The 60,948-nt window shown below is 32.3% G+C and overlaps 2 protein-coding genes across 4 annotated transcripts in view; both read right to left on the reverse strand.

The window, feature by feature from the left end:
• The window catches only part of dennd2c (DENN/MADD domain containing 2C), a 58,446-nt gene extending 36,977 nt beyond the window's left edge, over positions 1 to 21,469 (reverse strand). Inside the window, exons 1-5 of the mRNA XM_001919051.8 lie at positions 21,084 to 21,469; positions 10,578 to 11,557; positions 5,287 to 5,411; positions 2,160 to 2,272; positions 229 to 396 (exon numbers count right to left, since the gene is read on the reverse strand). Of these exons, the coding sequence (XP_001919086.4) occupies positions 229 to 396; positions 2,160 to 2,272; positions 5,287 to 5,411; positions 10,578 to 11,389 (1,218 nt within the window). The 5' untranslated portion in view covers positions 11,390 to 11,557; positions 21,084 to 21,469. The remainder of the gene's footprint in view (positions 1 to 228; positions 397 to 2,159; positions 2,273 to 5,286; positions 5,412 to 10,577; positions 11,558 to 21,083) is intronic.
• A 3,411-nt stretch (positions 21,470 to 24,880) lies between these two features.
• ampd1 (adenosine monophosphate deaminase 1 (isoform M)) lies at positions 24,881 to 60,617 on the reverse strand. 3 transcript variants are annotated; one of them, XM_073909260.1, is made up of 16 exons: positions 60,511 to 60,617; positions 55,322 to 57,724; positions 53,260 to 53,425; positions 52,081 to 52,186; positions 49,110 to 49,275; positions 46,888 to 47,107; positions 40,783 to 40,912; positions 40,509 to 40,703; positions 37,911 to 38,042; positions 37,664 to 37,827; positions 34,749 to 34,875; positions 32,670 to 32,833; positions 30,951 to 31,071; positions 27,801 to 27,974; positions 27,608 to 27,718; positions 24,881 to 25,243 (listed from the first exon to the last, which is right to left on the reverse strand). In XM_073909260.1, exons 5-16 carry the CDS (start codon positions 49,267 to 49,269, stop codon positions 25,088 to 25,090), a joined length of 1,854 nt encoding a protein of 617 aa, XP_073765361.1. In that variant the 5' UTR covers positions 49,270 to 49,275; positions 52,081 to 52,186; positions 53,260 to 53,425; positions 55,322 to 57,724; positions 60,511 to 60,617; the 3' UTR covers positions 24,881 to 25,087. The 3 variants fall into 3 exon arrangements, with proteins under 3 accessions (XP_073765361.1, XP_073765360.1, NP_957187.1); XM_073909259.1 differs by lacking the exon at positions 55,322 to 57,724 and having other exon boundaries at positions 60,507 to 60,617; NM_200893.1 differs by lacking the exon at positions 55,322 to 57,724 and having other exon boundaries at positions 60,511 to 60,543.
• Positions 60,618 to 60,948: the final 331 nt, after the last annotated feature.

The following is a 60,948-nucleotide window of genomic DNA, read 5'->3' on the forward strand; positions in this document are numbered from 1 at the left end:
GTTCAATAAACTACTGTTGTGCTGTAGTGACATGTTAGTGTGTATCTTCTGTAAATTGTGGTAAAAAATATTTCCAGCTCCTCTTTATAAAACACTGAAGAATATATTTTGTCATGTCAGGGTGTGTGGTTAAAGTTCACATGCACACAATCAGAGAAACAGGTGGTGACAGACACGCGTTGTGCAATGTTTAATGCCACCTGACAGTGTTTATGTGTGTGGGTTTACCAGGGGTTGCCTGCTTGTCTTGTACAATGCAGCAGGTTTAACTGCTGATGATCTGGGAGAGCTGGAGATAGTGCTGCATGTAGGTGATGTTGTTAGTTGTCTATGGTCTCGTCCCACTTTATGTAGTCGGTCTCCATTAGGCAATAGTGTAAAGGGCTTCGGTGAGAGCTGTATATGGTGATAGACAAAAAAAGATTTAGATGGGAAGATAGTTTAGTTTAATACTTTAAAAAGTGGAGTCTATGTACATTTTTTTTATTATTACTGAAACACACAGTTGGAGTAAATAGCTTTAAAGACCACATAAATCAATTTTGTAGCTGGCTTTCAGTCCATGTTAATTATACATAAAAGACATCCATTATGATTGCAACAGATGCATTTCTTTGATTATTTAAACAATTTTCTATTTTTAAAATAATAAAGTCAATAAAAACGTCAGTAATCTGAAACATTATTGCATTTTTACACCCCCCCCCCCCCAATTTTAATACATTATTAAATAAAAAATACAGTAAATATTACAATTAAAAGCATTATTTAAAAACATTATTACAATAATTTAGATATTTTAATACACTTTCAAATATTACTCAGGGGATGCAATTTCGAAATTTCAGTAACATTACTCCAGTTATGTAACGATGCAGTGCTCAAAAACAATTTTTTGTTATTACCGATGTTAAAACCGGTGTAATATTTTTGTGGAAATCATGATCATTTCGGTTAATTTTACCAACCAACAGAAACCACTTATTAACTAAATATTAACAGTTAACTGGTCAGATTAATATTAAAATATTATTTATTAAAAAAAAATGAATTGACATGTCTATTTTGTGTCTGATTTTAACATGCGAACAACAGCATACAGAACATATCAACATCTTCACGAGCATCTTCACGCACCTGCAGTGTTTTCAACTGCATAGAAAAACAAAGTAAACTAAATAAAAAACAATAAAATAAATAAATAGTCCTGCTATAGATATTTCCATTTGAATTACAAATTTAGATTACAAAATGAAAACACTGACTGAATCCTTTTTATGAACTGGTTTAGTGTGTTGTCCAATCATATTGTTTTTTTCTTCCGTCAAAATAAAATAGCAGGCTACCTCAAATCGATCGCTCCATGGAAAATAGGCCTATGCATTTCATTAATGCTCCGCTGTTATTCTTATATCATACAACTCTGTCATCATTTTTAATACAAGTCATTATGTTACAGATTATGTCTTGAGCGTCTGGTATTACCTTAGAGCTCGCGTCCTTTTATTTCCTTTCTCACTCGTGGTTTATGTGCTCGCACTGCGCATGATGAAAGATAATGACAAGACGCATATGTTGACTTTGTAAAGTATAGGCTACTATAGCATATAACAATTTTGTTGTTTACACATGATATTGCATTGATTTGCAAACATGTTTTGTAAGCTATAAAATAAATGTCTCAGTTTGGTGCGGAGTTATTATGCAAAAATCAATAAAATCTTTGGATTTGTTTGATTCGTAGATTATGTAGGCTATGTTAAAAATGGATAGTTTATAAGAACTATTAATAACTGTAATTTTCCAAATAGAAAAAAAGATTGATTTGCTGGTTTTACACTAAATCATCAACGGCTTATTTGTTGAGTTTCGTCGGCGCAATAGCCTAGTGGTTAGCGCCGACATATGGTGCAATAGCACGTCAGGGCGTCTCGAGTTCGAATCCCGGCTCGAGGACATTTCCCTACCCTACCCCCTCTCTTTCTCTCCCACTTCGCTTCCTGTCTCAACACTGTCCTATCTAATAAAGGCAAAAAGGCCAAAAAATTATATCTTTATTTGTTGAGTTTATGATGAGGACTAATTGCCCAACACTGGATATGATATGATATGTACTAAAAAAACTCATCAAATCAGTATTCATTTAAAAGGACAGTCACCTTGAGCTGTGGCCTTTCTCTTTGTCCAACTGTGTAGTTTCGTTGCCGCCTTATAGGTAAACACATGGGAGAAAGCGTGATATCTTCATATGGGTTTTCTTTTGGCATATCCGCTGCAAACAAATAGTTAAAAAATGTTGAAGATTATAGATAACATTGTAAATCATGCAAAACAATAAACAAAAATCCTCCATAGCAATTATGGATGTGTAAATCTACAAGTCAGTGGTCTGTCTGTCTGTCTGTCTGTCTATCTGTCTTGAGAAAGCACCCTATAATCACATTTGTTTATAATACATGAATTTTAGCATGAATTAGCGTTACTAACATAACTTAGAATTATTGTTGGGTTGTTTTAGCATGAAGTAACACAAATTACCATTATAGTTCGAATGTTTTAACATGAGTTAACCTTCTGCTAGCATGAAGTAGCATGTTGTTAGCATGTTCCAGGCTAGGTGCTATCTCTTGCTAGTGATAGCTATAGATTGATGAAGGTCTGAAGGTCTTGAACTTGGTGGCTGGTGAAATGCCTATTGAGATCTACCGTTTAAAAGTTTTGACACCCCTCAATGAAAACATATGCATTATAAAAACTGCTGGGTTCCACACAATCAATTTGTGTTGGGGTGAACAGGAAGGAATTAAGTTAACTTGTTAGTTTTTACAAATTTAAGTGGATTAAATTGAAGTGAACATAAAACAATAACGAATTGTGTCGTTTTTGCTTATTTTAATTAAGCAGTTTGAACAAACTGTGAACATAATTTTTTGAGTGTGTGGTTTTATTTGTACAAGTCATTTTTTGAGTACACTAGCAAATCTTAGCAAGTCTGATCAGTTTGAAAACACATTGCATGAAACCTCAGCTTAGCCTGAAGGTATGAGCAGATTTTAGCGGTTATAGCTTGAAGGCTCTGTTTAAAATTCAGCTCTATCATACATTTTTTATCAGTATATCGCATATTTAGTACACACTGCATAAAATATCCAAAAATTAGTAGTTTTTCATATTTTGTGATTCATATTTATTTTTCCCAATTATTTATGCTTTTGAATTAGATTAAGAGACCTTGATCTTTCTTCCAACAGCTTTTAACATTGAGAAGTTTGAAAACATGACTTTTATTAACATTTTTAATAGATTAAAATGATATATTGTCTGGGTTGGTGTTGTATATTACGGTACAAAAACCTTGTAAAAAGCAAGCGGCAACCACCTGCTCTCCCTCGACAAGCCAATACGGAAGTAACTAAAACTGCAATTCATCGACTCGCCTTGAGGGGCTGGCTCCAGGAAGTACAGGTCATTTCTGACTGCAATGGGAAATTGGCCATTTTTACAGCTGATAAAAACATGTTTACAGCCTGGTACAAAAGATGGCTTTGGTGCACATAGCCATGATTAACCTTCATGACAACTGTGAGGGGGGTAAGTTTTTTTTTTAACTCATCTGTTTTGATTTATTAAGTTATATTAAGTCTGCATAATTAAGGGCGTGGCCACTGGAGTGACAGATAGGTCTCACTACTTGCTGTCTCGTCACCTCAGCTGATTAGCCGTTGAGCTCGGCATATACATCTATTTTTTTTTTTGGCTAATGTTTCTTTACACAGTCAGTTGGCTTTTGAGATTATTTCCTACAATTATCAGATCATATGGCATGCTGTGTGCACTTAATTGTGCTCACAAACCATTGAAGTTGCCTCCATTTCCCAGGTGAGTGAAGTTATATACTTATATTCCATCTCTAAAAATGTATTTGTTTTATTTAAGATCATTTATAATGTTCTTTAGAACTGTAAAGCACTCCAGAATCTGACAGATTGATTAACTGTGGGCTCCAGAACAGTCATCTAAAACGTTGTCATACAGGGTTGTGCCTGGATTTCATCTATAGCCTTGCATTTACTAAAACAGACTATAATTTAAGTGTTTAGGTGTATTTTGCGTTGTCCTCTTGTAGGAAAACATCATAAGAACAATGTTTAGTGGCTCTTTGCAGTACAGCAGTGTTTTTAAAAGTTTAAACACTGTATTGATATAGTGTACAACCAAGCACATGTGGTCAGAACACAAACGAGTCGCAGGTAATAAAGTATTAAGCGTTTTTCCAAAGTAAAGTCTGTCTGAGCCAGGTCCAAGCAAAATGTCAGCAGGTGTCTGTAGCTCTGCTCACTCTCCGCCTCTCTGCCCTTGTTTGGTATCCTGCCGCACGAACAAAATGGCAACGGTTGGCCTCGCCTACTTGTAGCTTAATTTGTTCTCTTCAGAAACCTGTGGGTGATGTCACAGATACTACATCCATATCTTTTACAGTCTGCCAGTACATTTTCTGTTATGTTACGGCTGTTGCCTTTTTCTCTTGTGCCTGTCTCTGTGCTTGCGTGGGTGTCATGACGTCACTCACTGTTTGTTTCCTATAGAGTCCGCCTTTGCGCACCTGCAGCGAGTTGCGGTTATTGAAATTGGCTATAAATACGGACCAACCTTGAGGGGAGAGAGAGGAGACTTCACAGCCAGCCATCAAGCTTCTTTTCGTTTCTTTAATTTACTGTTTTGTTTTCTTTAAGTCTTACTTTGATCTAATTTGTTAATTGTTGGGTTGTTTAGTCTTTGGTTAGTGTTGTATGTTGTTGGAGAATGTGAGTTATTGATTCTTTATTCATTCTTATTTAGTTGTGGCACATGATTTTTTTGATTGTTTTGGTTGTAATAAATTTATTAATTTAGACAACTTAGTTCATGTGTCCTCTTTATTTTGTGTTCCCTTTATGAATTAATTATTTTGTGTTGATTAAAAAAAAAGGGTTCGTAACAGTTATTTTTAAAGAAATAATAATATATAATATTTCTACTACTAAACTACTAAAAAGTCACTTTGTAAAACTGTAGAGTGGAATTTTTAGCATCAATAGTCGTCAGAGCACAGATCCACATCTCATAATGCAATTCACAAGCATAAAAAAAGAAAACGTGTTAATCACAAAATACGGAAACTGTTAAACTGGTATTATATACAGTGCATATGAACTTTTTTCTATTTTAAGCTTCATATAATGCAAACATCTGTTTTTTGAGCCTATTTTACAGTAATACCAGTTGGATGATATCAGTATAACTCACAGATGATGTCCTCATAGATGCTGTCTTCAGACAGGGCGTGATAAAGACCCGAGCGGCGGCTCTCCTTCCCCCTAGAGGCCGTTTGGGCTGACAGCCGCACCACATCCTCAAACTCAAATGACTTCCTGTGGAGAAAGAGGACAAAGAGTGTCTGTAGCAGGAACAATCCTTTATAGTGATGACAATTGGTCAATATAACAAAAGAGCCATGTTTTTTTAGACATTTATTTTCTTTTTTAGAAAACACAATAGAATCAGAAGGGCTACAAAATCAATATTTGGTGAAATAACCTGGAATTTTAGTCACAACTAATTAAACCACTTATTATTTTAATCAATCTGCCAAAAATGCCTCAAATGACAATATTTTTATTTAACACTGGAAAGAAATATTATCAGATTGTATATAGAATAAATCATATATTAACATTTTACTCAAACACATACATATTAAATGACTGGAAGAGATTGTGTTTGTCTGTGGCAGGAACATTTCCTGTATATTATATTTTCAGGTCAATATCAGGTCTCTTTTGTAACTGGAAAGCACTAAAATGCACATACAGTAACATTTCAGTTTAACTTTACTTGTCCCCGAAAGCATTATTGCATTCAATTACTACACAATATGCATCAAAAAGATATAATACAAAACACAGTGTAGTAAAATGCTGATGTGTAATATTCTTGGTAGAATTCAACAGTTTTTTAGATGCAGGAGGAAAATAAATTTTCAGTTTATTGGTTTAACACATTGGCATTTTAAGTGTCTGTGCAGTGGCTGGTTTTTGCAAAAAAAATAAATAAAAAAATAAACAAAAAAAAAAAAAGGGGGGGGGATGTTTGAAGTCATTGTCAATATTTATTGGTCTTCTCTCATCACTGCCCGTTAATATAAAATCTGTTTAGGCTAATTTTGCTTTATTCCTAATTTTGCTTTAATTTCTTATAAAGTTAAAAGAAAAAAAATATAATTTATAGTATAAAATGACTATTGGTCAAATGAACAAAAAGGATTTAGACATTTTCTTTTCAGACAACGCAATACAACCAGAAGGGCTACGAAATCATTATTAGATTAGGTGAAATAACCCTTATTCTCTGTCACAACCAATTAAACCATTTATTATTTTGATCAATCTGCCAAAAATGCCCCAAAATGACAACATTTCTATTCAACATTGAGAAGAAATATTATCAGATTGTAAATAATAAACCATATATTAACATTTTACTCAAACACATACATATAATGTTCATATTAAGTCTGCATAGGCTAATTTTGTTTTATTCCTATGGTTATCATAGCTGTTTTATTGATATGAGCCAGTTTGTTTTTCAATTGGACAGACAAGTTCCCAATCCTGGCTGTAATTCTTTAATGTATAACATTGTCAAACAATAAAGCAGAAAAACAGCAATGGAAAAGAAAAAAATAATAGACCACTTGCGATTTCTCAGTTTTCCAGGATGCTTAATTTATAGTTGTGTTTGAGTAAAAAAAATAAAATTAAAAAATTAAAAATAAAATATTTTTTTGAAATGTGCTAAAGAAGACATTTCTTATTAATTTAAAAGAAAAAAAGGTAATTTACAGTATAAAATGACTACTGGTCAAATTAATATTTTCATTTACAATCAGAATGGCTGCGAAATCAGTATTAGTTGTAATAACCCTTATTCTCAGTCACAGCCAATTAAACTATTTATTATTTTGATCAATCTGCCAAAAATTTACAACATATCTATTTAACATTCTGAAGAAATTTATTAAGACTTTATAGAATAAATCACATATTAACATTTTACTCAAACACACACACACGCACGCACGCACGCACGCACAAACACACACACACACACACACACACACACAGTAAATCACTGGAAGAGATAACGTGATTTGAATGATCAGATAGAAAAACAATTAGTGGAAGAAGTAAACAAAAACAGCGTGACCACATGCAAGTCTTCAGAAAGCCCTTGTGTGACCCCTGAAGTCTTCACTGAAACAGAAGTAGGCCCGAATGTGAACAATGGGCTGCGATTCTGCCAAAGCACAGCTGACATCACAGCTGGGGATGAGGCCAGACAGCTAAACTATCATCCACTCACAGTTAAACGCTCCCCAGTGTCCTCTGACACAAAGCTGCACAACCCAAACTATGAAACAAACAAGTACAAGAGTGCATTTTCTAAGAGGGACATTTCACACAGAAATGACTTCAACACTAAAGTAGATATTTCGAAGAATGATGTCATACAATAGTCACTGACTGACATACCATTTTCCCCTACTATTGATATCAATGGCTAGCAGTTACCAACATTTGTAATGGTGAGGATTTTTGGATGAACTATAGTTGCGTCTGAAATGACAGATTATACTCTATGACTTATAGGTTGTTTTCACATGACATCACTGATGATGACCGATATTCAGATGGAGGGCAGGAAGTGATTCTTCACATAGGAATCACTATCAGAACATCAAAATCTTTCTGTTTTATGTTGTTTATAATTGTTTAAATTGGCCAAAATAAGAAATGCCGAGCACTGTAAAATACTTGCTTACACAAAAAACGCAGAAACGGTTTCGCTAATTTGGCATGAATTGCTCTTATATTTTTTCAAATGATAGTTGTTGGCCATTTCAACAGAAACAATCTTTCACGTTAATTGCAACATATACATAAATATACAAAGATTTTAGTATTTTGAAAGCATAAAGAGGCTAAATAATTCATATCATTCACCTTCATGAAATTGGGCAGACATAAATATATTAAAGCACAAAGAAAACGACTTTACTAAACAGGATTGTTTATGAGATTATTTAACTCAACATCATTTACAAATCCTCATTTCATTCCAAACCTGTAAGACTGACTTTCTTTTTAGTGAAACATAAAAGAAGATATTTTGAAGAATGGCTTTTTCCCCCTTGTATTATGAAAGTCAAATGTGGGAAAAGGGCAAAGCAGTGGCGCAGTAGGTAGTGCTGTCGCCTCACAGCAAGAAGGTCGCTGGGTCGAGCCTCGGCTCAGTTGGCATTTCTATGTGGAGTTTGCATGTTCTCCCTGCATTCACATGGTTTCCTCTAGGTGCTTCGGTTTCCCCCACAGTCCAAAGACATGCGGTAGAGGTAAATTGGGTAGGCTACATTGTCCATAGTGTATGAGAGTGTGTGTGTGAATGAGTGTGTGTGGATGTTTCCCAGAGATGGGTTGCGGCTGGAAGGGCATCCGCTGCATAAAAACTTGCTGGATAAGTTGGCGGTTCATTCTGCTGTGGCGACCCGGGTTAATAAAGGGATTAAGCCGACAAGAAAATGAATGAATGAATGTGGGAAAATATTTGGAAATTTGGAATGTTCTTCAGGAATTTATTGAACCACAAAAGGCTCATGAAGAGGAGTAAATGTTGACAGTCTCTTTTTACAGTATTTTTCCAAATGAAAAGCCTCTAAAAGCCTCTAAATATTGCTGCCTTAAATGTTTACGTTGAATCAAATTAACTTTTCTAGTCACAATAACTTACATCAATCAAACTGACTAAAAATGTTTAGTTGAACACTTGTTTTTATGACTTTTTGTCACAGAATTTCTCACAGTGTATAATATTCTGACTTCACTGAAAGCCTATGATATTACTTAAATTTGATCAAAGAACTATTTATAAAAGTAACAGCACACCTCAACATTCCACATGATTCAAGCCATCAAGGTGAGGCATGTCAGTTTGAAAACGTTTTAGGCCAACACCTATTGTCCGAGGGGATATATCATTTGAGACCAGGTCGAACAGGTTTTGAAAGCCAGCAAAACGCTATTTATGAAAAGTTATTAAACTGTTTTGCACAGCGTAATTATATGAGGAGGTTATTTGATCACCTATAGAAAGTTTCTGGCTCTTCCCTTTTATTAAGACAATTATTTAATGGCAAGATATTATCACCAAAATGAAAGTTCTTGAGATGTTTGTTCAAAACCCAAAACACAGAAATGCTTCTTTTAAATGACAGATTGTTTAGCATCAGAACTGAAAAAGTGGGTCAGTGCAATAGTGGAAATTGCATCATATGAATATATAGAGTTGAATAGCAGTAGAAAAAAAAGGGCGCAAAGAGAATTTCGGGATGTACAACACAATACAAGTTAAGACTGAATAGACAGCAATTCTATGACTAATCTTGTACTTCATCTGTATTTTCTGTTTGCCTCCCACCCTTCTCTTTATACTTCTTGCACTACACAGAAACGCCTGTAAGAACTTGACTGCTGTGAGTGATTACGTCAATTTTTTAAATGCAAAATCTGACCAGTTTTATTTATGAAAAAGCAATTTAAAGGATAGTTCACCCAAAGATTGAAATTCTGTCATCCTTTACTCACCATTCACTTGCTCAAAGCTGATTCGAGTTTCTTTTTTCTGTTGAACACAAAAGAAGATTTGGACCTTGTTTTTTTCCCTACTATGGAAGTCAATGGGTACCATCTAGGGCTGGGCGATAAAATTGGTGTCAGTATTTACTCATACACTACGGACAATTTAGCCTACCCAATTCACCTGTACCGCATGTCTTTGGACTGTGGGGGAAACCGGAGCACCCGGAGGAAGACCACGCGAAGGCAGGGAGAACATGCAAACTCCACACAGAAACGCCAACTGAGCCAAGGTTTGACCCAGTGACCTTCTTGCTGTGAGGCGACAGCACTACGTACTGTGCCACTGCCTCGCCTTTGATGTCTACTATATCATTATTATTGACATCTTACAGATGTTGATCTTCTATTACCATTGCACACACTTTGTAACATTTTATTTATTAAGTTCAAGAGTCTCTTTAACACTTATGTTTATTTTATTATCAAGAGATAAGATACTTTGTTTAAATATTTTTGCTTTTGGCTATTAAAACGATTTGCCTTAGTAAAGTTGTTAAATTAAAATAAATTGGTTAAATAAAAAAAACTAATATTCCTAAATGTACAGGTAAAAATATTCAATAATTATTGATATTGAATGATATGAAACATGATATTGTGATAATTTTTTGCAATATCACCCAGCCCTAGCAATATCAACCATTTTTTAAAAATATCTTCATGTTCAACAGAAAAATTAAACTGAAAGAATTAAAACCACAGGAGAGAGAGTAAATGATGAGGTAACTTTAATTTTTGGGTGAAACATCCCTTGTGTTTGCAGTTGTTGGATGTAGCACATTTCCCTTCTTAAGTTTGGGATTAACTATGTAATGTGATATGCATGCTGGGAAAAGCATTCACCTGTTCTTTCGGTGTCTGGAAAACCCATTGACGGTGTTGACTGGACAAGGAGGAGGTGGACAGCTGGGTGGCTTTAAGATGATGTCATGCTTCTGCACTTGATTCAATTTGCTGACAGCTGGAGTCTGGTTCTCCGGTTGGATCCACTGGTTGGTAGGACTGCTTGCACCCTTGTATTGGAATGTGCGCTGTGGTTTAGGTGGAGGAGAAGACGGTCCAAAGTCAAGTCCCTTAGTCATTAGCGAGGAATCCTTCTCCCTCTCCCAGAAAGATTCATCCGCCTCCAGTCGTTTCCAGAAACCCCTGGAGGTGTAAAAGTTACCCGGAGGTAGTGACGGCTCTGGATAATCTACACACTGAGGTAGAGATGTAATTTCCACATTTGAAAAATGGCTGGAGTTGATATTATTGATTTTTACATTCGGTTTAGCCACTTGGACTTGTGATACAGTGCTTGGGGTAACACATTTATTTAAATGATCTCGATTTCTTGGGAAATTAGGCTTGACTTCAGGAGTAACTGGTTTGAAAGTCTTCAGGTTTTCCCTGAAATCCAAACCCAGGCTTTTGGCTTTAAATACAGTTGCTTTGTTACGACCTCCATCACTGGAGTCAAGTCCGTTTCCAAGAAGGTCCTCTGAAAGCCTGCGAGAAGCAAGGGTTCGCTGGGTCTGGACTTTCCCACTCCGGATGTCCTCCTGCTGGGTCAATCCCTCCCATTGTGAGATTTTCTGCTTGATGTTGACGCCAGGCTCTCGCGTCTTTCCTCCTGGTCCTCCTTTTTTCTCATGGTCCACTCCAAGGGCCAGCATGACGACGAGACTGCCGTCACACCGCAGGACTGTCTGACATTGCAAGCCTATCAAGGAAGAAGCCCTTCCTCTGCAGTGCAAGTTGGTTAATAAGTTCACCCAAGACACTGCTTCCTGCAGGACAGCTATGTATTCAGTTGCTCTGCCATCCTTCCTTACCTTTGGAGCCTGTGAAGAAAAAAAGCAAGTGGGTTCAGCTGCAAACATTATAATATACAAGAGGTGTTAGTTTTGAATGGTGAAAAATGAAACTGTCAATACGGCTGCTCTAGCAAACAAAGCTCCTTCAGGGCTCAAAATTAACCTTTTTGCTTGGTAGCACCACTGCTATAACTTTAAAAATTTAGGCGCATCAGCCAAAATCTAGTCGCACCCACCAATTATAAGCAGGGGCGCAACTGCACATTTTCTGACGGGTATGCGGCTTCAACTTTTGCGCGCCCCCTTCAATCCAACTAAATTTTATAACAGGCAAGTGATAAAATGTGGAAAATATTTCCATCAATAAATTAAAGATATTTTTTCATATCAGTATGCTTCAAAAAATACAGTTTCGCAGTTCTGAACATAACTGAAATAGTATGAAGTAGTAAAAGGTATAATTACATTAAGCATGTTAAGTCGCAAAGAAATGCATCTCATACCACCCCAAATTTCTTCTCAATTTAATTTTCCCTCACTAAATGATTATATCACCTTGACTAGCCTTCCTTTTGGACTTTTTGTACTACATTTGTCAAAACAAAATGATAGACATGGGAGTCCTAAAGGGCAAAAGAACATTGCAATTACTTCTCACATGCATACTGTGAGAAGTGTAAGGTCTGTCTTTGCAAGAACAATTGACTGAAACTGCTAAAAGTTAAATAAAAAAGACTCTCAAATGTTTAGTGTAAAAAAAAAAAAACAGAAACAAGCAAAAGTTCTATTTAATTGAAATGTTATAACTTTGTTTGTAGCTAAAATTAAAATAGTTTTGAGCTAAGAAATTACCAAAAGTCCTGATGAATCAATATGATACATAATAAATTCATAAAAACATGTATATGGTATGAAAAATGGGGGGTGGGGGGTGAAATTATTTTTTAATTTAATAAAATACAATATTATACTCATATAAAATGCTAAATAAAATTTTTTAACAAATATATATATATATATATATATATATATATATATATATATATATATATATATATATATATATATATATATATATATATATATATATATATATATTATTTGAAACTTTTAATTTGGATAATTTCAAAAATAGTTTTGGCACAATGGCGCCCCCCATGTGTGGCGCCCCTATGCGCCGCATATACTGCATACCCCCTTTTTGCGCCACTGATTATAAGCACCGTTACTATAAGTTTTATACAAACATAGCCTATTTATTGCATTTGAAATCAAAAGTAATCAAACTAACAAGCAAAAAAATATATATGCAAGCGTAAGGAAAATATGTCTGAACGAAATCCCGTTCTCACAAGAAAATAGATTTTTATAACATAACTGAGTGACCAAAAGATCCACGGACCGCTCACCAGCCCTGCACGCACGGCTTGACATGAACGAATCTGTTAACGGTATAACTGTGCTGTGCTCACGGATGGTGTCAGATATTAGACTGATGCTTTTGACATATACTGTACCTTGTTATATGCATACGTATTGTAAATAGCAATACCTGTCTTTTCATGATTAGCCATATTAGTTTACTCAGTGCAAGCCCGTTTGCGATGATGTACGTGGTGTTCAATTTTACATATAGCTTGCACGGCGGACAGCATCTGGCGATTAAATGAAGGATTAAACAGAAGCTCTCATGCTAGATGTGGCAAACAGTTACCTGAAAATTCCATCCCACAGACTTTTCATAGCGGACTTGAAGCTAATGGAAGTCTTTTATCCACTCTTGGAAAAGTGTAGATGGTGGATTAACATTCAGCACATGATCACTAATAAGATGTGTCATTATTTGTAACTTTAGCTGCCATGATTTCTAAAACAAAATCTGTCGGTTCATTCTCATCTTCAGCGCTTTACAATTTTTAGCGGTAGCAGCTCTCTCTGTCATCCCAAGCCAGAGGGCGTTGACTGAGTGATTGACAGCTGATATTTCAGTGCTAGAGCAGTGGCCCAATAAAAAGAGCGCAAAGGTAGGGCAAGCATTACGGACTTGGCTTTGTTTACTGCAGCAAGTTGACATGGCAACTGTTTTGAACCATTCCTGAGCGCTGCGTTTCGCGTTTCAAGTGCAGATGCATTCTGCGTGAATGTCTCCCAAATTTGCACATGTGGTGAACATTTTGCTGTAAAAACTGGTCGCACACAACAATTTTATGCACTCACACAAATGCTCCCAAATATATTTTGAGGTTGCATTGATAAAATTTCTGGCACATATGCGACCAAAATGGTCGCAATTTCGAGCCCTGCCCTTCTAGTAAAGGAGCCAATCATTGATCGCTATAGATTGGCGATTCTCTGTGGAAGGAGCTTGGTCCAGTCCAGAACGTGAGCTCTCAACAACAGTTTCTGCAGCTTCATTACTATGAACCCTCTAGGGTCAGTAAACGCAATGGATTCTCAGTGAATACTTGCGTCACAGACAGGAGAAATATATATACATGGTGTTTAAAACTTTTAAAGGGCACCTATTTTACCCGTTTTTTAAGATTTAAAATAATTATTTTGTGTCTCCAGAATGTGTCTGTAAAGTTTCAACTCAAAACACCCATCAGATTATTTATTATACCTTTCAGAGTATTGAAATTTTCTGCTTTGAACACAATGTTGCTGTTTTTGTTGCCTGTGCCTTTAATAATAGTTCATCCCACCCACCGATCCTGCGTGCCTGTCAGAGTGTGCCTCAATCTCTGGCTGCATCAGATAAACAGCACAGTGACAGACATGAAGGAAGCAGATCTCACGTAATTTTTGTGAGAAAGATTACAGCAAGAACTTTCCCAATGATTATTTGATGTATTTGTTCTTTGTTGTAGTTAATTCAAGCCTTTCTGCAATGAGGAGTCACACAAAATGTTGTTAAAAAAAGTTGTTAAAACTGGGTTTGAAGCATTTCTTCTTTTATAATTGCACTGACATGCAGCTGTGGTGATAAAGACGATAAAAATCGCTGTAATTCATCACAAACTTGCACTCTTATAAAACATTTGAAATTCGTAAAATTCATTCTTGATCAAATTTGATGATGATTAATGATCACAGCGAGCCGAACAGATCTTTTAATCCCAGTTGTTTTGCGGACGCACTGTCTTGTTAATATGATTATATGCATTTCTATGGAGACATGTTAATATGCGGCTGTCAATCAATTCGGTGGGTGGAGAAACCGCACTCCTACGTCACGTTGAGGACGACCTCAAAATAAGAGGGATTTGGATCATATTTTAACATCAGGGAATTTTAAAAATAAGACTTATTCAGTTTATCTCACTCTATTTTGACTATTACAGAAGTTATACAGTTTGATTGACAGGATGACATTTGATCACATCCTCCATAATCAGTCATAAAGAAAATATGTGTTGTGATCTTGTTCCCTTCCAGCCCACATGTCTATTAGCATGGGCAACCTTTTGTCATGATCCGAATGCTTAGAGACAGAACTTAAGAAACTGTTTAATTGTCAATTAAATTTTGTTGGTGATTAAAAATATGAAATTTAATTAGCAAAAAAGCTTTGAAAAATTTTATGTTTTATCTTTCAAAGCGATAACACTGCACTTGCATTATCAAAGTGTTACAAAAATGGCCCCCAAGTGAAATGACTTAAAGGGACTTTGGGTTCAACTGACACACACACACACACAAAACGTGATGTTCCCAGCATTCTGCATAAATGCAGGAAACCAAAGATCGTCCCTGTCAAGGTCAGCAGTGAAACCCAAAATAAAAGCCCTAACAAAGAGGAGATGACAACGACAGGAACACGGGAGAAGACAAAGCATCGTGGGGGCCTCCGTCCCCAGGAACACCCACCCTCTCCAGCTGGGCCCGTCCAAAGCACTGCCATGCATTAACACACTTGAGCATAATGTAATTCAATTTCACTCCTCTCCAAAAGCTTCTTTGAGAATAGGACAGGCATCCCAAGTATTTCCACATCCATAGAAAGGCTTTATTGTGGCACAAGAGTGAGCGCTGAGAATATCAATGAGGAAAATATGCACCATTTCATGCAAGTTTCTAAATGCTGGTCAAATTGACAAGAAAAAAAGAGGCCACTTGAAATTCCATCTACTGTAGCAGGGATGAATCTGGCAGCTCTAAAGCGAGCCAAAGTGTTTTGGACACGTTGCACATTACGCAGAGTGAGGACATGCTAAAATTCCTTGGCGCGATGATCGAACGACATAACAATTCGGTAAATATGACCACATTTGATCAGCCGGGCCTGAAAATGATGCCTTTGTTCTGAATGACCTACATCTAACGTACGCACTGGAATCTCTCCCATGATTGGAGCCAGATCCCTTCCCCCTTGATCATCACATCCACTGACCCACTTGTGTCTGTGTGTGTGCAGGAAGGCCTTGCCTATGTTTCCTGATTCACAGGAAGAGCAGATCAGCAGAATGTCCAAAAAAACGATGCTTCGCTAATTAATCGGGTGTAGTATTTCAGTGCTTGTTTTTTTTGTGTGTGAGTGACTCAGATGTCTGGCATGAAATCGAACAGTCTGAAATGGGTTGTGCAATATGACAAAATACACTATAAAAATATCTATTAATGAATTGTTTCTGTATTATTGTGTTTTCGGTTTATTTACGGTTGTGAATTGCAATTATTGATCTCTGCTCTGTCCACTTTTGATGTTGAAACTGCAACTCTACAGTCTAACAAAGTGACTTTTATTGACATTTTAAAAATAATATAATGTATAAGAAGTTATATATAGAGAAATAAGTCTATATAATAACAGAAAACCTACTGGCAGTTCAATACTAGGTTTTTGTCCCGTAATATACAACAATAACCCAGACAGTATACCCCTTTAAATCATTAAAAATGTCAAAAACAAACTTTTTCAAGGTTAAAAGTTGTTGGAAGAAAGATCAAGGTCCCAAAATGCAATTTAAAAGCATAAATAAACAGGGGAAAATAATTACACAAATCACACAATAGGGAAAACTGCTAATTTACAGATTTTTTTTTTTTACATAAGCTATGTTTCCATCTAAAAATGCGAATTAAGTTTATGCGCAAAATTAGATTATCACATAAAATATGTGCGAATAAAGCAGTTTCCATCCAACGAGTCAAAGAGAACAAAATCGTCACTTTATGATTATCTGGCACCAAATATCAAAAATAAAAACAGAATTTGCTGCGATAGGAGGAGCTGCGTGAATCCTTTCTTCATTTAATAAATAACTTGCGCCTCAGAAGAGGATATCGACACGCAATGAATGAGTGGTGCTGTTTGAAGGCATGAGACATGGAGTACACTCCTGACAGTTTTGGAGGTAATTAATAATATAATAACACTAATACTGAAACGGTTATGGCATTTTAGAATTTTAGAGTTTTACTCTCGTAGTTGTGCTCGGCTGGTTTGTCCATTCACAAACATTTTTATCATCACATGATCTCTTATAACAAAATCACATGACCTTTTTAATGTGCATACTGGAATTTTGATAAAAGTGTTTCCATCGTAGTTTATGCACATCTTTTCTTATTAAATTAAAAGTTTACCCTACTCAGTTACGCGGATACATTTTTAATGTGCATTTTCAAAATGTATGTGCACGTTGGCATTTTCATCAACCAAATTTTTATGCGCATTTCCAAAATGCGCATAAAAATGGGTGGATGGAAACATAGCTAGTGTATAATATGTAGGCTAGGGCGGTAATATGGTATACCACGGGATCTAAAAATAGCAACGGTATCAGTTTTAATACAGTTATACCATCATAAAAAACAATGCACTTATATAGGAGACAAGGATTAAATACTAAATATAATTTATTTAATGCCTAAACATGCGTACGCATGGTTGTCATCACGGGACAACATGGAGGAGATAGAGAGAGGTGGGGAAAGATGGCAAGTCGCGCACCAAGTGACCTGGTCTCAAAAAAGAACAACGAGGCAATTTGCAAACTGTGCAACAAAAACGTGACCGCAAGAGATGGAAATACCTCGAACCTAAGGTCGTATATACGGTATTGAATTTCTGAATGGTTCAGGCACAAGCCAACAGTTTCTTGACGCTGTCTGAGCCTCATAGTTTTATTATTATGCAGGGTAATACCGTATACCGTGTTAAAATAGGGAGGAGGTTTGACGGTATCAAAATCTGGATACCGCCCAAGCCTAATCATATTGACAAAATAAAAAATCTATGCTCTATCATTTATTTTGTGACATCACAAAATGTAAATTATATATTTTTTCTCCAAGAATTTTAAGAGGAGAGAATGTATCTTGAAATTACAATGTTTACATTCTGCATCTTATTTTGACATTGAGCATAAAATCATTAGTTTCTGAAAAGTGTTTTATACTTTATAAAGATTTATTTTATATTTCTACATCTTTAATCAAACATTTGCCATAAATAAAGAGAGAAATATGATCCCATAATTTCTAAAATATCAGCCTTTACCAAAAGATTGATATGTCATCATATGACATATGATTGTTATGGTAAAAGTACCAGAATTAATACATATACAATGAAAATCAGAAAGTATGAAGTGCAAGTCCAATTTATTTAAAACAAAAAAAAAGCTTTATTTTGATTATGTTTGAATACTAAATTGTCTTAATTTTTTGAAGACCGCCATCAAATATTTCAGAATCTTATTTAGTGTTTTCTTTTGAATTTTTTTTTTTTTTTTACAAAAAAAAAACAAAATCAAGTGTAGTGGTGCAACAGGATTATGTTGGTTAGATTTTTTTGTAAACCAACATCGCTGCGTGAGTAAACCATTATTTAAAACAGTAAAAATATGGTCGACCATTTGGTAGAGCAGGCAGTTAAAGAGATAATGTTAAGTTATGATTGAACTGCATCTTGATATAGTTATGAAATAGTTTGACAAGCAGGAAATGTTCATGGGCCAATGACATCACCACATTGAAATGATCTATATACCGTAGTATGTAAAAAATAAATAAATAAATAAAGAATACAGGAGTGGTACAATATTGATGATATTGGTGATATTTATCATTATCAGGACATGAGATGACCTACATTTGCAGTCAGAATTATTGGTCTCCCTGTATATTTTTCCCCAATTTTTGTTCAACAGAAAGAAGATTTTTTCAACACATTTCTAAACAATATTTTTAACAGCTCATTTCTAAAAACTGATTTTATTTTATCTTTGCCATGTTGATCATATATAATATTTTACTAGATATTTTTTAAGTACTAATACTCAGCCTAAAATGCGATTTAAAGGCTTAACTGTTAATTAGGCAAGTTAGGGTAATTAGGCAAATCATTGTACTGTATAATGATGGTTTGTTCTGTAGACAATCCAAAAAAAATATTGCTTAAGGGGCTAATAATATTGACCTTAAAATGTTTTTTTTAATGTAACTTTTTTATTCTAGCCAAATGAAATTATTTAAGGAATTTTATTAGAAAAAAAAAAGGAAATACTGTGAAAAAAACGCTTGCACTGTTAAACATAATTTGGGAAATATTTAAAAAATATGATGATTTTTGTCATAATGCAGGGCCCTGTCTGGCATGAAATCTAACACAGTCTGAAATGGTCTGCGTGTAGGTTTGGATGGAGCAGACCAGTGGTTAATTACAACTCTACTGCAGTAAAAGATCATCCTGACTACACATTCCCGACTGCATACGAGTAGGAAGTTCTTATGACGTTCCCAACAAACTGAGAGGTGGATTAAATTCTCTCTTTTTTTTCTCCAAGCCACCTGCTGCTTCCAGGTTCACCAACAGAGCTCTGAATTTGGGGTTTCGGTGATCAAAAGAGTCATCAGCAACCGCAGACGTACACAAAACACCCATACAATGTCAACCAGACACTAGCATTAACCCAGCCTTCAAATGGTAGACAATCAAGACATAAATAAACTATAATATTACCACCTCTGACAGGTGATCCACCCACCTTGGGTACTTGTGCATGAGGGGACAAGCTTTTGGGTGGGGTGGATCAAGAGGGTGGGAAAGTGGGCAAGTTTAGTGTCAAAACTCAGCCTAATCACGTTCGTAAGAGAAAACATTGTGTCAAAGCATGCTGAGTTATGGATGTTAATAAACAACTTGGCTTTGGTGTCACCACCGTATTTATTTTCACCCAAAGGCATAGTGAGTAAAGTAGATTTAGACGTGCCAAACATGAATGAATGATATTTTGATTAGCAGTGTGAACTTTAACTGTTTAAACATGAATAGGTAACTATGATGAAGTGTCAATTAACAATTAGTTTAAAGGAAAAGCTCACCCAAACATTTAAATTTGCTCACTATTTACTCATGCTCAAGAGGTTTAAACCTTCATGAGCTTCTTCTGTTGAACACAAATGAAGATATTTTGAAGAAAGCTGAAAACCTTTAACCATTGACTTCAATAATAAAACAAATCCTATGGAAGTCCAACATCTTTTGTGCTCAACATAAACTCATAATAGTTCCGTAACAAATCAAATACTATGCATGTCAATGGTTAGTGGTTTCCAAAATTTTGTGTTCAACATACTCATAATTATTTGAAGTAAAAGATGAGCTTAGTAAATTAAATACTATCACTGTCAATGGTTACAGGTTTGTAACATTTTACAAAATACCTTCTTTAATGTTCAACATAAATGTATAATGGTTTGAAGTATGTAAATGCTGACCATATTAAAATAAATACTATGGATGTGAGTGGTTACAGGTTTCCAACATTTTTCAAAATACTTTTTTGTGTTCAATTGTAAACTCATAATATTTTTAAAATAAGTAAAAGTTGAGCATAGTAAACCAAATACTATGGATGTCAATAGTTACTGGTAACAAACATTTTTCAAAACACTTTCTTTTGTGTTCAAAAAACTCATAAAGGTTTAAAATAAGTAAAAGTTCAGCATAGTAAAACAAATGCTATGGATGTCAATAGTTACTGGTAACGAACATTTTTCAAAACACTTTCTTTTGTGTTCAAAAAACTCATAATGGTTTAAAATAAGTAAAAGTTCAGCATAGTAAAACAAATGCTATGGATGTCAATGGTTACAGGTTTTCAAATTTCCTTATTTTGTGTTCAACAAACTCATAATAGTCTGAAATAAGTAAAAGCTAAGCAAAGTAAATGAAATAGTATGGATGCCATTGGTTGTTTACAACATTTTTCAAAATACCTTCTTTTGTGTTCAACATAAACTCATAAAGGGTTGAAATAAGCTGAGCAAATGATGACAGAACTTAAATTTTTTTGATATTCTATCCCTTTAAAAACATAAAATGTAAAACAAATACAATATTAAATTGAGTAAAACTAAACATAGAATTAATTTTAGTTAATTTTACCATTAAATCAATTCAGATATAGTAAAAAAAAATATATATATATATATATATATATATAATTACATTAATTTAAATGAATAAACGAAAGCAGCAGCTCTCTAATGTCAGCTAAGTTAAGTTAATTCAGATCTTTTGTTATGAAGAGATTTCACTTACTTAAAGTTAGGCGAACTTATCCGCTGTTTCACAACACATATGTTGGACTCATCTGACATGAACCGAGACAAAGACTCTCACAGAAGTTTATTTAGGGCAAATGCCGAGTCTGTATCTCTGTTTTGTGTTGTGGTCCCGAAGTCTTCATATCTCTCGGCTGGTTAAAGTTAGCCAGGCGGCTAAAAACGTCTTCGAGACAAACTTGTATCCATTCAGTGAGTAACCGACGGGCTTCAAAGTAACCAAACAATAATAATCCTCGGTAACCGACAACAATGTAAAGCCAGTTGTTACTGATATATTCCAGATTAAAGTGTTTTGGGAGCTCCTGAAGGAGTGGATGTGATCGTGTTTAATCCTCCTCCTGCGCTGTCAGTTCCCCATCTGAGCTTCGGTTCCTCTGAGCGGCGAATCAGTTCACGAGCTGCAATAAAAGCGCCTCTTCATAAAATCTCCATGTGTTGTGTTTGTTCCTAGTTTCTCAGATCGACTCAAGATCGACTGGTTCAAAAGGAAAAACTTTACTGACTTGAAACGGAAATGCTACTTTGTTGTCTTCTTGAGAGTGCAGTTTTTAACTCTTTAGTGGCTCGAGGCGAATACATGTGACTACTAGTGCTTTATTTACACATGAAATCAAAACTAACTCTGTTGATTTTGTTAGCTCACATTGCTAGTGTTGTGGTGCAAAATTCAGTGCATGCCATTAACATTTTTAATGCAATGATTCAAGTTAAGCTGTTTTACACCTAAATAATTGAATAAAAACTATAATAAAACATTTTCTAATTTAAAATTAAAACTTGAAACAAAAAAAGGATAGCTCAAAAATAAAACTAATTCAAAATACTAATAAATACAATAATAGAATGCAATACATGCATAACATATCGTCAATAAGGACAAATATTACTTTATAAAACAATTTTTGTTTTTAAGATTTTATTACTTCATTTCACGTCACTCGTTACGTTTAGTTTAGTTTTTAAATGAGTTCAAAGTTGTTGAATTAATCTTTTCAATTATTATTATTTTTTTATGTTTTATACATCAAGTTAAATACAATAGAATATATGCATAAAGCATCAGTAAGTACAAACATTACTTTACAAACATTACAAATATTTATCAACAGTTTTTAAGATTGTATTACAATTTCATTACTTTTTTTGTCATTTATTAATAATAATAGTAATAATTCCTTACATTTTTATAGCGCTTTTCTGGACTCTTAAAGCGCTTTAAACACATTTTTGTGGGGAATCTCCTCATCCACCACCAGTAAGCAGCATCCACCTGGATGATGTGATGGCTGCCATGTTGTGCCACACCTCACACCACACACCAGTTGATTGGTGGAGAGGAGACAGAGTGATGAAGCCAGTTATGATATGGGCATGATAAGGAGGCAATGATGAACAGAGGCCAGAGGGCAAATTTGGCCAGGATGCACAACCTGGGATTTTTAATGACCACAGAGAATCAGGACCTCGGTTTAACGTCTCATCCAAAAGACAGCACTCACTGAGCAGTACAGAGTAGAGTACCCATCACTATACAGGGGCTTATAGGACCCAGACAGACCACAAGTTAAGCGCCCCCTGCTGGCCTCACTAACACCACTTGTGGTCCATGTAGTCTCCCATCCAGGTACTGACCAGCAACAGCCCTGCTTCACTTCAGTGGGCAACCATGTGAGAGTTGCAGAGGGCTAGCTGCAAATTACTTTTTGTTTATTTTTAAAATGATTTTATAGTTTTTAAAATAAATTTAATAACTTTAAAATGTTTTATACATCAAGTTAAACTTAATATATTTCACACTAGCAACTAGTTGTATATTTATACTAGATATACTAGTTACATACTAGTATATATATATATATATATATATATATATATATATATATATATATATATATATGTGTGTGTGTGTGTGTGTGTGTGTGTGTGTGTGTGTGTGTGTGTGTGTGTGTGTGTGTGTGTGTATATAGGATTTACAGTCTTATGCATTATAGTATCTACAGTACTACATAGATTGCACACACTGTGGAAATGATCCCCTTGAGTAAAAAGAAATAAAATATCTATAGTAGTACTTAATACAGATCATCCATAAAATAACTAGAAGAAACATGACATTTAATGTGTAATTGGCATTCTCTATTGACTTTCGTGGTATTTGTTTTTCTTCTACAGTTGAATTCAAAATAATAAAAAAAAAAATAAAACTGCTTTTATTCTAGCCGAAATCAAACAAATAAGACTTTCTCCAGAAGAAAAAATATTATCAGACACACTATGAAAAATTCCTTGCTCCGTTAATCATAATTTGGAAAATATTTTAAAAAGAAAAAGAAATTCAAAGGGGGGCTAATAATTCTGATTTCTACTGTATATATAAATTGGTTGCCCTTTTTTCAACATTCTTCAAAACATTTTGTATTTTTAACAGAAAAAAAAACTCAACTGGTTTGGAACAACTCAAGAGTGAGTAAATAATGACCGCCAACCTGATTTCACCAAACAGGACATGTTCCCGGATTAATGTCTGTGTTGATCCTGGAACAACATTTCAATCAGCCAATAAGAAAACTAGGGATATGTTTACTATTTATGTTAAGCTTCCGCTTGTTAAGTGGTGACGTGTTAGTGACGTATGTAATACTGTTTCCGAGTCCAAGCCGCCTCTCATTTGAGTTGAGAAATTATTCGTTTATGATCACTTTTAATTCTTATCACACATTAAAGTTAATTTTATATCAAGTCAGTGTACACAACAATCTCTGGGCTTGCTGCATAACAAATACCAACATTTTAACAATAATAAAAAAAAATGAACCACTTTCTGGCCATCGGATATTGGGCATGGACATATATATTGCGAGATTGCGTGATTTTCGAAAGTATTAAATCGCTTTGTAAACGTTTATTATTACTATTCATTTGAATAGAGCGCTTGGACCCGGAAGCCGCTTCGCGTGACGTCACACTTAACAAACGGTTAGGTTTACAGTAAGGTTCATGAACATCTATATGATCATTATCCAACTATTATTCCCCTTTGATTTTGGGAATAATAGACAGTTATGATTGGGTTTAGGGGTAGGGAAGAGGTATGGATTACATTTTCGAACAAAAATGATGTTCCAGGATCAACATTGATGTAATCCAGGATCAAATGGTACTTAGCAAAATCATGACGTGCAAATAATGACAATTTTCATTTTTTGGGTGAACTATCCCTTTAAGAGTTGCATATGGGAAGATTTTGAGAGAAAAACAATTGAAATTTCACAGCGCAGTGGTGCAGTGAGTAGCGCTGTTGCCTCACAGCAAGAAGGTCACTGGTTTGAGCCTCAGCTGGGTCAGGCATTTCTGTGTGGAGTTTGCATGTTCTCCCAATGGTGGCGTGGGTTTTCTCCGGGTGCTCGGTTTCCCCCACAGTTCAAAGACATGCGCTATAGGTGAATTGGGTAAGCTAAATTGGCCGTATGTGAATGAGAGTGTTTTCCAGTGATGGGTTGCAGCTGAAAGAGCATCCGCTGTGTAAAACATATGATGGATAAGTTGGTAGTTCATTTCGCGGTGGTGACCCCAGATTAATAATGGAACTAATTCAAAAAGAAAATGAATGAATGAATGGTTAAAACTTAATTTTGTTACTCACATAAAGCTCTAGCATGCTTGTATTAAAAACGTGCAGAATAAACTACTAAAAAATCTTTTAGTTTTGTGTTTTCTTTTTTGGCAATAAAAAATGTCAAATGATTTTTTATGACATGACAGTAAAAAAAATTAAGTATAGATTTAGTTTATTGAATCAGCTGCAACAGGCTTTCCCCCAAAGCATGACCAATAAAAAATTAAATTAAAAAGGGGGTGTAAACTTATTAACTGCAAACTGCAGTAAGACATGGACGTCATCTCATGGGCTTCTCATGAATAATAGCAGAAATAAGGCTCTCGTTTAAGAAGAGCCTGAATCAGAGTCTGCATGTTGATTCATTCGGCCATCACTCCCTCTCGGATGAGATTCAGCTCATAGCACTGAGTCTCGTAGCGGTACGCCATGCGGATCTGAGCCACGTTGGTTTTGCGGATGTCGTTTCCCTCAGGACCGTCCTGCAGGTAGCTGGTGCCCAGGAAGTGAATCTTCTCCTGTTTGGGAGACAATAAAGATCATGCTGCAGTGTGGATATTAAGATGTGATTTGATAAATTGGTAGATAAATATATATAGTTGAAGTTACAATGAATAGCCTTCCTATGATTTTTTTTTCTGTTTTAAATATTTCACAAATGATGTTTAACAGAACAGGAATTTTTAACAGTATTTCCAATAAAAAATTTTCTTCTGGTGAAAGTTTTATTTGTTTTATTTCGGCTACAGTAAAAGCAGTTTTTAATTTTTGTAAGACCACTGTAAGGTAAATTTTATAAACCCATTTAACTATATATATTTTTTGATAGTCTACAGAACAAACCATCGTTATATAATTATTTGCCTAATTACTCTAACCTGCCTAATTAACCTAGTTAAGCCTTTACTTGTCACTTTAAGCTGAACACTAGTTTCTCAAAAAATATCTAGTAAAATATTATGTACGATCATCATGGCAAAGATAAAATAAATTAGTTAATAGTATTATGTTTAGAAATGTGCTGAAAAAAATCTTTTTGCAATTAAACAGAAATTAAGAAAAATGTATACAGGGGTCTAATAATTCGGGGGTGGGGGGGCTAATAATTCTGACTTCAACTGTATGTTAACAAATTAATAATAAACTAAATAAAAGCATTGTTTTACACAGTGCAGGACTGTAGGTCAACTGTAAAATATAGACTCCGTATTATTAGATATTATTAGAATCATGTCAAATTCAAATGTTTTGAAATAGAAAAATATCACTTAAATTGGTGTTGTTATTAGGTACAATTACAACTATTTTGTCTAGTTGTTGTTAATTAAGGCTGAAATGTAATAAAATATAATATAATAAATTATAAATGTAGGGCGATGCGGTGGCGCAGTAGGTAGTGCTGTCGCCTCACAGCAAGAAGGTCGCTGGTTTGAGCCTCGGCTGGGTCAGTTGGCATTTCTGTGTGGAGTTTGCATGTTCACCCTGCGTTCACGTGGGTTCCCTCGGGGTGCTCCGGTTTCCCCCACAGTCCAAAGACATGCGATACAGGTGAATTGGGTAAGCTAAATTGCCTATAGTGTATGAGTGTGAACGAGTATGTATGGATGTTGCCCAGAGATGGGTTGCGGCTGGAAGGGCATCCACTGGGTAAAAATATATGCTGGATAAGTTGGCGGTTCATTATGCTGTGGCAACCCCCCCGATTAATAAAGGGACTAGGCTAAAAATCAAATGAATAAATGAATAATAAATTATAAATGTTAGATCAAGTGCAACTAGAAATAAAATGAAACACACTGCAGGAGTGTAGCTCAAATTTAAAATGTTGATTAGGTATTTTTGGATATTATTAGAATCACTATGCTATTATTCTAAAATAGAAAAGTACTACTAAAATCAGTGTTGTTATTAGGTAAAATTACAACTATTTTTTCTAGTTTTTATTATTTGAGACTGAAATGTAATAAATTACAATTTAATCAATTATAAATTTCAGATCAAGAGCAACTAGAAATAACTACAAAAAGTTATAAAATAAATAAAAATTAAATTAAAAAATAAGACTATATTAAAAAATAAGAAACCAGAAGAAAAGCATTTTTACATTTAAAAGCATTTTAATTACATTTTAATTACATTCAATTACATTTAATAATTGCAATATAAAATAAACAGAATGTATTTTTTCTTATTAATATTAATAATAATTATTATTTTTAAAGTAATAATAATAATAATAATAATAATAATAATAATAAATATGTATTACTATAATAATAATATTAATAATAAGTATTATTATTATTATCATTGATAAAAATAAATAACAGATAATATAACAAGGATTTTTAAAAAACATTTACCTTTATAATAATAATAATAATAATAATTTATATAATTATATATATATATATATATATATATATATATATATATATATATATATATATATTAATTTTTATTTTTTTAATATAATAATAACAATAATTATAAAAATAATATTAATAATAATTATTATTATATTACAAATAAGTTTTTAGTTAGAAATAAAACAAAAATATTAATAATACATAACACTAAATCTAAATATTTTCATGCAAAAAAGCTATAAAAATAATATTCAAAATAATATTTATTACATTATATAATATTAATAATACTTGCACACATTTATATTAAAACATACTTAAAATACATTATGAAACTATAGTGTAAACATTTAAAGGCGTGTCACAGTTAGAGATGTAATTTGTAATCCTTAAACATTTACACTGTGCACTATTAGTTCAATAAACATAACAGTTGCTGTGTAATAACCAAAACCCCACTGTGTGTAAATGTACATCTGAAAGCGAAGTGATGTTCAGTTGAGCTGGCCTCACCTCAGCAGAAAGGCCGCTCTGCAAGACACTGTTTCTGGCGATCTCACACATGTCACAGGTGCTGAGCTTGAACACCTGCGCTGCGATGGCGTACTCCTCCATCAGTGGCTCCTGTTCATGAGTGCACATAAAAAAATAAACACATCAAATCAAAGAAAACAGATGCATGACAAGCATCAGGAAAGCTGCATACCTTGGTGTAGTGGAACTGCATGGGGTCATCGGTGGACAGAGAGACCATTAGGCCCTTCTTATGAAACTCTAGCAGGGGATTCTTGTTGTACTCCAAGAACAGACTGTTGTTGCTCAGAGGAGACATGGCGATGGGCACCTGAGCCAGGTAATACAGGTACTGCAGGACTGGACTCTGAGAACACATAAGGACACACTGGCTGCTGTATTTCTGTCATGATTTAATGACCATTTTCATATTAACTTGAATATATATGTATATGTATATATATATATATATATATATATATATATATATATATATATATATATATATATATATATATATATATATAAATATATATACACATATATATATATATATATATATATATATATATATACATATACATATATATATATATATATATATATATATATATATATATATATATATATATATATATATATATATATATATATATATATATATAGCATTCTTATTTGCTTAAATAATAATAATAATAATAATAACAATAATAATAATAAAAAAACCTGCTCAATAGTGTTTTCACGACTTACAAAAAAAATTATAAAATAAAATAAATAAAAAATAGTAAAAAAAAAAAATAATAATAATCATAATAATAACAACAATAATAATAATGTGAGATTTATAACGGCAGAAACATTAATAAATAATACACAACTTTTTAGTCATTCATTCATTCATTCATTCATTTTCATCTGCTTTTCCGGGGCCGGGTCGTGGGGTCAGGAGAAAACCCCAGACTTCCCTCTCCCCAGACACTTCCTCCAGCTCCTCAGGGGGATCCCGAGGCGTTCTCAGGCCAGTCGAGAGCCATAGGCCCCAATTACAGTAATACATTTTAGTTTTAAAACAGTGTTCTAAAATTAAAACGATCTGCGTCCACACTGGTGTTTCACCTAGCTTTTCTGAACAACTCTCCATCCACACTTACAAAAATAAATAAATAATAATGTAGACTTTGCGTCCACGCTTTTGTATGCTTTCATCTGTTATTCTGTAATGTCTAAAAGAAATCTGCATGGGCAAAAACTACAGTAATATATAATAAACATGTTCTTGAACCACATAGTAAAGTGCATAATGAGTACAACTCTTTGTTAATGAACATTAGTGTAAACCGTGGTGGATTGTAGTGTAGAAAACTGAAGCCTATTGAATAATTTGTATGTTACTACAGTTGTGTTGTACCACAGCAACAATATAATTACTACGACAGTGTAATTCAAATATTTATCTACAGTATGCTTCCAAACACTTTAGTATTTACTATAGCAGTGGTTCTCAAACTGTGGTATGTGTACCACTAGTGATACTTGGGCTGCCCTCTAGTGGTACGCGGAGGAGTCAAATATGTCATTTGTACCGGCTACATACATTTCAAAATTGATCAAAAATGATTTATATATGAATTTGATGACATATAGCCTATATTTCTGAGGTCCAGGCAACATTTCCAGGAGTTGATGAACTGGCTACTGTATGGTAATACTTAAGATTTTAGTACAGGAGTTTTTTTTTTCCATTTTAAGAACATTAAACTTTAATTTTTTACTTTTAAAAGCATGTTTTATTTAAATTATGACGTTTTTAGATTTTTTGTTTGTCTTTTTTGTACCTATAAGCACAGTACACTGTTAATGTTCAAACTATTTATCATGTTTAAAATGTCTGACAAAAATAAATATTCTTAATAATAGGAATTAATCTGCCACGTTTTTGAACTGTGCAGAGCTGTCGCTGCTTTACTGGGCTTACTACGCTACTAGTATTTTAATACTGGTTGTTATGGTGGTACTTGGACAGTTGCGGTTGTTATGGTACTCAGACACTTCTTTTCTGAGGTGGAACCACTGTACTATAGTATTTTTCATGTAATATAATTATACAGTGTGTACCGCAGCGATGATATGCAAATATATTCGAGTTCAGTAGAAAACTCAGCCCTCTTCTTGATATAAAGATCATGCCCAACATATGTGCCTATTTTCTAATTAGATCTCCTTTAAAATATGGTATAAATCACAAAAATACAGACTTTTCTTTTCATTTATTTATTTACTTCCTACAGTGGCCGAGAGAGCTAAAGCACATGCAATTACACAAAACACCAGCAAATAAAGAGACGATCTTTATTAATTTGACAGCACACGTGTGGCAAATTGGTCACAACACAAACAACTGAAGAAACAAGCTGCAAATGGGTCACAACACTTGCAAATATCCACTTAACACAACGGAAATGTTTCAAGGGGACCCAAAACCATGTTGTACCCAGCTGAGATATGGATGTGTTATTATGCCGTGACTGTTGCTCAGTGAAGTGATTGGTGGTCTTTGAAAGGCGAGTTGTTTTTCATTTATTTTAACATTCTAATTACATGACATCAGGGGCGTAGCAACTGTGGGGGACGGGGGGGATACGCCTTCATTTATTTTAGAGACAGACAGTTTAGAAACAGGTGATTAAGAATGTAAACTTCAGATTTTATACAGCTGTCCCCCCACTTTTAAAATGTCTACTTTGCTCCTGCACAACATAAACAAAAACACATCCATATCTCAGCAGGGTCCGTCATGTTTTTGGGTCCCCTAAAAACATTTCTGTTGTGTTAGGTGCATACTTGCAAGTGTTGTGACCCATTTGCTGCACATTTTTTCAGTTGTTTGTGTTGTGACCAATTTACAACACGTGTGCTGTCAAATTGATAAAGATCGATTCTTTATTTGCTGGTGTTTTGTGTACCACATAATTAAAAACAACATATTGGGTGAGATATGAAGAAACCCAACATTTGATCATTTTTTTTAACCCAACAGTGGTGTTTGCCCACATTTGATCACATTTCACTGATTTGATTTAACTCACTAGAATGGCGTGAACTTGCGAAAAAATACTTTTTCAGTTGTCCAGCCAAATTAACTATATGTAGTGCACTGGAAAATCTGGCAGTCAGATAATTATCTATGTGATAATAGAGGAATGTTCCAAAATATCAATAATCAATTTTCAGCTAACATCATAGCTACTGCCTTTTAGCTTTGCACCACAGTGTATTTTAATTGTGTGTATGAGGTGAAGTGCGCCCTCTAACGATCAGGATGAGTGAATGGTGTATTTACCTTCTTGAGGTTGAGGCCGTGAGAGATGTTGTCTGCGGTCATGAAACAGGCCAGCAGGTGAGTGACGGCTCCAGCTTCACCACAGTGAGGTCTGAACTGAAACGTGTTCATTCCTCTTTCCCTGCACGACACAAACACACAACAAACAGTGACTTTGCACGGTCTGTTATTAAATATTTTAACTTCACTGATGTATTGAAGCTCATTTTACTCATTTTACATAATTTTTTTTTTGTTGTTGTTCATACAAACTATCCGGTAATGGGGAAGTCTCCGGTTAATGATTCGAAAGGATCTGATCAGAATGAATCTTCAGTTACAAGCTCACTGATAAAAATGATCTGGTAAGAGCAAGTCTCTGGTTAACCCTTTACTAATTAAAATGATCTGGTCAGAGTGAATCTCCAGTTAACGATTCACTGATTTAAATGATCTGGTCAGAGTGAATCTCCAGTTAATGATTCACTGATTTAAATGATCTGGTCAGAGCGAATCTCCAGTTAATGATTCAATGATTTAAATGATCTGGTCAGAGCGAATCTCCAGTTAATGATTCACTGATTTAAATGATCTGGTCAGAGCGAATCTCCAGTTAATGATTCACTGATTTAAATGATCTGGTCAGAGCGAATCTCCAGTTAATGATTCACTGATTTAAATGATCTGGTCAGAGCGAATCTCCAGTTAATGATTCACTGATTTAAATGATCTGGTCAGAGTGAATCTCCAGTTAATGATTCACTGATTTAAATGATCTGGTCAGAGTGAATCTCCAGTTAATGATTCACTGATTTAAATGATCTGGTCAGAGTGAATCTCCAAGAAATGATTTAGATATTCAAATGATCTGTTTAGAGTGAATCTCCAAGTAATGATTCAGATATTCAAACAATCTGGTCAGAGTGAATCTCTAAGTAATGATTCAGATATTCAAATGATCTGGTCAGAGTGAATCTCCAAGTAATGATTCAGATATTCAAATGATCTGGTCAGAGTGAATCTCCAAGTAATGATTCATATATTCAAATGATCTGGTCAGAGTGAATCTCCAAGTAATGATTAGGATATTTAAATGATCTGGTCAGAGTCAATCTCTAGGTAATGATTTACACATTCAAATGATATGGTCAGAGTCAATCTCCAATTAATGATTCACTGATACAACTGATCTGGTGAGGGCAAAACTCAAGTTAACGATTCACTGATTTAAATAATCTGGTTAGAGCGAATATCCAGCTAATGATTCAGATATTACAATGATCAGGTCAGAGGAAATATCCAGTTAATGATTCAAATATTCAAATGATCTGGTCAGAGATAATCTTCAGTTAATTATTTACATATTTAAATGATCTGGTCAGAGCGAATCTCCTGTTAATAAATTACATATTCAAATGATCTGGTGAGAGCGACTCTCCAGTTAACAATTTATTGATTCAAATGATCTGGTCAGAGCGAATCTCCAGTTAATGACTCACTGATACAAATGATCTGGTGAGGGCAAAACTCCAGGTAACGATTCACTGATTCAAATGATCTGAGGTATGAGATAGTCCATGGAACAAAATTGTAAAGTGTATAAAAAAAAAAAAAAATCGGTCACATATTTTAAGTCAGGAATTGTAATCCTCCAACATTCAATAACGAGCACCAGTACATTTATCCAGCACACAATATTCCAAAGCAAGGTCCTTCTGTTTATATCACTGAGATACTCACTTGCGCAGCTGGTTGAGAATGGCGATGTTAGCATACATGTAGTAAATCCAGTAAGTGTACGAGGGGTTCTTTACAATGTCCCATTCCTCAGGTTTGGGGCTCTTTGTGGAGAACATGTGGCCGCTGTGTTTGGACTCATCGTCCACGCTGTCGAAGCCTGTCACCTACAGAGGGAAAAACACAGGGCTGGAAGAGTTAAAATATTACAGATGTTTTCTACAATAATATTCAAAAATGACCATTTTTTGATTTGGTTTGATTTAATTACTCTGAAAATAAAAATCATAGACTTAAAACAATTCTTTAAGCAAAATTTCATCATGGGCGAAATGGAGCGGGATGAAGCACAAGCTTATTATTTTCCCGACTCCATTACCACACACATAATTCGTCTATTACTTCAACTTATTTCTTCTTTTACTTATCTCTTCTTTTTTCATGGGACATATAAGCTTTACATGAGACATATTTTTTCCTTTTGGCATCTTTGACATATTGTATGTTTGATTCCATTCGTGCATTTACATTTTATAACAAAGTACTGCAAACAGCCATTATATAAAATTTCATCATACCTTTCTCATTTCATCCTTTTTTCAATCACCTTCATCATTGTATTCCTTTAATAATACATATTTATACAACTTTTTAAATTGATTAATATCCTGACATTGTTTGAGCGTTTGATCCAGACTATTCCGTAATTTCACACCACACAGACAGACATTCACAAACTTTTTAAAGTTGTTCTTGTTTTCAACCTCCTAAAATTTTGTTCTTCTCTCAGATTATATCCCCCTTGTCTTTCTTCAAAAAACTTTTGAATGCATTTCAAATGTAATGTAATTTATTTCTAGCTTCTAACGTATATTGTGCTGTTTTAAATTTAACCAAATCCCTAAACTTAAGCATCTTTAAATTAAAAAATAAAGGATTTGTATGCTCCAAATACCCCACATTTTCTATCAGTTTAATGACTTTTTTCTGCATTGTACATAAGGATTGTACGTTAGATTTATATGTATTTCCCCAAACGCAGTATACCTATTTCTTCAACACAGTTACTCATATATGGCAACATAAGTGTGTTATATAATACATACATTGATTTATTGTCCAGGATAAATCTTTCTTTATGCACATTTAAAATGTTTTAAATACATTTTAAAATAATCTATTCCCATGACTGCAAAAACTAATCTTCAGCATCATTATTTCAGTCTTGACTGTCACAATCTGTCAGAAATCAAGCTAATATGTTGATTTGTTAGTAAATATCAATGCTGAAAAATGTAGAATTCATGACTAAATAATATTAGAAAAAAAAAAAAATCGGCATCATTACTCCAGCATCAATTGTCACAATCTGTCATAAAGCAATCTGATTTGATTAATTTGAGATTTGATCAAGCTGATTTGGTAGAAAATATCATAAATGCTGTGTGAAAAAAAAAAGTGTGGGGAAAAATGTGGAATTCATGAATACAATGAATAAATTCAAGAATATAACTGTGAGTAGCTCGAAAATACAGCATTTATTTAAATTCATTCATTTTCTTGTCGGCTTAGTACCTTTATTAATCCGGGGTTGCCACAGTGGAATGAACCGCCAACTTATTCAGCAAGTTTTTTACGCAGCGGAAGGCCTTCCAGCCGCAACCCATCTTTGGGAAACATCCACACACACATTCATACACTACGGACAATTTAGTCTACCCAATTCACCTGTACCGCATGTCTTTGGACTGTGGGGGAAACCGAAGCACCCGGAGGAAACCCACGCGAACACAGGGAGAACATGCAAACTCCACACAGAAACGCCAACTGAGCCGAGGCTCGAACCAGCGACCCAGCGACCTTCTTGCTTTAGTAAATCTTTAGTAAAATTCTGACTGTACTTTAATGATTTGATCATTTTAATGTATCCTTGTTGCATAATGTGTTACTGATAAAGAAATATAAAACCCTTTAGAACTTTTAAAAGATTTTTAAAAAGTTATGAATAAAAAAAGACAACTTCTCTTCTCTTTCTCTCTTTGCTCAAGTTTTTCTATTACATTATTAGCCAGATTCGCTCACATGCTTCAAGAAGACACTCAGCTCTGGGTTGGAGTTCGGGTCAATTGTAGCCTGGAAAACAGGGAGGAAGATGTTTTCCAGCATCTTTCCGAAGTGTGGCACAAAGTTCCTGCCTCTGAAAATGTCGCTAAAGGGAGAATCAAAAGAAAACATGAACTGTTAGTCAGTGGTGTAAAGTAATAAATTACAAATACTCAAATTACTGTAATTAAGTAGTTTTTCTTCAGGAATTGTAACTTAATAAGTAGTTAAAAATTAGTAATTTACTTTCCCTTTAGAACAACTTCACCGCAGAATCTGTACATTTACTCCGCTACTTTCCTTCAACCTGCAGTCACTACTTTGTTTTTTCTGTCTAAGGGGATTAGAAGAATCAGTCCTGTGATCCTGTCCAATCAAATCACACATTGAAGGTAAATCGCATCATAATGAACTACCTCAAGACATGGGTGATTTGTAATTGCAGCAAACTGTTAGGAAGCATTAAAAGTGTCTAAGAAGATCCAAAATCTTTACATGCATTTACCCAGAGACTGTTTAGATCAGGGCTGGCCAACGCTGTTCCTGGAGATCTACCTTCCTGCAGATTTCAGTTGCAACCCATATTAAACACACCTGCCTGTAATTATCAAGCAGCGTTCAGGTCCTAATTAATTGGTTCAGGTGTGTTTAATCAGGGTAGGAGCCAAACTCTGCAGAAAGGTAGATCTCCAGGAACAGGGTTGAGCACCCCTGGTTTAGATGCATGTCACTGATGACAAGATGGCCGATGTCAATGTCCCTCCTAAATTCATCAACAAATATCAACGTCTAATGATGTTACAGCTTGACATTTTGTGAACGTTACCAATATGACGTCTATCAGATGTTGGATTTTACTTGCCATACCTGACGAATAAATGTCAGTATTTGACGTCAATATGATGTTGGTTTAAGATGTTTGGTCACTTTCTAAAACAACCTAAAATCAACCAAATATCAATGTCATTTGATGTCAGTATTGGACTTCGAAACAATATTGTCTTTAGACGCTGGCTAGACATTAAGTTTTGGTCACTCAAACATAGCCTCATACATAGCCCAACATAATGGAACAAAACAATCAGTCTACCGGTGTGAAAGCACTAATCTAACTCAACTTTTAAGAATGGACAGAATTACAACTGATTTACAGTATATATGGAGAAACATACTTGTGATCAGATTAACAAAACTGCCATTCAACACCAGGGGCCTGTTTCAGTAAGGAGGTTCAAACAACTCAGAGTTTAAACTTGAACTCTGAGTTGATTTACCGAGAGATTAAAAACTCTGAGTTTTCGGTTTCAGAATAGCTGATCTGAGTTGGGTCAATCAACTTCGAGTAGACCAACTCAGAGTTAAGCGCGCACACCGTGACTTTAAAAAGGCATTATCAATAGAGCGTAGACATTACGAGTGACTATGGCAATATCTTATAAAAGAGATCACCATTTCTTTCTCCAGCTGAACTTGATGTTCTCATGCAAAGTTATAGCAAATATGAGTGTATATATTTGAAAAGAAGCAACCATCAGTGAAGAAGAGACAGTTAGCGTGGGAAAACAGCTGCTCAAGTTAATGCCTAATTTCACTTTTTAAGTATTTAAATATTTAAGTATAATAAAATAAGTAATGTAATTTGTGACGTTTATATTTTTTTTCTAAACTTTTTTATACATTTATTAGTGCACTTGTGTGTCTGCCTTTTTTATTGATCAAGGGATAGAGGTTAATATAACATTAAGAAGGTAAGCAGTACTAAAAATATTTTTTAGAAAGAATAATAATCCCATTAATCTAGTTACAGTGCATGTCGAAGGTGAATTTAATTTAATTATTTATTAAAAAAGGATAAGCCATTCTCGTACAGTTCTTCTGTGTGTGACTATAGGCAATAGCTATGTTTCCATCCAAATATATTACATAAATTTATGTGCAAAACTGGAATATTGCATAAAAGATGCGAATAAAATTCCATCCAACGAGTCAAAGAGAAAAAAAAATTGTCACTTCCTGATTAAACTGGCACCAAATATCAACAGTAAAAACAGAATTTACTGTGGTAGAAGAAGCTGCGTCAATTAATTCTTTATTTAGCCTAATTAATGTACTTGCGCCTCGATGTCAGAAGACTGAAACACAATGAACACGTGGGGGCGTCTGAAGCCATGAGACGCGGAGACTCTTGACACGCACCAGACGTTCGGAGGTAATTAATAATATACAATAATACTGAAACAGTTAAGGCATTTTACAATGACTAAAACAATATTTAAGACGTGTTACAGTGTGCTCAGCCTGCTGGTTTGTCCATTTACACACATTTTCATTATCATATGATCATGATCTTTTTTTAATGTACATACTGTAATTTGTTCAGAAAAAGTGTTTCCATCGTAGTTTATGCGCACATTTTCTATCGAATAAAAGTTTATCCTACTCAGTTATGCGCGGTTTTTATGCATATTTTAAAAAGTTATGTGCATCATGACGTTTCTATCAATCGTTTTTATGCACGTATCCAAAATAAGCATAAAAATAGGTGGGTGGAAACGTAAGGCTAAGGCGAGAAATACCGCTTCATCTTTAAAAAAGGGGAGGAGACAGACAGAAACTCTGAGTTTAGAGAATAAAACCTGCTTCTGACCAGGTTAGATTCACAGAGTAAGTTACCACAGTAACTGACTCTGAGTTAAAGTTACCTCTCTTTCAGAAACAGGCTTGACTTACCCTGCTTTCTCGAGTTTGACAAACCTGCCATTTTGAAACGGAAAACCCAGAGTTTCTCTCATTTCAGGGTTAAAATACTCTGAGTTTTCAGTTAACCTCCTTTCTGAAACAGGCCCCAGGTGTAAACAGGCTCCGATAATGAGAAGAGAAACAGGTTCACATACTAGATTCTGGGCACTTGAATCATCCATTTGAGGTGAGGGGAAAAGACTCTGTGCTTGTTAAACCAGCTGGAAAGCTTAGCCCACTCATTAGGGTTACAGCCATAGATGGACAGACGAGGCTCTGCGTACTGGTATCTGGCATCCTCCAGGTCACTAGCAACTTCCTGCAAGATTACAGAGATTACAGCTGATTGATTGGTTTTCCGTTAGGGTAAATGAGCAGAGCAATGGTTCATCCGAGTCATACCTTAATGATAGTTGCAAAGTATTCTCCAGATATGTGGTTCTCAGTCTTCATGTAGAGATCACGCAGCTCACTGGCACCCACGGGGTTGTACTTGGCATTGAATTTATCAAAACGCTGGAAGGTTTGTCTGCCCTGAATGAAGTCGAGCGAGGGAAAACTGTAAATGACTCTGCAATCATCACAAATAACAGTTCTTATAAGCAGTTATGAGTGCTAAGAACATGTCAAAAAAGCGGAGGATACAAAGCATGGCCGGGTTTTGTATCCAAACCCAGTCTAATTATAAAGCTAATTAAAACTGCATAAAGAGCAGGGCATAATGCTCATTGTAAAAATTGTGGGTTCCACACAATCACTTCATGTCATCCCAATGCGAATCGATTAAGGTGGTGCAGTAAGTTTGACACCCAGTGGTTGAACTAGGTATTGCATTCCTGGATCAAAACTAAGCAAGCGTAGGTTGCCAGATTGACGTGAGTGTACCTGGTTTTTGTCCTAACCAATACAACGGCTTCTATTTCTCACAGGTAAACAACAGGATGAACAATGTCTACCTCAGGTACACCGCATGTGTTTTATAATAATGTGAGTTTGAATGCCATTTTACATGACATTTATTGCCATACTACAGCAGATAGTTTCACCTCAGATCTTGAATAAAATAAACCGTGTGAAATTGAATGTTACAACTGGGACTCAGCGGAAGCCAAGTTACAAAACAAATATCAAATCATTCAGCATGCACATATAATAATGTTAAAGTGGTTTAATATGTATTAATTAGATTATAAACCTCACCATTTCATTGGAGTAAGTGCACAATTCTGTGCTTCTGTATTTAAATTTCAGTTGTGTTTCATCTGGTGCAAACAGCCAAACTGTTCATCAGTGCAAATCTCATGACGTAGCATGCTGTTAGGACACAGAGCTACAATGTAACTTTCTCATCTAATGTTTACTTTTGTAATCTTTATAATTCCATCATGTGGAACTCTGAAATTGCGTCTCATTTCGGACTCTGCTTCTGTCAATCTGAAGTCGCATTTCGGTCACGGACGCATGCTTTATTAGCCTTTCTGTATGAATGAATGAAATACACGAATTAAATTTTCCAGCAAGGCAACCCGGAGTGCTGAAATATAATTGGCCTAAAGTGACATTGGGTGGGTTAAAATAACCAAATCAAAGACAGCATTCCAGCACGCACATTTTCAGCATTGTTTTTCAGATGTCCACTTGGCGTGTTTCTTAAATATCAGCAAACATATTATGGCATTTTTATACTTTAGAAGAGTCAAACACTTACATACAGCACATTTATGGTTTTTTTAAAATTTAAGTTGATTGAACATAAAATAATTAAGTGGTTCCTAAAAACCCTAAAAAAGTTAAGAATTGTGTTGTTTCAGCTCATTTTAAATAGGTAATTTTTTAAGTGCTGTAAACAGGGCCTAAAGCAAGCTTTGTCATATCTACCAATATAGCTGGTTATATGAGAAATTTTACCAGCCATAAATACTTGTAACAGCCATTGAAAGGCATTTTTTATTATTTTTTAATTATTATTATTACTTATTTGAGGTTCTTCTCTTTTAAAATGCTTTTCCTCTGATGAACACAGTTGCATGTTGTATTTTCAGGTACATATACAGTGCTCAGCATAATTGAGTACAACCAATTTTAAAAATTATTATTTTTGTATCCTTTTTTCAGTGAATATAAGTCATGTATTTTGGTGCATTTAAACAAAACACATATGTTAAACAGATATATTTATTAAAATAATATCTTAATCCCCAAACGCATTTAAAAATTGAAAGGTAATAACATCAAATGCAAGCAAAATATTGCAAAAACAAATTACAAGCTACAAAATATCAACTAAATTTAAAAAATGTTTAGCTTCTCTTGATTTTTGCTGTTTTTATTTATTCATTTTTATTTAATATTTTTCTATAACATATATATTTGGGTGTACTACTTTTGGACTGCTATCATAAGTTACTTTGTTAGATGAGCTCAAGATTTGGCTTCAGTACTGACTAATATAATGTATATGCACAAATATATTATTGTAAAGCTTCCTATTAAAACATGAATTTAAAAGATTATTTGTGAGGGGTGTTCTTATATATGCTGAGCGCTGTATATATATATATATATATATATATATATATATATATATATATATATATATATATATATATATATATATATATATATATATATATATATATATATTTGAGATAATTATTTAGTTGAGTTGCTCCGAGAGCTGCTTATGTAAACAGATCACAGTACTGCATTTACAATTACATATTTACATAACTGCAAGCTGATTATCACACTAAACCATGTGACAATTTCAGGCATTACTAGAAATATTGTTTTTTTTAATTAGCGGCCAACTGTCAAGTAATACTGTTTCGTAAATAATATCATAAAAGACAGTTATTTCTATTCCAAACCATATGTGGTGAAATATAATCCTCCTAAACCCATATTCTTCCCATTTTAGTTGGGAAGGCACTAAGAAGCTGCATGGATGTGTTGTATGTGTATAAATGAATGAATATGTATGTGTTGTATGATACCTACAGCGTGCACATCCAAGGAGTCTACAGTCAGGTCATAAGGGTGCAGGTTAAGAGATGCAAAAAGCTCCTTCAGGGTCACTTCTTTGCCCTTCAAAACATGCACCACCCGATCTGCATCCACACGGTAGGACTTCTTGATGAAGCGGAGGAGATGCTTCTGGTTCATGCAGGCGGCAGCGTGGATGTGAGTATCAACCTACAACAACAACAACAACGGTAATGACTGTGAAAATTAGCTGGAAATTAATAAATGACGTGGCTGATTGGAATCACACCTTCCTACAGTTGTAAAAGTCTCTGTGGGGATTTTTCTTCAGCTCTTTCATTTCCTCCATCTCGTTCAGCATCTCATGCACGTTGAACTTTGACATGAGGAACTTCAGGCGGCGGTGAGTGTAGGTCTTTCTGAGGGAGAAAAGACACTGAGATTTTCAGCAAGAAAATCAACAGCATAATTAATCCTCTTTTTTAAAAAAGGAACAATGCACATCAACATTCTTCAAGAACGTAAAAGTTGCCAAATTATTAGCCCCCTGTAAATTTCTCCCCCAATTTCTGTTTAACAGACAACAAGGATTTTTTCAACACATTTCTAAACATAATAGTTCATTCATTCATTTTCCTTTACGCAAGTTTTGACAGTGATTCATGCCTTCATAACAACTCGTCTGGATTACTGTAACTCTCTCTATTATGGCATTTCTCTCTCTTGTCTGCAGCTGGTACAAAATGCAGCAGCTAGACCACTTTCTGGCACCCGCAAGTATGAGTCAGTAGCTCCAATTTTATCTGCACTTCACTATAAAAATTATTTATAGTTTTACTATACAAAGCCGTCAATAATCTTTCCCCTCAGTACCTTCCAGACTTGCTCTGTCCGTATACCCCCTCTCGATCATTGAGATCTTATGATCTCAATTTACTCACTGTGCTAGAACACGCCGTAAAAAACGAGATGAACGAGTGTTTGCAGGGTTGTTGCTAGATTGGATATAATTGTGGCCGGATGTTAACGAGGATTATTTATATTATTTATTAAATTTTCCCTTTATTGTATTTTATAAACGCCTACCCCAACCCTAAACCCAACCGTCACAGTAATGTAAAAACAGTAGTTGTACCAAGTATCATTTATGCTTCAGTATCTATTAAATTACCCAATAAATTGTATTTTTAGTAAGGTCTACCCTCACCCCAAGCCTAAATCCAACCGTCACAGTACTGTAAAAATATTAATTATTGTTATACAGTGTCAAAAAAAATCCTGCTATGTACAGTATGATGTGCATAAGACACTTCCGGCCGGCCGCGTATTCGATCTAGACTTTACCATGTTTGCAGTTGCTGGTGCTAAATTTTGGAACACTCCACTGTGTTTAAGTCTATTTTAAAGACCTATCTATTTTCTCTCTCTTTTAATACTTCTTGATCACTGTTTTATTGCTTTTATTTATTAAACATTTTCTTTAATATTCTGTTTTCTCTCTGTCTTTAGTGCTCCTGTGTACAGCACTTTGGTCAACATTGGGTGCTTTTAAATGTGCTTTATAAATAAATAGTCTACTGTATTGTATTGTAATCTAAATTATTGCTACAAAAGGTATTAAAAATAAATGCTTTTACTTGCATCTAAGAAGCTTGTGTATATCTAGTCGTCAAAACAATTTGACACGACAAGACTTTTAACATGTTAATGTAATAAAAGTTTAATGATAATAATAAATGGTTCTTGAGCACAGTCAACACATTCAGGATGACATTTTAACAAATATTATTATATTGCTGTTTTTCTGTAATTTTGAACAAATAAACGTAGCATTAATGAGTATAGAAGAAAAACAATAAAACAAACAATTAAAAAAACAATAAAAATCTTACTGACCTATAATATAATATAATACAATATAATTAAATTTATTATAATATAATATAATATAATATAATATAATATAATATAATATAATGTAATATAATATAATGTAATATAATATAATATAATATAATATAATATAATGCAATATAATATAATATAATTAAATTTATTATAATATAATATAATATAATATAATATAATATAATATAATATAATATAATATAATATAATATAATGCAATATAATATAATATAATTTAATTTATTATAATATAATATAATATAATATAATATAATTTATTATAATATAATATAATATAATATAATATAATATAATATAATATAATAAAATATAATATAATATGATATAATATAATATGATATAATATAATATAATATAATATAATGCAATATAATATAATATAATATAATATAATATAATATAATATAATATAATATAATATAATATAATATAATATAATATAATATAATTTATTATAATATAATATAATATAATATAATATAATGTAATATAATATAATATAATGTAATATAATATAATATAATATAATATAATGTAATATAATATAATATAATATAATATAATATAATATAATGTAATATAATATAATATAATATAATATAATATAATATAATATAATATAATGCAATATAATATAATATAATTTAATTTATTATAATATAATATAATATAATATAATATAATATAATATAATATAATATAATATAATATAATATAATTTAATTTATTATAATATAATATAATATAATATAATATAATGCAATATAATATAATTTATTATAATATAATATAATATAATATAATATAATATAATATAATATAATATAATATAATATAATATGATATAATATGATATAATATAATATAATATAATATAATATAATATAATATAATATAATATAATGTAATATAATATAATATAATATAATGTAATATAATATAATATAATATAATATAATATAATATAATATAATATAATATAATATAATATAATATAATGTAATATAATATAATATAATATATTATAATATAATATAATATGATATAATATGATATAATATAATATAATATAATTTATTATAATATAATATAATATAATATAATGTAATATAATATAATATAATGTAATATAATATAATATAATATAATGTAATATAATGTAATATAATATAATATAATATAATATAATATAATGTAATATAATATAATATAATATAATATAATGCAATATAATATAATATAATTTAATTTATTATAATATAATATAATATAATATAATATAATATAATATAATATAATATAATATAATATAATGCAATATAATATAATATAATTTAATTTATTATAAAATAATATAATATAATATAATATAATATAATGCAATATAATATAATATAATTTAATTTATTATAATATAATATAATATAATATAATATAATATAATATAATATAATATAATATAATATAATATAATATAATATAATATAATGCAATATAATATAATTTATTATAATATAATATAATATAATATAATATAATATAATATAATATAATATGATATAATATGATATAATATAATATAATATAATATAATATAATATAATATAATATAATATAATATAATATAATGTAATATAATATAATATAATATAATATAATATAATATAATATAATATGATATAATATGATATAATATAATATAATATAATATAATATAATTTATTATAATATAATATAATATAATATAATATAATATAATGTAATATAATATAATATAATATAATATAATATAATATAATGTAATATAATATAATATAATATAATATAATATAATATAATATAATATAATATAATGTAATATAATATAATATAATATAATATAATATAATGCAATATAATATAATATAATTTAATTTATTATAATATAATATAATATAATATAATATAATATAATATAATATAATATAATATAATATAATATAATATAATATAATATAATATGATATAATATAATATGATATAATATAATATAATTTATTATAATATAATATAATATAATATAATATAATATAATATAATATAATGTAATATAATATAATATAATGTAATATAATATAATATAATATAATATAATGTAATATAATATAATATAATATAATATAATATAATATAATATAATATAATATAATATAATGTAATATAATATAATATAATATAATATAATATAATATAATGCAATATAATATAATATAATTTAATTTATTATAATATAATATAATATAATATAATATAATATAATATAATATAATATAATATAATATAATATGATATAATATAATATGATATAATATAATATAATATAATATAATATAATATAATGCAATATAATATAATATAATATAATATAATATAATTTATTATAATATAATATAATATAATATAATATAATGTAATATAATATAATATAATATAATGTAATATAATATAATATAATATAATATAATATAATATAATATAATGTAATATAATATAATATAATATAATATAATATAATATAATATAATATAATATAATGTAATATAATATAATATAATATAATATAATATAATATAATGCAATATAATATAATATAATTTAATTTATTATAATATAATATAATATAATATAATATAATATAATATAATATAATGCAATATAATATAATATAATTTAATTTATTATAATATAATATAATATAATATAATATAATATAATATAATATAATATAATATAATATAATATAATATAATATAATGCAATTTAATATAATTTATTATAATATAATATAATATAATATAATATAATATAATATAATATAATATAATATAATATAATATAATATAATATAATATAATATAATATAATATGATATAATATGATATAACATAATATAATATAATATAATATAATATAATATAATATAATGTAATATAATATAATATAATATAATGTAATATAATATAATATAATATAATATAATATAATATAATGTAATATAATATAATATAATATGATATAATATAATATAATATAATATAATTTATTATAATATAATATAATATAATATAATATAATATAATATAATATAATATAATGTAATATAATATAATATAATGTAATATAATATAATATAATATAATATAATGTAATATAATATAATATAATATAATATAATGTAATATAATATAATATAATATAATATAATATAATGCAATATAATATAATATAATTTAATTTATTATAATATAATATAATATAATATAATATAATATAATATAATATAATATAATATAATATAATATAATGCAATATAATATAATATAATTTAATTTATTATAATATAATATAACATAATATAATATAATATAATATAATATAATGCAATATAATATAATATAATTTAATTTATTATAATATAATATAATATAATATAATATAATATAATATAATATAATATAATATAATATAATGCAATATAATATAATTTATTATAATATAATATAATATAATATAATATAATATAATATAATATAATATAATATAATATAATATGATATAATATGATATAATATAATATAATATAATATAATATAATATAATATAATATAATATAATGTAATATAATATAATATAATGTAATATAATATAATATAATATAATATAATGTAATATAATATAATATAATATAATATAATATAATATGATATAATATGATATAATATAATATAATATAATATAATATAATATAATATAATATAATTTATTATAATATAATATAATATTATATAATATAATATAATATAATATAATATAATATAATATAATATAATATAATATAATATAATATAATATAATGTAATATAATATAATATAATGTAATATAATATAATATAATATAATATAATATAATATAATATAATATAATATAATATAATATAATGTAATATAATATAATATAATATAATATAATATAATATAATGCAATATAATATAATATAATTTAATTTATTATAATATAATATAATATAATATAATATAATATAATATAATATAATATAATATAATATAATATAATATAATATAATATAATATAATATAATATAATGCAATATAATATAATATAATTTAATTTATTATAATATAATATAATATAATGCAATATAATATAATTTATTATAATATAATATAATATAATATAATATAATATAATATAATATAATATAATATGATATAATATGATATAATATAATATAATATAATATAATATAATATAATATAATATAATATAATATAATATAATATAATATAATATAATATAATATAATCATGCATTCTTTTTAAAAACCTGATGGTGACTTGAATTTGAAAATGTCATAATATAATACAGACCTTAAATTCAGCAACTGCAGGGCTTTCAAAAACTCACGTTGGGCCCTGAGCAATCAAGGCGATGAGGAAGTTCATGTCGTCGATGAAGGTGGCCAGGTCTGGACCGGGGTGGTTCAGCGGCTGGTGTTTATCAGCAGCAGCTGCGTCTTTATACACGTAGATCACACCATCCTTCATACGAGCAACGTAGCCGAGGTTAGGAGGGAAATCCTTTGTGCAGAAAGGATCCTCGCCGGGTTTAGGAAGAGGGGTGAAGACTGCAACACAACAATGATCAGATGGCCTGTTGTGACTTAATGAATTTTTATTTTCCAGTTTTTCAGTTACCCAAACTTGTCAAAAAATAATTTGAACATTAGTGTTTGAAATCAATTCTAAAAAAGCAGATCTGATTCCTTAATTCTAGAATGTTTTCCCGATAAAATTATTATTATTATTTATGATTAAGCCTACTCTTCAAAATGGTCTTCCATAGTTGTACGGTTTTAATGATTTAAAGAATGGCCATTTTAAATAATTATTTACACACACACAGCAATGTTGGTTTACAAAAAAATAAAAAAACAAAAAAAAAGTAAAAATCAAACAAACATCATCCTGTTGCACTACTACACTTGATTTTGGTTTTATTGTGTAAAAAAAAAAATTTTTAAAGAAGAATCTGAAATATTTTATACAGCATACTTCAAAATTTGAAGAAGATTTAGCATTCACAAATGTTTTATTTTGATTATTTTTTTTTTATAAATTGGTTTTACACTTCACATTTTCAGATTTTTCATAGTATATACATCAATTACGTAGTTTTACCATAAACCGACATTTCAACCAATTGATAGAAGTTGATATTTTAAAAATTATGGGATGTGTTGAAAAAAATGCATTGATTGTATTAACTAGCGACAGGAGTTAAGAAATGCAATCCAAACATTTTTTTCTTGGTGGAGCAGGTAAAGGGTTAAAGGGGACCTATTATGCAAAAATCACTTTTATAAGGGGTTTAAAGGAGTTTATAAGTATAAGTATATAAGCAGCTTCTAATAGCATAAATGTATTAAATAATTTATTTGTAATCTCACTTTATAAAAACAGCCTGCAGAAACACTTTAATTAACATTCTTCCTTTATACATATCATCAGAGGGGGGAATTAGTGACAATCTCTCCCTCATTAGTATTAGTCTCATTTTTAAATCGGATGCTTACACATAGGCATTTGTAGCTCGGCCCAATTTTGAAAAGAGCACAATCTCATTTGAATTTAAAGCGACAATCACCAAAATCACACAATTATAGGATCAAAGCCTACAAGGGGCAGTTTCAAAAAGTTATAAAACATAATTTGTGAGGTATTTTAAGCTTAAACTTTACATACACACACACTAGGGACATCAGAGACTAATTTTACATCTTGTAAAAAGGGGCATAAGAGGTACCCTTTAAGATTAAAAAACCTAATAAAGACAAGGCAAGTTTATTTATGTAGCACACTTTATACACAATGGCAAATTAAAGTGCTTTAAATAAACAAGAGGATTAAAAGAATCATAAAATAATCACACAAGTATAAGAAAAACAACAACAAAGAATTAAAATGATTAAAAACAAGTAAATGAGTAAAAATGGGTTAAATTGAACACTTAAGGAATAATTAGAAAAGATGGGGGTGGGGGTCAGTTATTTAATACCGAGAAATAATTCACTCTATGTATTTTAAATAATAATATTAATAGTTACAATAATAGATATTATAAATATACATTTGACCCCCTATAACGGTTGAAACCATTGTGAATGCATAATCCTGCCAGTCAGTCTACTTGAGGAAAAAGTCTATAATTGGAAGATCTAGAGCACCGATAGACATCGGGTTTACGAGACTTTGTTTTTGCGTAAAATAGTTGTATGTATTTAAATTTAGCCTGAAAGTAAAGTTAGATGCATAATGTTTGTAGTCTGACCTACAGTAACATCTGAAATAGCTAATCAGAGAAAAGTGTAGGTCAGAATACTCTAAATATCCCTCAAAACGCTGAAACCTGAAAACCCTTAAAACTAAAATATGTTTTATTAACAATCTAGATGCAAAAAAAAAAAAAAAACATAAATGACTGAAGCATGTATTACACACACTAACCGAAAAATTTTGACCCCCCTGATGCTCAAATTCGCACAGTGATTACAACATATTCCATTAATCCAGTCCAATAATTTTCTATTAAACTCTACACATATTTTTATTATAGTATAGCCGTATTACCTGGAAGCACCTGATCTTCAGGTTTCCATGTTTCTCCTTCAATCTTGCGTAAGAACTGAGATGGAGTGTTGGGGAATCTCTGCAAGGCCATTCTCATGTACTTCTCTCTGATAGTCAGGGCCCGATACAGACCCTTACAGGCCAGCTCGAAGTCATCCATGGTCACCTGTGGTTTGGTGAATAAGGGTGTGATTCTGTGCAGAAGGCCAGTGTATGTGCAGTGCATCGAAATGGCTTTTAGATACAAGAAATATGCGCTAAAAATAAACCCAAATGCACAGCAACAGTGTGAGTGTGCATTAAAGGGTTAGTTCACCCAAAAATTACATTTCTGTTATTAATTCCTCACCCTCGTTTTGTTTTAGGACTGCACGGGTTTTGCAATTTTTTGCAATGTAACATTTTTATTGTTAACCAATTTTATTGTCTTTAAAAAATGTTTATTTATGAAATTATCATACTGAAATAACAAATAATAATGGATATTTTTAGGATATAATACATTTTTCGGATCGAAAAAATGACCAATGTTCAAACATTTAGAAACTACGAATGAGTAAAAACCTGGGCAGATATTCTGAGTCTGGTTGTCTATTACCATTATTATATGCTTTCAGCTCTAGGTCAACCTTCTAGCCAATATGCTTATTTCACGTGGCCGCAATTTTAAAACATGAATGCGAGGATGCAGTGGAAAGAAACCCGGAAGTATACGCTTATTTTAAGTGGCCGCCATTTTTAAAACCCAAAAGCGAGGCTGCAGTGGGAAGAAACCCAGAAGGATCAGCACTGTAAACATTGCAACCTCATGCTGAGGACTACAAACCTCAAGCTATTGCCGCGATTTCAAAGTGCATATATGGTGTAAACATCACTTTAATATTGTTCAGTTAAGTTCAATTTAAGCAATTAAAAGAATATTAGGCATTAAACAACATCACAATCTCTTTAAGAGTAATACGCTTAAGTGTCCTCCTGGGCTTCAGTTCATAGCACCAGGGAAACACCGTGGAGGGTTTCCTGCTTCAGCCTATGTAACCCGGTGAGCGATAAAAGAATGCAGTCCTCTGTAGCACATCCTCGTGTTGTCTGTAATAATGTTGTCCCAGTACAAAAATTTTCCTGCTAGCATTTAAGCACCGCTGAGCATGGTCGTAAACAGCTGATTTGCCATGGTATTCACCAGTGCTCAACAGAAAGGACTGTGATTGGCTGTGAAGGTCATCAGTTCACTGCTCATCACCAATTACAAACACGGATACAAAGACATTGGAGCGTTTTAAAGCCGTGAAGATCAGTCGATTCATCAGCGAATCCATCGTCTGTATTTGCACTCAGTAAACATTGTGAAGTGCAGTGAACTGATGACCTTCCCGGCCAATCACAGTCCTTTTTGTTGAGCACCTGTGAACACAATGGCAAATTAGAGCTGATTATGAATGCCATCAACAGTGCTTAAATGTTAAAGAGAAATGGTAGTTTTTATTTTTATTTTAGTACCAATTTTGTATCGTGACAAGTCTAATATAGTGGAAAAATCAGTTCAATAACTTGAGTTTGATAATTGGCATCTAAAACGTGTGCTTGGGAAAGAAAACGTTGGCTAACTAGTGCCATTTCCCTAAACTTGGGAAAAATGAGGTGCAATATCCCTTTTTATTTTCACTTTCAATTCAGAATGAACCTTCGGGCCACTCGGAAGGCGGCGAAAGTATAAATTTATGTCGCTTTCTCTTCGCTAATAAGATATACAGCCAGGTACACAACATTCCTTTGTGACTCAGGCGATACTTCCTGGTTCCATCCCACCGCAGCCTTGACACTGTTTAAAAGGGCGGCTGCATGAAATCAGTCTATAGCAGAACAGCACATAATTGGTAGAACTTTCATTTTGGTGCATCCCTAAAAAGTAATTTATATAAATATTATTTATATTTTTATTACTTTATATAAAAGTCATTTTCCATAACTTTCAATATGAATATTGCATATACTATTATCGTGGTAACATTAATTATATTGTGCAGCTCTATTTTGTTTTTATCCCCTGAGACCTTTGTTCATCTTCAGAACTCAAATTACAATAAATTAGATGAAATCTGTGAGAGCTCTCTCATGCCGCAATCAAGAGACATGCAAAGTCCAGAAAAGAAGCCAAAAATGCTCTCTAAATATTCAATGTGACTTCGGTTGTTCAATTGTAATCATATGGAGCTTGAAGAACAAGTGGGCAAAAAAAAAATCCTGGATAAATTACTGAATTTGCCATTACAGTCAGCAAAGCATTGTATTGCTTATAGTTAACACACACCTTCAAGGGATAGTTCACCCAAAAATGTACCCACTATTTACTCTGCCTCACGATTACAAACCTTTATGAGTTTCTTTCTTCTGTTAAACATAAAGGAAGATATTATGAAGAAAGCTGAAACCTGTAACCATTGACTTCTATAGAAGGAAAAAACTATATTATGAAAGCCAATGGTTACAGGTTTCCAGCATTCTTCAAAACATCTTCTTTTGGGTTCAACAGAAGGAACTTAAATTGATTTATAAAAAAATAAAAGGTGATGAGGAAAAATTGATTTTAGGGTGAACTATCCCTTTAATCTGCCATGAAAGAGAAAGGCAAACAGTCATTTTTACATTGTTTTTGGTGTACAAATGTGTTTCTGGAGCTTCATATGATTACGATCAAACCACTGAAACCACATTGATTGTTTTAAAAAAAAATTGGGGGGTTCCTTCACTGAACATCCCGGGACACTTGTCTATTAAGAATCAGAGAGCTTCTGGATTTCATCTAAAATATCTTTATTTGTGTTACAAAAATAAATGAAGGTCTCAAGGATTAGGAGCAAAAATTACCAACAAAATTTTCCTTTTTGATCAAAAGCAGTATGTAAATCAAAACTTTGCATAGCATCTGAATGTCCCAGTCAGTTCCTAATACACATAAATTGAAACGTACCCCAGCAGCATAGTCACCAGTAATGGACACTCTCTGGAAATGAGGGACCTCCAAATAAGTTGGTTTGTCCTCGAGCACGGGGTGAGAGCGGCTGAGATATTTCTTACTGCGTGGGGTTTGGTAAAAGATAAAGTTTGATTAGTTATAAGTATACATTTTTTCCAAGAATGAAAACAAACAGTCAGCTGAAAAGTAAATTAAACACTTCTACTTCATATTCTTTTGCTCTTTTTTGTCCCTCATTTTGTTTTTAGTTATGAGGTTGAAATATTGTATTTTAGTATCTTTTGCATATTTTTTTCTGGATTTGATTGTCTCGCTGCAAAAAAAAAAAAAAAAGTGATTAGTTGACTGCTTTACTAAAGGAATCAAATTGTTTGCTTTTAAAATGATTAGTTAACTATCTTAAAGTGAGTAAACCTGTTGCCTTAAAATTATTAAGAAAATTAACAATGTGCATAATTATAAAAATTGTTATGTCAGCTTAACTATTAAATTTTTTTATGGGTTTACTCTTTTTTTTATTAAAGTCAACTTCTGCTTTTAAAGCAACAGGTTTTTAATCAGTTTTTTTTTATAACTATAATTTTTTACAGTGTATTACAAACTCTCACAATGTTGGCAAATTGATTTGTTTTTCTAAAAAATTTAGAAGGAATTTTAAATATGACCCTTTGAATAAAGGAATATGAAATGTTAAGAAAAGGTGTACAGTACAACACCACAAATATTTCATGAATCTGTTCAAACTTGTAAAATTCAAAATTGTACTGTCGTTTAAAATAGTAAATAAATTAAACATACTGTAGGTTACTACTACTACTACTACTAATAATAATGATGATAAATAAATAAATAAATAAATAAATAAATAATAATGCTTCCCTATTTTTTCCCCTATCTCTCTTATAAAAAAACTACAACTTTTGGATATGAACTTAGGTTATCAACAATAATAAACACATTTAATACTGGCTGATTTTAGTGCTTGACACCTTTTATTTGTCATGTGTGATCAAGTATATCAAAGACTATGCTAAAGGTTACTAATAAAATGTTTCTCTCTATTCAACATCACAACAAAATTATATAGGCTATCTATAATTTGCTGTCAAAAGTCAAAATCTTGAGCAAAACAAGATTTTTTTTTAAAAAGATAATTGTGTAATGTGCACTGACCGCTTCTCTTCATCGTCATGATCGGCTACGTGCTGGGCCAGCTCCTGGTTGAGGATAGGACAGTCGTCTGCCACATCAAACAGGGAGATCTCCTCACGCACATCCTCGTCTTTGGTCTCTGATGCAAAAACACGCTCTGCGATTGCGCGCGTGCGGTCATCCGTCTCTGACAACAACAAAATGGAGGATATCACACTGGGTTTAAAGTAAGTAACGTCTAAGTTCACCCAAAAATAAAAAGTATGTTATTACTTATCCTCATGTCGTTTCAAACCTGTGAAAGCTTCATTATTCAAAACACAAATTAAGATAGTTTAGGTGAAGATCTCTTATCCTCCATCGCAAAAAAAATGCCCAAAAAACATCCCCAAAACAGACCATATTCATTTAGTGGTTCAATCGAAACATTATCAAGTTATGAAAATACCATTGTGTCCACATAAAACAAAAATAATGTGTTTTTCAACAGTTCCTTCTCCTGTGTCAGTGACGCATCCTCCCGGATGCCCGCGTGCGCCTTTTTTCCTAATTGAAACAAAGTACAGGCGCGCCCTATACTGACGCCGAGGAGAATAAACTGTTAAAATAAGTCATTATTTTTGTGGTATGTGTGTATTTCCTTACCTTGATAATATTACAATTGACTACTTAAGTCATATAGTCTATTGTGAGGAAGCTTTTGGTACCTTTCTGCTGTCGGAGGTCCAGGTATCTCAGATTCCACATACAATATCTTGATTTCTGCTCCGACTAACAAAGATTTCCAGGGTTTAAAACTTCACGAGGGTGAGTAGTTAATTAATAACATAATTTTAAATTTTTCTGGTGAGCTAACTCCTGGAGAAAGGAGCACAAATGCAAAACAAGAACATCATGAAAATGAAAAGGTAGGCTTCTATATTAACCTACAGTAAATACTATAGTGTTTTGAACCATACTGTAGTAAAGTAGTCAAATGACTAATTCTATAGTTGCTGGGGTGATACAATGACAAAGTTTCGTGCAGAAAAAAAAACTAAAGTATACTCATCATTTATTACAGTTTAGTAGTTCACAAAGATATAGTATGCTGGAGCATTTAACAACAAATAGTTCTAAATTCTATAATATATAGTACTGGTTGAAAACACTATAGTACTCATAAATTACTACAGTATATTTTTCATGTGGGTTTAAAAAGCACAAAAGCTGATAAGATGCATCAAGTAAGACCAAATAAATATAAAATCCACCATTATCTGTAAAACACAACCAAATTCTATGAAACATCTGACTGGTTGTCATATATCATTGAGACACTGTTGATCTTGGGCATGCTTTTGGTTGAAGTAATGCACTTTTTCCAGAAAATGACTCAACTACTGAGTCACTTTGACCACTAGAAGAAATTAATCAAAATCTCCCAGCGTGCATGAGATGAACAAAATTCATACCACAACATTATAAATTAGAAATGTTGAATAGAATACAGACAGGATAAAATGAGGCCTGCATTTCATGCATCAGAATAATACAAGTGCAAATGTTAAAAAAAAAAAAAAACTCTAGTTACATGTTGTTTTAGAATGCCTCCACTATATTTATATCATTTTCTTAGCAAAACATTTTATTCAATTGAGTAATTTTTAGGAAAATAAACATCTGATGACATAAAAGATTCTATTTAAGGGTGCAGTAGGTGATTATAATATTACATGCACAGATATCCCAAAAGTACAACATGTTACTTGTTTGCTTATGAACTACAGTGGGGTACAAAATGTTGAATGCATGTTTATTTTTTATTACAAATTGCATTTCTGTGCAAAGTTGAACAACATTTTTAGACATTCTTATTTTAAATGTTAGTTAAACACCAATATACAAAATTCCTCGATTATTGATCTGAAAACAAAAAAAACTTCCTTTTCTTTGTTTTACATTTTCCTCAACAATTTTGTACCCTGCTGTACACTTTCACCCAACAAACAAATGACTAAAACACACAGATGGACATTTTGCCACGATCTTGTCACGCTGATGCATGTTCTCATTGGTCTTCGATGAGTCCCTTTATACTTACTGCCTTCTGATCATTCATGTCCCCCAGAGTGAGTGAGGAAGATCCGAAACATTGAAAAGAGAAGGAGGTTATAGGTTAGACTGAGTTAGTAAGTTAAACACTGACATTTCAGAAATCACATGCCGGACTATAAGACAAAATAATCCATGATAAAAGACTCAGTATTGCAGGCATCACGTAGAGCAAGAGTAATGATGAAGAGTAATATCATAATAAAACAATGTAAATATTGAAATGACTATTGATGGGTAAAGTTGAATGGGAAAAAATGATATTAAAAACACATGCTTATGATAGACAAAAAAAGAACATAAACAAGGCTTGACATTTGACAAACAGATTTTCCAGCCTGATCTCACGAGGAAACGTAAGTATTTTACTTTTTGTCAGTTTAGTGGCTAATTTGTACAAAAGTGTATGATTTTTAAAAGGAGGCGTGGCATCAAACCCCACCCCCAAGCCCAACCGTCATTAAGGGGTGAGCGAATCGTACTAAACTGTACGAATGAGATCGTACGATTTCATACGATTTAGCCACTAACTTAAAAAGTTACGAATTGCCGTGAGATAGTGTTGGTTTTTCACAAATACCATGTTCTCTTTACATAAATGCTATTATTTGTTATTGTTCACTTTTCCATGACAAATCATGGAAGGATTTTGGTCCCAAGTGTCCTGTCTTCGAAAGCAAAAACTTTCACTTTTTATTTTAGTGGTTAAAAATATAATTCAAGCAAAGACAGAAATGTGCGACATCTAAAAAATATCGAAGACAGGTGCTCGATCAAAAATAAACATTGTAGCAAAAGATCAAAAGAAAATAGTCACACTGCCACTTTAGCTCTCAAAAGTTTTTAATATCAGTCACTGTGATGCGAGTGATATTAAAGACTTTTGAGAGCTGAAGTGGCATTGTGCTGATTTTCTGTTGCTAAAATTGATTAATTGATTGTAAATGTCATTTTCCTGTTAGTTTCAGTTTATTTAAAAAACTACATTACCCATGATGCTTTACAGATTTCACCACCAATCAGAGGTGCTTTAAACAAAGTTTGAGCATGCCAAAATAAATATTTAGTCCATTTTAATTTTGATTGTATTATTTGTAATGCTTCATGATGTTGTTGTTCTTTCCCTCATCTTCCCTTAAATTTTGTTCATTTTATTTTATTTAGAATCAAAGTTTGTTTTATGTGATTCCAATGGAAAAATAATTAATAGGAAAATAAATAGAAACCAAGTCTGCTGGTTCACTTCTATCAATACACAAGACGTGTCACTCATATAGTTTTGATTTGGGAAAAGCGTAACGTCAATATGGTGAATGAAGCCCCGCCTATACAGGAGTCAGTCATTGGTCACTATATAATGACGTTTCTCCAGGGTAATGTTCGGAACAGATGAGTGTTTTTAAGACAGTTTGGTCGTCAACAAACACACTGGAATCTCAGTGAATATTTGCTTCACAAACATAAGAAATGTATCCACATAAAACTTGAAAACTGCACTTAAAATGAAACAGCTACACTTAAAAACAAAAGTTTTTATGGTTTTGTAATCTGTATAAAATGAATGCGAGGTACAGTCCGTCCTATCAAACATAAATCACATGACAGCAACTACTCAACCGCCCCACAAACATGTAAACAAAGAGTCGCTGTCATTTCTGTAGGAGGTTCACCGTCAAGACCAAGTTGTGAATTACTTCTGAAGACCAGCACAAATCTCATGAAGCATTATTAAGAGGGTGATGATATGTTGAACGGTCATAAATGAGGTTGATGTCGTGATTTTGTTTCTTTCGAGTGTCCATGAGCATTAGCTTGACTACCTGAAAAAAAATGCTAATTTTGTTTGATTCGAATGTAGAAACTAAACTTATGAGACGGTTGTTGTTTAATTCCATTGGTGATTCCAAATATGTTATGTGATTTTAAGCTTGGCAAAAGGTTTTGGAGAATTCGATGTTTCCCCATTCAGAAAGAATGCCTGGGCATACTGCCCAAGAGGTGTTTCAAAGATGGCCATCGAGTGAAATGACTTGCCTTAATGGGACTTTGCTTAAATTAAGCTTAAAACAGGAAAATACATTATAATTTTGACAACTAATGCTCCAATTGTGGCTGTCTGGTACCAAAATCCACCATGTCATGGATCATGACCACAAAACAAATAAACACTTTTTAATAATAATTAATATTCATCCCATAACTCAGATTCTGAAATAAAAATAAATAAAAATCGCACAAAGTGTATCCACCTGGAAATTCAGGGCATATCTTTTGGATACTTCAGTATGGGATGCTTTTTAAAATCCCCATAACCAGGTCATGCTCAACGCCCCTTCAATACACAAACAATCATCCGTCTTCGATTTCTGCCAATACTTACTCTTCTCTTCTGCTATGGTTAGTAACATGGGGCAGGATTCATGTGGAGAGGGGCAAAAAAAGAGTTGCGGTCACACACAACGACAACATACACAAACAAAGCATTTATTTTATTTGTTAATTGCCTAAATTCTGTTGACACAGGAATTTGTGAGGATTACATATACAGTGTGTGCTGCAGTATGCTTTCTAAATTTCCCATAGTAGTTCATGCACAGCACCCATTTAGGTTTGTATTTCTTAGGGAAAAAAAGAATGTGCATGGCTTGAAAATGCTTTTAGGTTACTGAAATACAGCAAAATAAATTGAGATCATATATTTCAAGAGTTCACACTTAGCTGATGATGGATTATAAAGCTTGTTTGGCATGCTGTCCCGGGGGAGAGCCCTGAGCTCATAAGATCCTCGAGTCAGGGGCTCCCTCTCGTTTGCAAGGAGAGAGGGGAGTTTGAGCTCAGGTAGATCTCGAGAACTCCCCTGCGGTAGATAATGAACATATAGCGATTGCTTTTAAGAGATAACTACTTACTAGGGGTATGTCTATGGTGCCAATTTGGATTAGTCAATTAACTTAAGTTGCATGAAATAGATGTTCCACGATTACTAGATTAAAAACTTTGTAGTGCTAAAAACCGAGGTTCTGCCTAGCCAAAGACAATGAAAGACGAGGGAGCTATACAAGGCCTGGGTAATAATCAACAAGTAAAACGACTGCACTCGGACAGTGAACTGCACCTGTACCGCAGAGTATGTGAACTTACATTTTTTACATTTCATTCTGAGCATTCAGTGCCTGCAGTTTAATTAACCGTATTTAACTGTTTTTGCTGAAATCATTGCTGCGAACAAAAATGTGTATGTATATATGTGTATGATTCAGCATAGCGTGAACTTTTAAGCATTTTTAATTAGGTCCTCACTCCATTCAGCTCTTATGGTGACTGTTAGCCAAAGACGTCTGCTGTTGGCATTAAAAGCAGTGTGGTGTACGGTAAAATTTAAGTTTTCTATTTTTGGACTTGAATTTGGCATCCTTCAGCACAACACGACATGTTTGCTATTGCAGCCGGCCTTTTTTTTGCAATTGATATGCGCGGTTGAACCCGTGTGACGTAGGTTGGTAACTACCCTATATGAAGTGCTCAAAAATCGTTTAAATGTGTCCCATTGCTATTTTGAGGTTTTTCATCTATTGTTTTTTTTTCAGTCTTTTCAGGTAACAATCCAAAGCAATTCAAAATTACACTTTGTGCGTCATCCTTTTTAAGAGATTGTTGTAATGGAGTAATGGCAAACCATGCAACCCTAGTGTCTAAAATGTCTAAAATGACAGAATTTTGATGGCTTTTCTCAAAATGTATGGCATTATTTGCTTAAATTCTTGTGTTTTGCTAAAATCAAACAAAAACAATATAAAAATCATGTAAAATTACAATAAACAGTTCTCATTCATCTGTTAAAAAGGCTGCACGCAAATCAGTCTAAAATAATGCACATCATTGGGTGTGAAACCAATAATTGCTTGTTCATACCGCTGATTTATCCTAGTCAGTGCTTGCTCCAAACGATAGTGTTTCTATTTTTGATCCTGGTGACATCAACGACTAATATCCAATCGCAGTCTGCAAATTCAGATTATTCTTAGCTTGCACATGGAAAGCAACATGTCTAGCAATGCGAGTCTGAACTCAACCCAACATCTTACTCAACAGAACATGACATAATCAGTCTGAATGAACATGCACCTTGCAAAATCTGTTTTAATCCACAAGTTCACACATTAATATAAATAATTATTCACATTCTGCAAGGTGTAAGTAACTGTACTACCACAGCTGTTCACACAGGAGCTTAAAAAATCCACTGGACAAACATTTATAATGTAAAAATAAACTTTAAGTGAGTTATGGCATGTCAAAAACCAGCAGGACATTTGAGCCGCTAGAATCTGCTGACAAGAAAAAGGGTCTCTTGCATTTTTAAGCACGCCCTTCACATACTGTAATAAGTCATAACTCATAATCCTCGCTGGAGTCCCAACAAACACTCTTCAACAGTAGCCAAAAACAAGTGAGAACTTCTGTGTGCATGAAAATAAGATCAAGCCTATTCGATGTCATTTATCTAAACAGCACAAATGAATCAATCACGGGTGTTAATAATGCAATATGGCGGGCCTGAAATGTAACGCTTCTATTTTCATTCTGCAGCCGCCTTTGATGAAATGTCAGAGGTGTTCAACCGTTTGCTACCGTAATCTTTAAATAAAAGTACCTAAAGATATTCGCATATATAACCAACACCAGAACAAAAACAAAACTTATAGAGGCTAGCATATCTATTGTATACACTTCAAAAAGTTGATCAGAAATAATCAAACACTCCCATCCCTACACTTTCAGAGACACCATCCAAGCAGCAGTTTGTATATTCCTCAATTAAAGGGATAGTTCACGCAAATAATTTTAATTTGCTTATTATTTATTCACTCTTGTGCGGTTTCAAACTTTTATAACATTCGTTTTTTTGTTGCTGAATTTTAAAGAAAGCTAAAAATTACTTAAACATTGACTTAAATAGTAGGAGAAACAATGAAAGTCAATGGTTACCCGTTTCCAACATTCTTCAAAAAATCTTCTTTTGTGTTCCACAGATGAAAGAGAGTCAAATAGGTTTTAAACATGTTTTAACTATTGAGTGAACTATCACTTTAAGTTATGTTATCTATATTTATTTATGCTATCATATGTATGACATGATATACAATATGTTAATGCAGGTGGTGAATGGACACTCACCGGGCACAGCGACTTTAGGCATGTTGGCTGAGGGCTCGTGACACTATCACTCTTCCTGTGGAAAGCTGGCCGGTCCGACACTGCTCCTCGGTAGCGGGGAAGTGTGTAGCCGGACACTGGGCCAGTCCAATATTAAGCAGCGGTTGCCTGGTGTAACTGGAGCCGTGTTCCCGCACTGGATATGAGGGGATTGGTTCTGTGTGTTCAACTCTATTTTAAGTTTTAACTGGCTGACAGTTTCAGGTGACAAGTGATGAGATATTATGCAACTGTACTCATATTCAAATACACATACATATACATTCACTGATGAGCCAAAACATTACGACCAGTCGACCATTGAATAAGCCTGCATATTAGTATATAGATGGCATCACCTATATACTATGACAGTGTTTCTCAACCATGTTCCTGGAGGAGCATCAGCATTGCATGTTT

The sequence above is a fragment of the Danio rerio genome, chromosome 8, assembly GCF_049306965.1.
Source record: "Danio rerio strain Tuebingen ecotype United States chromosome 8, GRCz12tu, whole genome shotgun sequence".
Taxonomy (NCBI): domain Eukaryota; kingdom Metazoa; phylum Chordata; class Actinopteri; order Cypriniformes; family Danionidae; genus Danio; species Danio rerio.

What these genes read in the sequence shown, in the direction of transcription:
- ampd1 (NM_200893.1), bottom strand. Translation starts at nt 60,532, where the DNA reads ATGCCTAAAGTCGCTGTGCCCG. An exon ending in ACTTTTACAACTGTAGGAAG is followed by an intron (nt 40,704 to 40,782) that starts GTGTGATTCCAA and finishes TTGTTGTTGTAG; the next exon opens with GTTGATACTCACATCCACGC. An exon ending in ACTTTGCAACTATCATTAAG is followed by an intron (nt 37,828 to 37,910) that starts GTATGACTCGGA and finishes GTAATCTTGCAG; the next exon opens with GAAGTTGCTAGTGACCTGGA.